Source organism: Topomyia yanbarensis, chromosome 2, assembly GCF_030247195.1.
Source record: "Topomyia yanbarensis strain Yona2022 chromosome 2, ASM3024719v1, whole genome shotgun sequence".
In the NCBI taxonomy this organism is placed as follows: domain Eukaryota; kingdom Metazoa; phylum Arthropoda; class Insecta; order Diptera; family Culicidae; genus Topomyia; species Topomyia yanbarensis.
This window is the reverse complement of record NC_080671.1, coordinates 95,384,710-95,455,793: the sequence shown is the minus strand read 5'-3', so window position 1 is coordinate 95,455,793 and position 71,084 is coordinate 95,384,710. Positions and strand designations below refer to the sequence as shown.

Below are 71,084 nucleotides of genomic sequence, written 5' to 3'. Positions count from 1 at the left end.
CGATGGCGAAGGCTGTCGGATTGCGAATGCAGAAGGAATAATCGCGGCGACTGGATGTCGTTATGGTGGTTTATATTACCTACGGATTGCTGAAGCTTCTAACAAAGCGACAACAGGTGAGCATCACGAGAACTGGCAGCATTAGTGGCATCGGCGTTTCGGTCACCGTGACTAGGCAGCTGCTGAACGACTCATCAAAGAAAACATTGCAACGGGTATAAAGGTAGATGATTGTGGCTTGAGCATTGTTTGTGAATGTTGTTTGGAGGGCAGATCTGCCAGACCTCGTTTTTCCCATGTGGTTGAGCGCAAATCAGAAATAATCCTTGACATCGTGCATACCGATTTGTGTAGTCCGATGAAAACCGCAACACCAAGCGCTAATCGTTACGTCATGCATTGAATTGACGATTATAGTCGCTTTACGGTCACATATTTATTGAAGCACAAATCGGAGGTAACGCAGATGATCAAAGATTATGTTCGATGGACGAAGAAGCTATTTCAACGTAAACCCAGTGTCATTCGTTCCGACGGTGGGGGCGAATTTTGTAACAACGAACTGAAGAGTTTCTACCGTGCAGAAGGAATCAAGCCACAATACACCACACTCTACACTCCCCAGCAGAATGGTGTGGCCGAGCGTAAAAATCGATCAATCACGGAAATGGCCACTTGCGTGCTGATCGACTCAGGCATGGAGAAGCGTTACTGGGGAGAAGCGGTTCTCACCGCAACGTATTTGCAAAATCGTTTACCCTCAAGAAGTATTACAAAGACTCCCCAGGAACTATGGTGGGGACGCAAGCCTGATTTGGGTCATCTTCGTGCGTTTGGTGCTGAGACATATGTGCACGTACCCGATCAGAGGAGAAGTAAGCTGGATAGTAAGTCGAAGAAGCTGCGATTTGTAGGTTACTCAATGGGCCATAAGGCCTACAGATTCGTTGATTGCGATAATGATTCCATTACTATCAGTCGCGATGCGCGCTTTATTGAATTAGGGGATAGTTCTTCCTTGATCGATATACCATTGAACAGTGAAGCAAGCGGAGAGCGTAGAGTGGTCGTTGAGGAGGAGAGAGATCCTCTTAAGATCGAAGGCGGGGACACGCCTGACTCGGACGCAGAGTTCTTCGAGGCCGAAGACGAGAGGCCCACTCAGGCGGAAGTTGTTCGTCTCTCGAAACGACAGACAATGGGTAAGACACCACAAAATTTGGAAGATTATATTAACGATTACGCGGAGGAAACCGCGGCGTGCGCCACAGATGAACCATTAAATGTTCGTGAGGCATTGGAGATTGCTGAATGGCGGGAAGCTATGGAGGACGAAATGCGATCCCACAAGCGAAATCAAACGTGGGAGTTCGTGCCGCTCCCAAAAGGTCGTAAAGTTGTAGGATCGAAGTGGGTCTACAAACTAAAGCGCGATGAAACTGGAACTGTAGCAAAATACAAAGCAAGAATAGTAGCCCAAGGATTTTCGCAGAGATTCGACGAAGACTACGAGGATGTGTTTGCTCCGGTGACGAGACACGCAACTTTCCGCACATTGTTGGCTGTGGCGTCTAAGCAAAAAATGACGGTTACTCATTTGGACATTAAGACAGCGTATCTTTACGGTTTGTTGGAAGAAAAGGTCTTCATGCGCCAGCCGCCGGGATACGAAGTGCCACGCAAAGAAAGCTATGTGTGCAGGCTGCTGAAGAGCATCTACGGCCTGCGTCAGTCAGCACGTTGCTGGCATAAGAAATTGCACGAGGTTTTAACAAAACTACAATTTAAGCAATCATCAGCTGATGCTTGTCTGTGTATAATAGGTTCCAGATCTACTCAAGTGTTTTTAGTTGTGTACGTCGACGACATGCTAATCGCTTCGACATGTGTCACCGAGCTGGAAGAAATTACGAATGGTCTGAGTCGTGAATTTGAGCTGACGCGTCTTGGGGATGTGCGCCACTTCCTTGGCATGGAAGCTCGCCGTGACAATGATACGTATACGATTCGTCTTCAGAACTATATCAACAAGCTGCTCGAGGATCAAAGTATGAGTGAAGCCAAACCGAACAAGTCGCCGATGGACCCGAACTACATTAAAGCTGAGGACAACAGTGAACTACTGAAAGATGTTTCTAAATACAGAAGTGTCGTTGGAAGCATATTATATCTATCTGTTGTGGCTCGTCCGGATATTGCAAATAGCGCAGCAAATCTCGGAAGAAAATTTGCTGCTCCAACGGAACAAGACTGGATGGCGGCTAACAGGGTGATGAGATATCTCAAAGGAACAGCAGCATACAGTTTGCGATTGGGTGGTAACAAAAATCAACAACTGTTGGGGTTTTCTGACGCCGATTGGGCTGGTGATCTAGACAGTCGACGATCAACATCGGGATTCGTCTTCATGTTTAGCGGAGCGACGATTTCGTGGGAAAGTCGTGGCCAATCAAGCGTGACCCTTTCGTCTATGGAGGCAGAGTATGTTGCCCTTAGTGAGGCGTGCCAGGAGGTGACTTGGTTGAGACATCTGTTGTCAGACTTCGGTGAGTGTCAGGAGAGGCCAACTATTATGCGAGAGGAAAACCAAGGCTGTATTTCCGCAGATCAAAGCACATCGACACGAGGGAAAAGTACATTCAAGAGTTGTGTTCAAATGAACAGATCATGTTGGAATACTGTCCGACTGATCAGATGGCAGCTGACACAATGACAAAACCGTTGGGACCGCTGATACATAAGCGATTCTGCGAGATGTTGGGACTGGAACAATGAAGTGGATTGAGTAAGGAGGTTTCTCATCGAGGAGGAGTGTTGAAATCGATAATTACCTCCTATACTTTGTGTTGTGCATCCACCCACCCCCGGTGGATAGTAATGCTTGGTGCATCACCCGACCCCTCAAAGTTTTTCTCAAAAAAAAATTTAAGTGACACTTTTTAACATTAACTCCGATTAAATAGCTGTAAAGTTAGCTCGCGTGATTTTCAATTCACCAACCTTAATCCGAAACCCACTACGCTGTGTCCGCTGTCCTGTTTTACCTGCTCGTTACGCCGACAGGGTTGTGCTTCGGGAAGAGACCCTACACAATAATTTTCAGTTTGTCAGCGCACATTTCAGCTGGCATCGTTGGACTCTAGATCTTGGCCAATACGACATGGTAAGCGTTGCTCCAAGGGTCTACTTTTCTGCACAATTCCTTATAGCGCGTAGACTTGCTTAGCACTATCTCACGTTAAAAAGAGCGATTGGCTGCCCGGAATGTCACTTTAGACTCTTCTCTGGCTGCCTCAGATCTTGCTCTCTGAATAGGTATTCTGCCTTCAGTATTGGAGCGATGCTGTCAGTACGAAGTACTTCCACAAAAAGGTACTTTTCGAATTCCGCTCGCCAGTTCTCACTCTCCGCTTTACAGTACAGTTCCGACAACTAATGGTGTAGTGGATCGCCTGGTGGTCGCTATGTGTGTACTGCTCATTATGTCGTGAATTCATGTTATCCACCAGCGACCAACTACAGAATGTTACGTTGATGATGGAGCTCCGACCATCTTTACGGAATGCGGTAAAGGAGCCTTCATCGCACAGCTTTACATTCAGCTTCGTCAGGGCTTCCAAAATCTTCTATAACAACCGGCGTTCGTTCGACTAACGAGTCGGTTAGCACGTCCAGCATTTGATTGTAATGCTCTGGTGTCTACCATGGGGGAGCATAACTATCAACCACCTCTTGGATAAGGAAACCGCCCATCACTTGAATAGACCTTTCTCGTCCGACCTAACCCCCTTTTTTTTATTTTTAATCGAAAGATTACACATTTTTAAGAATATTTCCGTTAAAATCAGACTTTTTAGAGCTATCGTGATTTTTTAACGATTTTTTAAAGTTTGAAAAATGCAAGAATGTTGAATATTTTTTTCACCTTTGCAAGAATGGTGAGACTCAAAAAGTGTGTTTGGGCAGCACTGGTATGTATATTATTTCTTGAGTTCTTGGCAACGCGGCAAATGAAGTGGTGAGTTGCGGTACAAAATTCATTGGCAATGTAAACAAAATAAAGTGAACCTCTCGCTGTAGAGCATTGCATGAAAATGTTTAACCTCACCTATTTGACAGTTCAGAGAGTTTGTTTACATGGTATTGAAATGTTTTGTTGATTCGATCATAGTATGAGAAACTTGGTTCGGTTCGATGCTAAATATTAACACCTTGTAAACTAGCTCGCTCAGTTGTAATTTGTCATCATCATACAATGTTCCGTTAAATTTGGCATTTCGACTTTTGTTGTACATGATTCGTTGAAGTGAGCCATTTCTAGCCAAACATTTGGAAAAGGCTTGCTCCAAAATGCAAGTTGATAGTTGATGCAAAAATGGAAATTAAAAGTATTTTTTCTAATTTGATGCGAATTTGTTATACATTCCTAACGTCGTCTGCCCCTAGTTCTGTGCTCCTGTGCTACCCGAACAGGGTATTTGATACAAAAACATATGCACATGTTTGCCTGTACAGCCTCACCATTTCTCATTCTCACTCTTATCAAAACTAGCGTGGATTCTTTTTGCCTTGTGCGAATGGTTCTCGTGTACGCACCCGGTGTACGTACACGGATGCTTGAACTAGAGTTTTTACACCGTTCGCTTGGGTTCGAGGCGAACCTGTACTTCGAGACGAAGCATGTTTAAGGTTGAACGCATGCACGAAATTTTGTACATAGTTACAAACCTGTCAATGTTCATGGGAGATCTTGTTCCAAGAGCAGATGTCCATGATAACTCTTGATAAATGATAAATGATTGATTGAAACAGAAAATTTAGTAAGATTTATAAAGCTTAGACTTGTAGTTCTTCGATGAACCAAAAAAGAAAATAGAAAAAAGTTTTAATTTCGGAAAATGGCATAAAAAAAACTGAAAAAGCTTATATTTTAATGTTAAATTCGCTTACTTTTCTTCAAAATAATGTGGAGAATTTTTTTAATTCAGTTTTCCGTGGCTCATCGACTGGCTACACATATGCACTCTCATTAAAATATGAAGTCAATCAGCTGATAAGTTTTTGAGTTATCGCGTCTGCCAATTTGAAAAATGCGGTTTCGTGAAAAATCCCTATTAAAGTCTGGTCATCAAATTAGATTTAACCTGAGACGAGACATGCAAATAGCAAAAAATCGAACGTCAAATGCAGCCAGTCTATTTAAACTATATGAAGCAGAAAGAGAGGCTATGTGAGACGAACTATAGAATGAACAGAAAAAAGAAAAAGAAAACATCTATACGCAAGTCACGTTTCAGGATTTAACTTATTTTTTCTACCTTTTGGTGTAATATCAGGCCTTAAAAGAATTTGCTTGCGTTTGGTGTCCAAGTAGAAACAATATGCGCAATCATACGAAATAAAACTATCAAATTTTTAAATATAATGAATTTGACCAAAACTTTTTCTCAATGTTTACGTTTGGCAGTTAGACCCTCTTCAAATTTTTGGGTAGAATTTAGTTTAATTGTTGCAATCAATTTCATTTGGTTTGCTTTTTTGCTAAATCACAACGTTAGTCACAACACATTTTGACCATCTTTGGTAATTGATGACCATTACAACCCATTCTAGGTCCGCTCCAGTTGCAGCTGTTTCATCCCGTCCGGAACCGAGTCAACCGATGGTCTAGCCTGCGACGCGCTCGGCTGTTGCTACGTCAATGGCGCAGCCACCAGCCAGGGACTTGGATTAAAGTCAAAAATATCAGGTACGCCAGGTGGTGTTGCTGCAATCGGTTTGCCGTCGGACATTCCCCTAACCAGAATATTCAGCGGTTCCGATTCGAAGGAGGCAGCCACAGAAGCACAGACTGCTTTGGTTCAGCAATACGCTCCGGCAGGACGATGCTCGTGGAAGATCACGCAGTTCCGGTCCTGTGCACAAGAACAGGCCGATTTGACCCTGTGCGAAGGTTTCAACGAGTCGCTCAGGCATTAGTAGCAGAGTCCTTGCACCTACATCTTGTTGAGTGAGCAATTCCGACGAAACCACACCGTTCGCACCAAGTTGGATCACAATAATAAGTGCGACGTCGAGAAGAAGACTTCCCGAGAGCTACAAGCAATGCTACAAGATTAAATAGCAGGATATTTTTAACGTGACCATGGTATAACGTAGCGGATCTAGACAGATTTATCCCGCAGAATAAGATAGCAAAATTACCCAAAAACTAACAGCTGCTCTCGTTAGATTAAATCCCAGGAAGTATAATTTTCATTGCATTATTTAGTCAACCGAAATTGAAGCTAGGAATTAACTTTCGAAAGCTAGCCGCTGTTTCACGTATCCTGGCACTAAGTAGAGTGTGCTAAGTTATTACAAATATCAGTTCTCAATGGTAGATTATTACAAAGTTCTGGTCGTGACCAGAACCACCACCGATGCGGAAATCATCGCATCTATGACCAGTACGACAAGGAGGGTCTGATGACTAACAGTTTCCGAGCGGCACCACCATAACACACGGCACCGGCGACATGTATATCCACAACATACTAATGACTTATCCTTCCGAAAAAGTGAATAAAAATCTACTCTAGCTAAGCAACAAACGTTTTGACTATGCAGTTTATCATTCGCTGCCTAATTATTCCCTGCCAATTTGAACAAGACAACAATTGCGGTGCCAAAATGATGTCAACTCGGGATGGAATATAACAAATAATTTCACCTTCCCAAAATTCTTCCGGAATGTACAATCCTCTCCATTCTTATCAATCCTTCAAACTCCTTATCGTCAGTACTGAGCACTGTTTTGCACCTGCCCGCTACATCAACGACAATGCGATAATCGGTGAAACTTTTGCTTTAATGTAACTTGAACACGAATAAAAAATTGTTGAACTTGTTACCTATAAAGTTCAGGTAAACTTCATCTAAAAAATGAGTTATCAATCGGGTCATATTGTTGGGACTTATCCCATGATCGAACAAACAACTGTGTACAAATCCTTATCCTTCATCCAGAAATCAATCGTTTTATAAACCAAAGCTTGATCTTGTGATTCAGCATATGCCAACGGAGTTTCCATCCAGCGTCGATTGGTCAGTGTATGAACCAGGTTCCCAATGTACCAATCCTTATCCTTCTTGAGTTGATTTTCTTCAAAGAGCATCGAAAGTGTGGAATCAAAAGTTTTGCAAGTCCATGTAAACAAACTCTCTGAACTGTCAGAATAGTTAGGTTATACACTTTCGTGCAGTGTTCTATGTTTTTGACAGGTATATGAATGAATTATTTTAGCATCAGTGATGCCAGGTCTATTTAAACAATAGCTTGCAGTAAAAATATAAAAGTTTGCAGATTTCCGCAAAAATCTTCAATAAATTTGACATAGAAATGTAGTGTCTTGATATTTTCAATGATCAGAAACGTTGAAGGCTGGGTAAAATTAGCTGACTTAGGCTTTGTTCTGCTAAATATTCGTAATCTGCAAAAATCTGCAGCGAAACTGCAAAATCCGCAGATTTAGTAATATATATGCAGATCTGGCATCGTTTTAGTATTCCCCACAGGAAATTCATCCAAATGGTGTAAAAATACGGGGAAACAAGGCAAGATAGGTATTCAGAATATGGGGTTAAATGAGCAGCTCGCACAATTTTTGATTTTTTCAATAGTTAGAGGTACCAAATCATCGCGGCAATATACAGTAACGCATCGGGGATAAAAAAGGAAGCATTCTAGCGTATAAAATTTTTTGACGAGAAAGGTCTATTGCCGTCATCCTTGCACTATCCATGACCTGTGTATAAAGTAACCGTTATCGGGAGGAACACGATACGGTTCTACAATCATTCTTCGTTTCTGTTGTCGACTACCCCAACAGTTGCTGTGCAATGTCGCAATGATTGAGATTGATCTGGGTTGTCTCAATTATTCTTGACTTGCCTTCGTCTTTTTATACGCAGGGTATTTGAAGATTATGCACCTTGGTTACTTCTTGCAGTCTCTAGCAACATGCCCCTTTCTTGCGCACCTGTCCGGGCCCTTGCAGTTCCTCGTCTGATGTCCGAGGTCTAAGCACCTGAAGCATTGCTCCATCTGCTTGGTAACTCGAGGAGCCAGGGATGCCAAGTGTTTTTTCAAGAAGTGTGTAATAATTTCGAAAAATGTCTGAAATTGTCTGGATTGCCTATTTGTTTTTTGAAAAAGCTTGAGGATTGAATTTGAGGTTGTGAGCCTTCAGCATCTTAGATAGCTGAAATTTTCAGCTGATGAAAACTCAACAAAATTTATTCGCTTTAAGCGAATTTTTTTTGCTAGTTTGTGTTTCCAACTATTCTAAAAATCGTACCTCGAAAAACTGGTTTAAAAATCAACAATGCATTCTTATATCTCATTTTGTTATTTTTCAAATTGTCTGGATAAATCTGGACAAATTTTCTGAAATCTGAATAAGACAAACATAAATCTGTATGTCTGGACGACGCTTAAAAATCTGGAAGAATCCAGATAAATCTGGAAGGTTGGCACCCCTGCGAGGAGCGACTCTCAGCAGGCACACCAAGCACTCGACTATTATCTTGCCGGTCTCCACCAGCTTCTTGGCAACATTCACCGGCAGTTGAATCGCTACCACATGATCATCGCCGGTGTACCTAGCTTGCACTACGGCTTCTATCATAGCTTATTCGGCCAATTCAGCTCTCATCAAGAGCGCCTTATGTTCGCGTTCAGCAGCTGTTATGGCCAATTTAATACTCGTCACTAGCTGCTCAACCTTGGTGTGCGCATTGTGTCTGTCCTTCACGAATTCATAGAGCTCATCGTTCTGTTTTCTCATCTCCGTCAAGTTCGACTTCCCAAGTTAATAATCGTTCTGGGAGGTGTGGCTACTTGATCTCGTGGTGAACATTCAATTCAGGAACCCCATCTCTCGTAAGTTTTCTTGTTGCTCAATCTGGTACTTGCTGCGGCTATCAGTGGTGTAATCAGTCATCTCTGCAGCTTACTACTCCTTGCAAACACAATCCCGTCCTTCGTTGGCCCGATTTTTCTTCTTTTGCATTTGATTTTTTGAATGTCTCCATACCGATGTGTTCCCCCTTCAAGCCGCTATCTCAGTGAAATTTGTGATCCGCTTCGGCGGATTTGCTTTCCAACACTGTCCAAATCCTACCATATCCTAGCAAGTCTCCCCAACTCGCAGTAGGTCTGGGGAAAGCACTACTACTCGGCTCCATTGTGCCATTCAGCAACACAACTTCTTTAAGCTCTTTAGCTCCCTTCCCATGGCATTTGACACCACTTCCTCCTTGAGCCATTCAGCTCCCGACTTGTTTGTTTTAGTCCCCAACGTAGGGCCTAGCCTACTCCGACGGAGAATTTGCCGGCGTGAGAAGTTCTCCAAAACCGAGTCAACCAGACAGGTGCCGAAGTCAGTTCGGCAATCCCGGGTCGAGCATTGCGGCCGGTTCTCTGGTGCCCCGACAACCCGCGATCGATGGTGTCCCGTCGCGGTGTACTTAGTTTAGTCCCTGGCGGTGAATCTAGCTTACGTCGACGAAGAGTTTCCCGTCAAAAGAAGTTCTCCCAATACTGATTCTTCTTTAGTTTTCGTTACATTTCTTTCGGGTCAACCGATAGGGCGCCGTGGTCGGTCCAGCGATTGCGGATGGAGCGTGGCGTTCGATTCGCTGGTGCCCTGACGACCCATACCCGGTTGCAGTTGCTCGCTGTTCATCACGTCGTTTCCGCTGTAAGACGGTCATGATTTGCGTTACCACTCTTTTGACCGTGTTCTTCGTGTTCACTTCACTTATCATTCTGTAGACGACATTATTCGTGTTGATGTCCGGCCTTCCCGTTTCAAGCATCTCTCTGCGTGTCGCTTCGAACTTCGAACTTCCGAAGACCACGTGCTCCAGCACGTTCTCACCATCCGGGCATAACGGTGACGTTGCGTGCCAGAACCGATGGAGGATGAGGATCATCCCGGCGATAACGCATACTTCCACCATCCCGGCTCTCGCGACTCGTACGGCCATCAGCCCAAACGTCCTGTTCAGCTTTTAGTGGTTTCGTTGGTTTTCAACGCAGCACCCCTGGCAGGAACCCCGTATCGCAGTATCGATGACGAAACACTAGCTAGTAGACGTCTCGTGCTACTTCTCGGACCAACGATGTTTGGCATGAGCCTCGCTATTCCGTTCGTTGCCTTCGCCGACCTTTCACAGACATAGTCGACGTGGTTTTTGAAGCTCAACCAGTCGTCGATTATCACTTTCAATTGCTTCAGTGCGTGCTTCGATGCAATCACGTGCCCTTCGACGTCGATCTATATCTGCTGATCCGTTTAACAGTTGCTGACCAATAACACTTGTGGTAAGCTATCTGTGACTTGACCCTGTGCATCCAATCCTCGATCACGTCTATTGTCTCCATCACCACTTCTTCATGTGTCTCACCCATCACCGTTAGCGAGCGTCGTCCGCGAAACCAACGATTTTCATTTTCCTGGGCAGCCGAGGTGTACAACGCCGTCGTACATCCCGTTACAAAGAGTTGGACCGATAATGGAGCCCTGGAGAACGCCCGCTGTGACTCGCATTGGCATCTGCCCTCCGCTCGTCTCGTACAACAGCACTCTGCTCTGGAAATAGTTCTTCAGGATCTTGCATAGATAGTCGAGAACCCCCATTGTGTGCTGCGGTGCTGCGTTGACTCTCCAGCTGGTACTGTTAAATGCATCCTTCATATCTATCGGGACCACAGCGGAGGTTCAATTTTCTCTTCGCTTCTGTTTGGATGCCATCTCAGCACTCTTGAGTACTGTCTAAATTGCAACCACTGTTGATGCTCTTTTGCGGAATCCGAACTGCATCTTGGACAGACCGCGTCCACCCTCCATGCATTTCGTTAGCCTGTTAAGGATGATTCTTTCCAGTAGTTTTCCGAGTGTATCCAGCAGACATATGCTGCCGCTAGAAGCATAACTGTCCCATGTGCTATGGGAATCCCTATACACATGGGACAGTTATGCTTCTAGCGGCAGTATGGGCCTAAACAAATCTGGATCGCTCGGTGGCTTCCCTGGCTTCGGCAGCAGCACCAGCTTCTTTACCTTCCATATTTCGGGGAAGTTACCTTCATTTAAACACTGCTGCAGCACCATCCAGAACACGCCTGGATATGCCAGGATCGCAGCTTTCAGCACCACGTTTGGTATTCCATTCGGACCGGGGGCTTTCTTTAATTTCAGCCACCTCGATACTTCTGCGAGCTCATCGTTTGTCACTTGCCGATCGTCCGCGTTTGCTCCTTCTTCTTCGCCGTACGGTGTTGGTGGCCTTGTAGTTGGATCATACTTCGGGAAGAGACCCTCAACGGTCATCTTCAGCTTACCCTGGAACATTTCTGCTAGCATCGACGGGCCTTTCATTTTCGTCATCACGACTCGGTACGCGTCGCCACAGAGAATGGCGTCTAATTCTCGGCACAGCTCCTTGTGGAAATCTGACGTGTCCACAATAAGAAATGGGTTTAAATTAGATTGATTCCCCTATTTAACTACCAACTCGATTATCATTAATCGATTATTTTGGTTTAGTTTTAAAACAAGTTTAACTGTGTTCGGTTCGTCTGCAGTTGGCTTCTACGCACTAATCATATGTTAGTAGAGATTTGCATCACAAAGAGTAGAATCAAAAAAGTTTTTTTTTAATTTCCGAATATAAATACTGTACATATTTATTTTGTTTTCCTGATATTTTTTATTTGATCAGTTAAGGGATAGATTCAACGCAGTCATGAATGAACTCGTACGTTACATTGTTTTTCTGAAAAATGAATATGTGTAACGTAGGTAACGATTTCTTGTTGGCTCCTCTTCGCCAACTGTCAAAAATGATCAAAACAAAAAAAAATCTTGTCAGGGAACGAAGGTCGCTCCTAGTTCAGTGAAAAAATTGCAAAAGTATTTCAGTAAAGTGCATTGGTTTTACGTGTTCTTTTTTCTCACCAGATTCATCTAAGCCTTGCCAGTCCTGTATAGATACACCGTAGGATACCGTCACTGCTGAACGTATGGAACCGCAAGTGTTTCATCCTTGTGATGAAGCGGTCATATCGACCAACGATGATGCCAGCAACTGCAAACGTTCCGCCGTCAAGATGGGCTACTGGAAGGACGAATACCTTGGATATTTCGTGCGCAGCCCCGATCGAAAGGCTCCCGAGATAAACCGGGGCTATTTTGCACGGGTCAAGGGTATCGAGATGTGCATCGAAAAGTTTTTCAAGGTAAACGCCGGTGTGGGAAATGCATCTGTCAATGTTGATTGAGCTGGCATAAGGTATAATAATGTAGCCAGCTGAGTATTGTGAGCGTATAAATTACAATTATAATCAATCTACAAAAAATTGATGCATATGCTGGATTATGTTAATGTTAACTGCAAATATAAAGTTCTTGTATTTTCGCAGAAAACCGGCGATAAGTGCCAAATCATTAACCTCGGCTGCGGTTTCGATACTTTATACTGGAGATTGCGTGAATCGGGCCACATGATAACCAACTTTGTGGAGCTAGATTTCCCGGCAGTAACATCACGCAAATGCTACCAGATCAAGCGTAACAAGATCCTGTTAGAAAAGATTCACGTCGAAGGTTTGTAACTTTGGCCGGTAGAAACAGCAAACAAACTAACCAACTTTCGTTGCAGACGGCGAAGTTCGACTGAGTCCGACCGATCTGCACTCCAGCAACTATCACATTGTCGGTGTCGACTTGCGAAATATTGACGAAGTGGCTATCAAAATGCAACAGTCTGAGGTGGATTTTAGCATCCCAACCATCTTCCTAGCCGAATGTGTGCTGGTGTACATTGAACCGCAAAATAGCAGCAACCTGCTGAAATGGTTTGCCTCCAACTTTCAGTCGGCCGTGTTTGTCAACTACGAGCAGGTTAATATGAACGACCGCTTCGGTGATGTTATGCTGAACAATTTAAGACAGCGAGGCTGCAGCTTGGCCGGGGTTGAATCCTGCCTTTCGCTAGATACGCAAATTTCCAGGTTTGTATGCAGTCGGTAAATTACTGTTATTTAAGGACGTCATGTGTTCAATCCTCTGGGTAGGTTCTTGAATTGCAACTGGCACGGTGCACGCGCATGGGATATGGTGCAAATTTACAACAGCATCCCGCCAGCCGAACGAGCTCGAATTGAACGAATCGAAATGCTGGATGAGGCCGAACTGCTGATGCAGTTGTTCCAGCATTACTGCATCTCAGTGGGTTGGATCGGAGACCTTTTCCAGGATATTGAAATCACGTGAGTGTACTGTTTTTTGGCTCCTAACATTTGAATACTAAACTGTCAATCATTTTTGCAGCGTTGAGAAACGGCTATCATCGTTGAATATTGACTAATCGAGCCGCGGGAAACTCGTTTTGACAGCGACAGGCAGAGATTATACTTATTTATTTCAAGCTAAAATTGTTTGATTAGCTCTATTTTGTTATTCTCTATTATTATTATGCACTTATAATGGAGTCAAAAGTCACTATTATTAATATCTATAAAAGTCTACCAAAACATTAAGCCGATTTCTCTTTCGGAATTGATCAATTACATAGTAATTGGATGTTTGGAATGGTTCACGCCTTAGTTTATTGCTTTAGAAATTATATCCTCGTTGAAAGTTGAGTTCAACTACGAGCCTAAAACTGCCGAAACCAAAACGTAGAGCGGCTACCGGTATGGCGTCGGTCAGAGAACCGCACACGAAATCGAATTTCAGACCTTTCAAATGTGCTGTTTCTACTATTTATCAATGTAGTGTGATGTTTTACAACAAACAAAATAAACGTATTTAATATAGCAACAACCATAGCCAAAAGCTCTCAACCTCGACCCTTTTCGAGACTGTCTTAACTGTAGCTAGAGTTAAACGAATTATTACATCTGCACATCTATGTATCTACGAAATAGAGTGGCATTTGCATCCTGTAGCTGATTGATAGATACATCACTTCTCGAACAAATATTGACACCACTGATTTCCAGAAACCTTGTTCATACATAGCAAAGCTTTTGTTTGAAGTTAATTAAAATCGTTTCGTTTATTTTGTAGTAATCTAAACAAATGCAGTACCGGCATATACTGCCGCTAGAAGCATAATTGTCCCATGTGTATAGGGATTCCCATAGCACATGGGACAGTTATGCTTCTAGCGGCAGTGTAGGTATCGTCTTCAGTTTGTTCCAGTAATGGAAACAATTTCAGATGAACTGTTTTACCGAACCCAGTCAAATCCTTATTGCTCGATTTATGAATAAAGAACAACATGTAGAAACTTTAGCTGGTGGTATTTATGCCTAAAATATCACATCACATGTAATAGTACATTGTACGCCGAATCAGAATGATATATATTTTGAAACAAAATGTTTTGAGCGACTTGGTGGAATGACATAGCTAAGATAAACGTCTTCCGTTTAATTTCACTGTTTTTTTAGAGTGGATTGGACCACTGAAGGTGTAGAGTTGGATTCTCGGAAAGGCTCCCTGCTACTCTCTACAATGGCAAACTACGGCTTATGGCGGGTATAGGCGTGCGTGGGTTATCGCGTAGGTTCGAGCGCTTGTATGTTAACATGATTGAAGGCGTGGGCGGTTGTATGTAGCGTGTTCCAATGTTATGTAACTTTGTGTACAGGGGCGTCCAGATTCAAGCGATTCATGATCGCGTGAGAATGCGCATTTGTTTAATCTCACTTGAAACCGTGATTATTATTTCGTAGGATAGGTGTATGTGTGTGTCTGTCTGTGTGTGTGATTATGTTGGCGAGATCGCAGGCGTTGGTTTCTGTGAATGATCGCAATTGCTTGTTTGCGTTTGAGACCAATGTTTTATTATAGCGTTGTGCTCGAGCGTTCGATCGCTTGAGGGCTTGATCGCGTGGTCCGCGCGGTTTTGAATAAACGGCTCAGATCTATAAGGGAGTTCTCCCATTTATTTATTTATTACTTTCTCTCATATCACTACTGTATCCGACCATGGTGCCCTCAGACTTCTAACGGGTGATCAACAAATATTTGATTTTTTTCAGTCATTTAGTTAAATAACAAAAAAAATTCAACGAATTCAGTATTTTTTATGAAAAACATAATGTTTATTCTCCAAAAAAACGTCAATGAATGTTGGAGAAGGGGTCCTGGTCAGCCGTGCGACGCAACTTAATCGCGATGCTCTCACAAGAGCGCTGGACGGAACTGACGTTCATCTTCCGGATACAATTCCGGATCCTGGCGGTCAACTGCCTCGTATCCTTGGCCCGCCAATTATTTTTGTACACTAGGGCACTGACGGAGCCCGAAAAAATCCTCTATTGGACGGCACTGGGGCAAGTTGGTCGGGTTCCTTTCTTTCGGCATGTATGGTATCTTTTACTGCTCAAGATACTCCAGCGACTTCTTGGCGTAATGGGAAGACGCTTTGTCCGGCCAGAATACGGCTTCCCATCTGCACGATGCTCCTTTAAGAGCGGCAGAAGAATTTTCTCATGACACCTCCTGGTACACTTGTTGATTGATTGCCAGATCGCTCGGCTTGAACCATGGCTCTGAAATCCCTCTGTCCGGTGTGGCGATGTACAGCATAACTTTCTTTTTTCTATTTTTTGCTCAAACTTATATTTTACTTCGGAGGTGTGGCTGACTTGTCGCTGGAATATTTTTTATTTATTAACAGATTAAGGCCGAAGTGACCTGTGCCGTATACAAAAGATTCCTCCATTCCACTCGGTCCATGGTCGCGCGTCGCCAGCCACGCAGTCTGCGAAGGGTCCGCAAATCGTCTTCCACCTGGTCGATCCATCGTGCTCGCTGCGCGCCACGTCTTCTTGTACCGGTCGGATTGCAATTGAGAACCGTTTTCACCGGGCTTTTGTCCGACATTCTGGCTACGTGCCCGGCCCACCGTAGTCGTCCGATTTTCGCGGTATGACAGATGGGCGGCTCCCCCAACAGCTGATGCAACTCATGGTTCATTCGCCGTCTCCATGTGCCGTCTTCCATCTGCACTCCACCGTAGATGGTACGCAGCACTTTTCGTTCGAAGACACCAAGTGCGCGTTGGTCCTCCACGAGCATGGTCCAGGTCTCGTGCCCTTAGAGAACTACCGGTCTAATCAGCGTCTTGTAGATGGTCAACTTCGTACGACGGCGAACTCTGTTCGACCGAAGTGTCTTGCGGAGGCCAAAGTAAGCACGATTTCCTGCCAAGATGCGTCTACGAATCTCTCTGCTGGTATCATTGTCGGCGGTCACCAGTGAGCCCAAGTACACGGACTCTTCAACCACCTCGATTTCGTCGCTACCGATGCAAACTCGAAGCGGGCGGTTCTCATTCTCTTCTCGTGAACCTCTTCCTATCATGTACTTTGTCTTCGACGTGTTGATGGCAAGTCCGACGCGCTTGGCTTCTCTTTTCAATCTGGCTTCCTCCATCTTCTCAAAGTTTCGTGCAATAATATCAACGTCATCGGCGAAGCCAAGTAGCTGAACGGACTTTGTGAAAATCGTACCACTCGTGTCGATTCCTGCTCTTCTTATTACACCTTCCAGCGCGATGTTGAATAACAGACACGAGAGACCATCACCTTGCCGTAACCCTCTGCGTGATTCGAAGGGACTCGTGAGCGTCCCTGAGACACGTACTACGCACATCACCCGATCCATAGTCGCCTTCACTAATCGCGTCAGTTTGTCCGGGAATCCGTACTCGTGCATAATCTGCCATAGCTGATCTCGATCGATAGTGTCGTATGCGGCTTTGAAGTCGATGAACAAATGATGTGTGGGCACATTGTACTCGCGGCATTTCTGCAGTACTTGACGAAGAGCGAACACCTGGTCCGTGGTAGATCGTTCGCTCATGAAACCCGCCTGGTACTGCCCCACGAACTCTCTTGCAATTGGTGATAGTCGATGGCATAGTATTTGGGAGAGTACCTTGTAGGCGGCGTTCAGCAGGGTGATTGCTCGGTAATTACAGCAATCCAGCTTGTCGCCCTTTTTGTAGATAGGACACACGACACCTTCCATCCACTCCTCCGGTAAAATCTCCTCCTCCCAAATCTTGGTAATCACCCAGTGCAGCGCTTTAGCCAGTGGCTGGCCACCGTGTTTTAGTAGCTCGCTTGGTATTTGGTCAACTCCAGCGGCTTTATTATTTTTGAGCCGTCTGATCTCCTCCTGGATTTGTCTTAATGTCTTCTGCGCGTGCTCCCAGGTGCGTTACCGTGCCATCCTCGTCGTCTGCTGCATCGCTGGAATAGTAGCTGTTATTTCCTGGCATGTGGGTCTTAGAGAGTGGAAAGTAACTTTCGTCGTCCAGCACGAACGACGTCCCGTGATATTTCTTCGTCCTCCACCGGCACTGCGATTTCACGATCGCCATCTGCTCGTCCGTGTACTCGGGGGACCGAGTCTTCTTCCGACATATGATGTTCTCCTTCTTGAGAGTTCGGTGAATCAAGGTATGGGAGCAGTGATATTTTCGGCTGGCGTCACGCAAACCTATTCCGTCCTTGTTGTTGAACAGCTTTTTCAGCGCTTCGTTCTTCTTATTCTTCGTCATTATCTTCACCGGACGGCCGATACCGGCCTTCCGCTCCACGCTCTGGTACGCCATGATCCGGTAAACTGTACTCACAGGCACATTTTTTTCTCGAAAGTGGTCTACCGTAAGCTTTTTTCCACGGTGACCATGCGTTTCGAAAAACCGAACAACACGCTCGCGGAGTGCTTGCTGTCTTGATGCCATCTTCGATTGAACTGACAGCACCCGAGCGAAAAGAAACATGCCACCCATTTCTAGGGAATCCAAAGAGCAATTCTCTTGGAGAGAAAAACATTTACACTCTTTATACTTTACTTACAGAAGGTATTGAAATCATTCTCATTTTTTATTGAACACCCATTAGTGTATACGTATGTAAAAACTCTCCAAAGAAGACATTAGTAGTATAAAAGATTCCAAGTAACATTTCAGGATTTTATAGACGTTTCAATAGCCAGTACTACTCAGCTCCAGCTGAACATAGGCTGTGTACGAGTAATTAGTAATCATTTATTCCACCCTTAAACATCTCGATTTGGAGAATTGATTCAGCCTACCTGAACCATGCCGAATAACAAATTTTAAGAAACACTTTTTAAGCTTTTGTTCATCCTTAAAAAACATAGTTCAGCTAAACCAATAAAGGTTTTCCTTACCTTTCTTCAGCTATGATAATTAACATTGGAAAATTAAAAGCAAAAGTTGAGAATTCATTCTTTTTTCACATTGAATCTATTTAATTTAACCTCATAGTTGTATATTCATATTGGCATTGTTTTGGTATTAGTATTAATATTGTCAGCAATGAAAATTGTAAATTCATATTACCTCGCACATTGATGTAATTTTCTCGTAGTTGGATTCGAACTCAAAACCTGTTGAATAATAATCACTTACCTTATCCCTTGCTCCAATCTTGTATATATCAAACGCAGCAAATTCTACCAATATATTGAAAAGACTGAACATTTGTACCTAAACAAACGTAAGACCGAATAAGCGTGTAAGCTTAGTTAATCTGTCAATGAAAAATAATATGGGTTTTATGCAGTTTCGATTTCGAGAAAAATGCAGGTAAAATAATATGAGAAACCTAGTAGAACTATTTAGAAACACATAGTTATCGTTGCAGGTGGGAATAATCACTTTACCATTGTCCAAACGAAAGAAGCAGGTAGAATGGTGCTGTCTATTGTGCCACATCAATGGGTGAGTGGCAAATACCTTTCATGGCCGGACAAAAAGCGAACAAATTGATTAAAGACCCGTCTTCCAAACCTGGAAAGACATGGAACAAAATGCTTTGCACGGTAAAACGTAGATGGATTCCAAGTTATTTGGACGCTGAAAAAGAAACGGCTGAAATGTCCGGTCATACTACTGATGCATCGAATCCCCATTAACAGTTCCGTCTAAAAAAGCCAGAACAAAGGATTTAGTTCCGAACGGAGTTAGGCAGAAGAATGGCAGTAGCAGGGACTTTAACAGCGATTTTTTTTGCCTTTTGTTCATAGTAAGGGTATGTAATCATTGAAAATCGACGTTGTCAACTTATACACACATATCTTAGATATTTTCAATGAAAAACCTGCTAGAAAAGATGAGGAGACGCTATTATTAGCTACCTAACGTCATACTACATCTAACTGTATTTATATTCTAGATCCTCTTGTGTTTCCTTTGAACTCATTTCAACCGATTGATTCGGATCCAACATCAACAACGGCAAGACCCGTTCAAACGTTGTCAACTCAGCCGCTATCACATATTGCAGAGCTGGCTTCAGACCAAGAGCTTTCATCAGAGCCAGAACAGCCACTTATAACACAAGTATTTACGTTGGCACCAGCTGATATTTTAAACGAAACCGAACATATTGGAGAATATTCACCAATTCCAGCGAACGAATCAGAGAGATGAAACGATGAAAGAAATTCTTGCCAGGATTGATAGCGTCAAAACGGAGATTACTGACACGGTCCTCAACGCAATTCAAACGCTGATGACGAAAACTATCGCTGCAGTCAAATGTGATTTTGATGCAAAATTTGCACTAATCCAGCAACTTAAAAACACTCCCCATGATATATCGGTTGACCAATTATTACTTTCTTTATAGACAATTTTTTTTCCTTTTTTATTAGCGACTTGTAGTGAGTAAATCTTTTTCCTTTTTTATATTGTAACGACATATAATTAGCAAGGGACTGGAAGGTGAAGTATTTTTCAAATATTAAGAGCCATAGTACTCAAGGAAGAGAAAGGATTTGAAATAAGAAAGTTTAGAAAAGCGTGGAGTAGGGTCAATGAACAAGCTTAGGGTTTCCCGGCTACTTAACTCTTTGTCTTCTGCAACGCAGGAGTCAGGATCTTTTGTCATTAAATGCGAATCACCTGAGTCTGCGGCATGTCCGGACAAGCGTAAAGTCAATTTGATGACTTATGCTGTCGGAACCGATTTTTGCAGCCTTTTTAATTGAATCTTTTTCATTGAAATTTCAACGTAAATAATTTTAAAGTGTTAAGAAGTAACTAAAATGTTATTACCGATCAGGGTTTTGCGTTTGCTTCATTGGATTTTATTTCTTCGAAAAATTGGTTGGAACAAGCGTGTTGTATAGGTTGGGACACCATACAATTACGCATGCGTACAAGTTTGCGTACAAGTTTTACATGTAAAAACTGGTAGTCAGATTAACTTTGTCAAATGGAAGTAAATAAGTCTTTCAGTTACTTATTCTTATTCAAGGGTGACCATACGTCCTGGTTTCCCAGGACATGTCCTGGTTTTGCATTATCTGTCCTAGTGTCCTGGGAAGTCGAGAAAAATGCTTGATTTGTCCTCGTTTTTCTCCTGTAAGCCTAATATATTTCTATCTATTCAGTCTTCGATTTTCACTATGTTCTAGATGGCAGTAACTACTGACCGCAACCATAACTGCAACGTACACTCATCCTCAATCGGAATGTGACAAACAAAACTTAATATAGTCGAATCTCCCAATTGTACCTTTCGATGGTTTTTTAAATCTCCCAAGAGTACCTCGTCAATATCGATGAAACAATGGTTATCAGCGCTTCTCCTTGGCTTAAATCGTCATTCAATCCGGGACTCGAAGAATTCCCTTTCGTACCTCTGAAAAGACATTTCGGCATTTTGGTGCTTCTGCTTCTACTTGAGTTCTCTTGCTAGTGGCTTTTTTCGTCTTACTGGAAATCCATTCCATAAAAAGAAAAATAGCACCTAATCAGTCGCTCTGCTTGTCAACAGCGCAGTGAATCAAACGAACGTTTCTACCTATAGTCTGCTGTCTATATGTACCGTGCCAGTACTATAAACAAGCAAAGCAATCGAATAATAAATTTCGTCCAAAGCCAGTGTGGACAATAAAGCACCGTTACTTTCATCGATACGATATCGATCATTCATTTCAAGATGTTTGAAACTCAACAGCAAAATTCAACAGCAAATTTGCAAATGCAATTTAGACTAACGGAAGTCGTCGTTATACAAGCTCACTACACTCATTACTGATAACATTTAAAACTTTGGCTATAACGGAAAGCTACGCAATGGAAGCCAACATGCAATACGTCGTTGAGCATGATAATGTTAGGACCAAGATATCCATTTATATTGACAATGATAAGATTGATATGCGTCTGCACGATCAACACCTGGGTACTATTGATAAATTTATTACAACCATCATGTCGGAATACGTAACGGTGGAATCCTTTAAGTTTGAAACCCGGAGAAAATTTAAGTATTTCCAACGGTTTTTGTTTCTTGAGAATGCGAGTGACCTATTCCTTCATATTTGAACTTTCAATTTAAAGCAAAACGCGTGAGCAAATCTTAAATCACGCTGTGCACGTATGAAGAACAGACTCCTACGTTGTTATACAAGAAGATACACTACGAGAAACCATGTACGCAAACCTCTAACGAAGCAATATCAACTGCAAGCATACCCATCACACAGCCCTTCATCAACATCAACTAAATCACAAACCACCAGCTCAGGCACCAACGAATACTGGAACAACAGAACGTACGCACAGTGTGATATGTGCACAGCACATATTCCCGAACCCACACCAACCATACATCCTGAAAGACCTCACTAGCTAAACCACGCTGTGAGAAAATAATTCATTCCCACAATATTGAACTGCTTACGCGTCAAATGCAAATGCACGCGCAAGCGGGGTAAAGACCCAAAGGTCTCAAGAATTCTGACATGACAAAAACGTGTCCTGCTCATATTCCAACTCTTAGTTCCCAAGCGCATTCCGTGCAAACTGCCTTCTCCGAATTCTCTCCCATTCTTTCAGGTTATTCTCTCTTACGTTGCATTGACCATTCTTTACATAATAGATATACATAACTGACTCCAAGCGCCTCCAGTAGGAAGAATTGTAGACAGGGTAATTGAATAAAACATTCACTGTCTAACTCACAACGGGTGTACGTCTTTCTTCGATGACATCCCGGTGACGTTCTAGTAAAATTATTTAGGAAGAGATAAAACGCCACAACAGCGTGAACGATCATTGTGATGTGCCTACTACTTCCCAAACAACTGCCAGTACCATCGATATTAAAGTAAATAACAAAGAACACGGATACGCGATCGTGACCCGTAGGCCCCACAAGCAACTCAAACCAGGTAATCGTGAAAGCCCATACAACATTAACAGCGAGGATAGCATGAACGAAAACGAGGGAAACAAACCAAACATTTCGTTCATCGCGACATGCATGAATTGAATTTTGTTTTCTTTCAAATTCACGCAGGGATGTCAATTTTTTCAAGCTCGGGCTCAAACTGATATTATTTACACCGCCAGTTTTCATATAGCAATCGATCAAACGGAGAAATTTTTGGTAACAACGGTAGGTTTTGCAGCTCTCAAGCTACTATACTACTATTTTTGGTAACAACGGTAGGTTTTTCGAGAGATAATGGTTGTCAATGGAGATTGCCAGGCATAGCGCAGGGAAGCTACTTGGGATCACTGATGTTTCTGATTTACGTCCATGTCGTGTTTTTAGTACTGAAAACTCCTCACCGGTACTGCACAGACCATCTCAGCATTAAACGTTAGCTTATGGTGGTGTAGCAAGAACTGCCACTGTGGAACTGCGATGAAAGACTTTCTGGCAGAGCTTTTCCTCCCAGACTACCATAACTTTTTTACTGCCAAAACATGAGAAAAAGGCAATGTCGATTGAGAGGTAACGGGGGGAATCCGTACCCTTTCGACTGTCCTGGTTTTTTACTCGTCTGATATGGTCACCCTACTTATTCAAAAATGCTAGTCGTTCCTATATATCTGCTAGCTGGTGCTGAGAACTTCTTGGCGGCAGTATTTCACCCTATACCGATGCCCATTTTCGCGATACATTTCGCTGCCACTCTAACGGAATAATCATCGGCGGTAAAATTTCTCTAGACAACGTTATCCCGATTTTCTCCAACTTCGTGTTTTTCCTCCATAACTGCCGTTGCTAGCCCGCTGACCGTTATCTGCTGTCTACTCACTACTGTTGCTAATATCGAAGCTTGTCGAAACGTTAACCGATCCTTCAGAGAAGCCGTCCAACTTGACATACATCCCTTTCCAGCCACCCTCGCAAAATTTCGTCATTGGTTTCTTCATTGACTTGTTTCTAAAGTGACCGAATTCAAATGACCATAAAATGTCCAAACGGTTTGTAGTATATTTTTTTCCTGGACAGGAAGATAATAAATTTTTAAAAGTAATTTAAAACGCTCATGGGTTGGCGGGGGGGGGGGGGGTTGAACCTCCAAACCCCCTCCCCCTGCGCACCGGCCTAGCTGTGTGTAATAGCTGTTGATGCGCTTACGGTGACTGAAGAATGGGGGCTCAAGATCGAGAAACTTGAAAATCTAAAATACATTCGGTTATATTTCGAAGCATTGTTTAATAACGGTGATGATAAAGATGAGATCCGTTAGATTAAAATTTATTGCCCTGAGTTCATAGGTGCTAGTATTAGTTAGCGAACCACGTGAGGACAGAACTTATCTACCAAAATCGAAAGACAAGTATCTTTTTGTGCTTTATTTCGCCTTCAGCTGAATTGGTGTACATTATAATTCTATTTCCAACGGTAGCTTGTGAACTACACCCCCGTTTTCACAAACCTTCCGCGCAATCTGCGACATTGCAGTAAAGCTTTCCAGGTAGACTCTCTTGTTGATCTGTTTCAAGTTGTTCTGTACACGACCGCTCGCCTACAATGGATTATAAAAATGAGAACAATTAAAAAATATCTATTTGGCCGGAATTCTGCACCCCCATACCTGAACACACCAAACCTTTGCCATAAGCACTTCATGCTCAGCGGATGGTAGATTGTTTCTCACGGCCCGTGAGGCTCGTGACAATACGTTCACCATCGCGTAGATGTCGATTGCACTATCTGCCAATCGGATCAGAAGAAACTGTTCCTCAACTACCCGTTTGCCGTACTTGAAAAGCAGTGTTTCCACAGCCAACGAAAACGAGTCAATAGATTCTTCACACAGATTTGCCGAATCCTTCAATGGTTCTACTACAAAGGGACCTAAGTCGGACCCACCGACGCCGAAGCTTCGAGCAACTCGACGGGAACCTTCTTTGAAGATAAGTCCTAGGTTCGCTGTTGGGTTCTTAAAGGCAAGTTGAAGTTCCTTTAGGTGTGATCCGGCGTACTGTATTCCGGATAAAGCAACGAACAACCTCAGAATATCGTTGGCGCCTTCGAATATCCGGTAAATCCTTATATCTCGCAGGACTTTTTCAAGTCCAGTGCCCTTCATAAAACCGTTTCCACCCAAAATTTGAATTGCGTCATCGCAAACGTGCCACGCTGCTTCCGAGGAAAATATCTTCGAAATGGCTGCTTCCAGATGAAAATCTTTCGAACCATGATCCATATTCCCGGCAACCATGAACCCCATGGACTGTGTCACATACTGCAGAATAGTCATACGTGCCAATTTTTCCTGCACATTCCCGAATTCTTTGATGTTCTTTCCGAATTGAATACGACTGTTGGCGTGTTCAGTTGCCTTAGCAATACAGGCAATCATTGTTCCTGCCAAAGTGGCAGCCATGCCAAATCTGCCATTGTTCAAAATGTTCATCGCTACCTTAAATCCATTGCCTTCTCCTCCGAGTACGTTTTCCACCGGAATCTTAACATCATCAAAATAAACTTCAGTAGTGTTTGTACAACGAATTCCCATTTTATCCTCCGGAGGTCCGCTGGTCACTCCTCCGAAGCTTCGCTCGACAACGAAAGCAGTAACCTTGTCTTTCTTCTGTCCGGTTTTCGAGTCCGTCACTTCAGTTCTAGCGAACACAGTTAACACATCCGCTATACCACCTCCAGTAATCCAAAGCTTCGAACCGTTGAGTGTATAGTATTTGCCACAAGCACTCTTTACCGCCCGGGACCGGATTGAACCAGCGTCCGAGCCGGATCCAGGTTCGGTCAGGGCGAATGCGGCAACTGTTCGCCCAGTAGTTACCATCGGTAGATACTTCCGTTTCTGCTCATCGCTTCCGTACAGCAGAATTCCCTTCCAACCGATACTCTGATGAGCTCCGAGCACCACCGCTAATCCGAGATCCACCGCTCCAACAACGGAGCCCATTGTCGCGTATCCAGTGTTTGACATGTTCAGCCCACCGTATTCCTCCGGTGCCATCAGTCCGTATCCTCCCGTTTCCCACAGCTCGTCCAAAACAGCCTGCGGGGGGTGACCGAGCCTTTCGCTTTCCGCCGGATCATATCGTTCCTAGGGAATGAATTGAGACTTTGAAAGTTTAAGTGGTGTTTTTTTTTGCTTGAGTAATGGGTACAAACGGTAAAAAATCGTTGGACTGGTTGTGCAATCGATTGGATGTATTCCTTTTGTTCCTGGTCTGCTGCCTCCGGATAGGGGAATACCTGGAGGGGGTGGATTTCTCCTCGGAAGATGTTAGCCATGAAGGAGGTGTTGACGGTTTGTTTGTTGGCGTTGGATCGCCGTGCTAGGCTCGTTTGAAGACATCTGCAATGTAAGAGAATGAGATTTGTTAAAGTAATCAGATTGAAATGCACAATAAATGAATAGCATGTTGGGAATGGGTCGCGTTATCGATGGTTAATTTATTGATATTAACAAATCGTTGGTAGAGATTTTTATGTAAACGATAAATCAGGTATAGTAGTGTAATATATAGTGGAGATAGTCGAAGTATTTACGAGTGCTGTTGACTAAAAGATATTACTATTAAAATTTGGACACACAAGAATGTGTCTAAAATGATTAATTTTTGTTTTCAAAAAATTAGTTATGTTTTTTTCTGATGTCCAACTAAACTATAGATACAAGCTTCCGGTTGATCGAATTCGAATTGTCGGGCCTTTCGATTAACTCCTGGATTCTGTACAGCCATGCGCCAAAACAAGTAAAAAAAATATCTATTGCAACCAACTATAACAAACAGCCTTCGAGATCTGATGATTCAAAAGAACTGGGCAAAACATAATCGCCGGACAAACAATATTTCACGGTATCCTTAAAATAAAAGCTAACATACCTAGGGAAGGTTTAAAACATTAAAGAAGACGGGTATACCAGAGTCACTTGAAAACACAAAAAGCACCACGCGACGACCTCTAGGGCGCAAACACGAGCGAAGGAGAAGGCAAATGGAACGGTCAAGCAGCAGCAGATGGCCAACCTGAAGCGCCAATCAACAAACAGCGGTCAATACAGCATGTATGCTGTAATGGGTGTTCAATAAAAATGAGAATGATTTCAATACCTTTCTGTAATTAAAGTAAAGAACGTTTTTTTTCTCTTCTTCCCTAGAAATGGGTGGCATGTTTCTTATCGCTCGGGTGCTGTCAGTTCAATCGAAGATGGCGTCGAAACAGCGAGCACTCCGCGAGCGTGTTGTATGGTTTTACGAAACGCATGGTGATCTTGGAAAAAAGTTTGTACAGTTTACCGGATCCTGGCATCTCTGAGCGTGGAGCGGAAGGCCGCTAGCGGCCGTCCGGCGAAAATAATGACGAAGAAAAAGAAGGAAGCGTAGAAAGCTGTCCGACAACAAGGACGGAGCGAGTTTGCGTGAAACCGGCCGAAAATGTCACTGCTTCCATACTTTGATTCACCGAACCCTCAAGACGGAGAATATCATCCGTCGGAAGTTATGCTGTACATCGCCATCGAGGGATTTCAAAGAGTGTTTTGTACAATTCTTCTACCGTTCTTAAAGGAGCATCGTGCGGATGGGAAGTACGTCTTATGGCCGGACAAGTCGTCTTCCCATTACGCCAAGAAGACGCTGGAGTATCTTGAGCAGAAAAAAATACCGTACGTGCCGAAAGAAAGGATCCCGAGCAACTTGCTCAAGTGCCGTCCTATTGAGGATTTTTTCGGCTCCCTCAATGCCTTAGTGTACAAAAATAATTGGCGGGCCAAAGATACGAAGCAGTTGATTACCAGGATCCGGAATTGTATCCGGAAGATGGACGTCAGTGGCGTCCAGCGCTCTTGTGAGAGCATCGCAACTAAGTTGCGTCGTGCGACTGACCAGAGCCCCTTCTCCAATATTCATTGACGTTTTTTTGAAGAATAAACATTTTACACATTAATAAAAAATACTGAATTCGTTTGAAAAATTTCTTTTTTCTTCAACTACATGACTGAAAAAAATCTTATTTTTTATTGAACACCCGTAACGATGGTGATGTAGCTTAATGGATGTGTCTTGAACGACGATGAACCTTTTGCGACAGCCAATTTTAACGAGACACCTGATCGCGGTAATTTCCCTAACAGATTCTAGTTTGTTTTTACAAAAAAAAAAATGGTGTGGCAAGGAATCTGTTCCTGTGGCAAGAAAGTCAGCTTTTTGTGGCGGATATAACTATTAATTTGGAAGTGTTAAGAATAGGATGCCAAGGCAAACAACCTTCACACTTAATTACGTCTCACAATGGTCTAGTTGCGTTTTGGCCAGATTTTGCCAGTCGCCATTGTAGCAAGGACGTGCGACAATGGTTCAACTACAACGAAGCACAGTTTATCCTAAAGGAGCTGAAGGCACCAAATTGTTTCGTCAATTAGACAAGCGATGGTTGATAATGAAGATTAAGGGGGGCGTCTGGTGTAGTGCGAAAAAATCAACTTTTTATCCGCCCAATTGTTAGTATTGAACATTTAGAATCAGAGCCGTAGCGTGGTCTCAGTTTTGCGCCTCTTTGGTGTTTACTTTGGCTTCCTTTTTCCAAAACTTGATGAGTCCGGTTTGATATTTCAGGAAAACTATAAATATTGGCACTCTACCGTATATCGAGTATACTGAGGAGACAATTTTAGGAACTGATTGGTGGATTGTTGATTACGATGCATTTCATTAGATTTGATTTACAGCATTTCGGTTATATTCCAGATTGCACCACAAGCAAATGAAACAAATATGCAGTTATGATCTATTGCTGATTAAGATTTTTACAAATTCTTCGTTCCAATTTCTAATAAAATAGGCTAAATCCAGTCATATATCGTATAGATGACCGCGTTATACCTTTATTATCAAATTCAGATTCTTCTTCAAATTCTTCAGTTTTGACTTTGCGTCTAAATAAACTCTTCTGAATTGATCCAAATGATCCTAAAATGGATGTCGGACAAGATTCGCCACCAAAAATTTCCATTTTAAATCAAACACATTGAACTGAATTCGACCACATCCGATCTTCTTTCGGATCAAAGATACCCAAGTAACCAATAAGCATTATAACGTAGCCCAATATCTGCTTTAGATCCACATATAAAGCTGTCTTAAAGAGCCGTGAAGCCCTAAATACTGATATAATGCTGATATTATGCCAGAAAGGCGAAATATAGTGCTATTACTGTGCAGAGATTGACAGCTCGTTTCTGCAGTACTAATGCTATTATATAGCATCAGCGCACAAATGTCAATTTTGAAAGCCTTATATTGGCAATACTAATGCTATTAAAAAGTTTTAGTTGGCTGTCATTGTCAGCCATGGTTTTGAAACCATTTCTTATGTTTTCTTTTAGTATGATGAGCAAAAAGGAAAAAGTTTAAAATAAGATGTTCTGTTTAAACCGTAATTCGACATAGATCTTTCATTAGGGCTTAAATCGCAAATGTAAACAAACTGCGTTTTCGCTATTATGACATTATGCGACAAAAATACTACAAGATTGAGATGAAAATTTGTTAAAATGGTTCTTAGTTCAATTTAAAATTAAAGAAAACAAAACGGCAAAACATGCATTTTCTTCGAGATTTCGACTTAGGCCCTTCTTCTCATATGGAATATAAAGGCTAAACTTACATTTTTTGACAGAACCGGGCGTACGGCTGTTATTCCAAAAATTATTCTTTAAACGGCGGTTCTATTATATAAATGATAATCAATATCTACTATGATCATGTCTACTCGATAGTTGTTGCACATAAACATTCGAATATTTCGATATTTTCATGTAATTCGAAGAAAAGATGCACGCGCCCTTTCATTTACATTGGGTTTCTATGCGCCCATAAAGTAATTTATACCTACAATAAAAACTACATTTAGAAAAGCGAGGCCGAATATTGAAACTGATTTTTCTCCATTTGAATACATTGCGACTTAGGCCCTAATGAAAAATCTGTGTTGAATTGTCTCTCTTCTAATGTATTGTAATGAATATCCTTAATGAGATTTCGTTCTCACATAATATGAATGTTTTACAAAAATTACCTTTAGTCAGTCTCAAACTGAGGTACCTTGCCTCGTCCTTCACGGTAAGTGCGCTGCGTTTGCTTCCTAGATTATATTGCACATCTTTGATTGAAATGAAATATGCCGAATGTAATCTTCAAGAAGAGTTGCATAACTAATAAACCCACAGCATTACAATAGCTTTATATCGGCTTTTCATTTACTCTATAATGGCACTAAATGCACTTGTAAAGCTTACATGCTTCAAAGATCCTTGAAGCATGTACGCGTTATATCAGCTTTATATACGCATATAGAGCAAGCGATAATGCTATATGTCGGCTGTGCAGTTATGCATTATTGATGCCAATATAGACCTTCATTGAATTAATAATGCTGTAATGGAATTTCAATGCAACATTAGTTCAAATATATAGCCAATGTAGTACAATGGCTTAAAGCTTATGGTCACTTGGGTAGTCCGCGAAGGATTCTAATATTCCGCAAAACACAGAAATGTTCAGCTGTGCCAGATATCTGGAAAGTTCGCCTAGATAAGCTCAGAATTGTGATATTTTGTCTAAAGCAAATAAATGACGTCACTGGCGACAATACTTTTATGGAAAAAATACAGCGTTTACATGCCCACACACAAAGTTGAGATCGATGGTGTAGTTATCGATTTGAACTTGGCATACGTGGATCTACTGAAGTATAGGATTGGCTATTTCAATAACCCCTTGCTCCAGTGAGCGAAGAGTTTGAGTGACAATCGCACCGTGCGAGACTGTTTTGCGTCTTCCTTGATAATGATCGTCTGTATTATCGGTTGTTTGTGCCGTGTCATGCATGCAGTACTGCACTAATTACAAGTAACGGGTCTTTGTAACAATATTTTGGGAATCGGCAACTTTGTGATATTGGGAGGTTGGGAATCGGCAACTTTGTGATATTGGTGAATTCCTCCCGTCATCGACTTCATTTCCATTTTCAACGGCTTAGGGTTATCTTCTCGATGATAATTGATCTAGCGTACCTTAAGATCTTTGCTATAGATTTAAAAAGGTGGCTTGCTTTACTGCCCATGACCACATTTCCGTTTGGCTGGATGTTACTGGCTCGAATCAAAACTTGTCGAAAGTAAACAAAGTTCATTTCATATCGTCAACCTGGCGCCCAGGTGGTGAAATCGTTAGAATTCAACGGGGTTCTGGAGCGTTGCCAGAAGATTTTTATTTCCAGATTAAATTTTACTAAACTTCCAAGTTTAACTCAGCCGGAATGCTGGCTGGTTCTAATTCGTATTCCGGCTCCGGTGACACAACCGATTCAAGTTAGAATGTTTAAGGGATACTATTTCGATGCGGCTTAGCAGCATAACCGAGGCCTAGGAACCGAAGCGGCGCAAAGCCGCTGAGGATCCGTCGGGCGAGGTGGCCACCGACCCGCCGTCGGAAGCAAGCGAACCTGTGATCCACTCGTTTGCCCGGCTTACTCAAACATAGGGGCTATCCCTAGTTTAAGTCCGACTGAGCGGTAGCGAAGTCGGACAGCACGCGCAAAAACGATGTGGCGTAGTCACATTGGGTGGTGAACACAAAATAAAATTGGCAACGCTAGCAAAATGTAAACACAAATGAACACTCCGGATGAACCTATCGTCAATTGACATTTCGACGAGTTTTGATTCGAGCCAATAATATGAGCCCTTTCCGTTCCCCTTCTTCCTATGAAAGTGAGAAAACGAGCGGAAAAAAGTTTGCAATAATTTCGCTATTTTTGTTGAAATCTGAAGTCTTTGTCTTGTTCGTTGTTTATTCTGGACTAACAGGACCGTAGCGTAGTCTTCTGGTGCCTTGGGTAGAGTCTCAGTTAGGAGCTTTTTTGCTTTGGCTTTCTTTTTGAGTTCGACTTTCAAACAGTAATTTTGTGTGTACTTGGCAATGATACTCCTATCCCGACGTATTTTATGACTTAACCTTACTTATTTTATAAAGCAGATCCAGATTTTAGTGCCCCCTAACGTTGGCGCGGACCAACTGCACGCTACGGCTCTGATTGTAATGCCAATTGGAAAGATAACAGGAAACACATTGTGTGACGTTTCTCTTGACAGCATTTGCATAAGGCACCAGTACACTGACAGAATTAACAAGTGTTAATCATAATTCATAGTTGCATGAAGTTGTTTGAGCACGAAAATTGCCTTGGCCAAGGAGGAATGATGCAGTAGGCAGGTTTACCGTCGACCGTTTGAACGTTGTCTAGACCAGAAAAAATCTTCGTATTCAATGATGTGTTTAAGAGGGGCTTCTACCCTCAATGCCAGAAATTGGGCTGCTATGGGAAATAAATTACAAAGTATCTAATTCTAAAGGCAAGGGCGTAGCCAACCACAGGGCCCGAAGGGACCGCTCCCCTCCCCACGAGACCAATTTTAAAAAAATTGAGGCCGGATAAAAATGGCAAAAAACTCGAAGTTTGGGCCCGTGGAAAGATATTTTAAAAATTGGAAGGTTTGTTATAAACCTTAAACCGTTGGTAATGTTTGGTTTACGGAAAATTCGATGGCCGATGGTAGTAGTTTGATTTAGGCAGAGTTTCTGCGAATCGTTGGTATTGATATATTAATTATTTCTCAGGCTTTAATCATTTAGCTCATTTCTCCTAGAAGGGCTATGAAAATCGACTTTTTAACCGATGCCCGGAAGGCCGCGTCTCTTATACCATTCGACTCAGTTCGTCGACAAATGTCTGTGTGTGCGTATGTGTGTGGTTTACCAACAAATGCAAATCGGTTGCTTGGAGACTATTGACTGGTATTAAATTCCATTGGCATCGGAGATCTGATTTCTGTGTTACGGGTTGAAGTACGCGGTCCCATGCGAAAGTCCATATAAATCGGTATAATTATTATATCTAAATGATGGAAAACTAATTGAGATGCGTTCCAAAATGCTTGTAGTTGTTAGTCTAACTCACTAATTGTAAACCAAAGTCTCTTTGGCCACGTGGAGAACCTTGCAGGATACAGGAAAATCCGAGGAAATGGCCATGGTCTGAAATTAGATTCACACCTGTTCCTCGTACATTGCAGACTCGAGGCCAGCGATGTGAAATTTTAAAATCAGTTACCTATTTCTGCTTGTATTTACCGAAACCAACATTCAGATTCACCGCCTTCCTCATTCATTAACTTTCCAACTGACTAAAATTTCATGCAGAATCGAATACTTGAATGCAGAGGAAATATAATTGCATTCACCAACCAAAGTCTTCATTTCGTCGCTGTTGTGCTATCTTATGACAAACGCCATTTTGGGGTGAACTGAGTTAGATATGCCATGTTACTAAATTTTAAAATCTCTATAAAGTTTGAAATTCTGCTGGGTTACTGAGATATAGCGAAACACGATTATGACAAGCGCCAGTTTCACGCGTGATCGAGTTGTGCTATCTTATGACAAAGAAATATCAGACAACATACCCAGTTTGTTGGCTTGCTATAAGCCAAAAAGCTTATAGCAAGCCAATAGATGTCTCTCATGACTTAAGAAATTTCTATGCAGATAAACCATAACCATTAGCTAGGTTTTTGTCTCGGGAGCAAAACTTTTCCTACCATAGTTTTTTTCTGGGAATGGTTGGCTTATATTTTCAACATTATTGAACAAATTTCCTATTGAGATTTCCACTAGTTTTGGAAAGTATACCGAAATGTAGTGATGGATTATGCAAGAAGACTAGTTGTTTCGTCTAGTCGCCTATCAACACAAACATTGTTTGATATATATTGTCTCTAAATTGTTAATGGAACCATCTTTTGTTTATTGTTTTTCCCGAATAAAGGAGGAAAACTGGGAAAACTTTGTGTTCCAATACTATCATTTTGTAACCTGATATTGCTGCTATCGCATGGAAAAGTATAATATCGCACATAGCTATCTATAGCGCATAATTTCACGAATCAGTTATGATTCATTTTTATATGAAATCTTCTGTGCATATTTGTGACACGTCATACATATTTTATCATCAATACACACTTATGACACGTATGCGAGCGACTTTGGTTTACATTTTAAGCAAAAACTGTAAGTGTAGTCAACGGATCATCACACAAATCGAGAGATTACTTCAGAAAAGATAGAAGCATCGAATGTCTTCTCCGAAAAGCTTGTAGCATTTATAAATTTTAACATATTCAATCTCAAACTTTAAAAATCGTTTTTCTCGAAAAGTGCTAAATGGCGCTTGTCATAAGATAGCACAACAGCGACGATTTGTTATTATGTGGACGGTTTGAAGGCAGAAATTGGCACCTTCTACATGTTCGAGCACAAGTGAGCTGCGTAATCTATATCTGATCAACTTTTGTCAAATAATTCCTCTCATTTCGTTTCCTTTCAAGTTCACTCAGGGATGTCAATTTTTTAAGCTGTGCTCGAGGCAATTCAGACCGTCAATTTTTTATTTTTTTTTTCAAATGTAATTATGTTTGCCTATAAAATAATTATTGGAGAAACTCAAGAAGCAAAAAAAAATAAATTGCGCCACAAAAACTTAATCTGGTTAGTCACAGCTGTCGATTGACGCATCATGTTTTTTGCTGTGGTGTGTTCAATCCTGTGCATAGCTGCAAGCCACTGAACGGTGGTTGATGGAATAGGGGGTCCGAATAACCCCGTACGCTCATTTGGCACAAAAATTGTGAGCGTCTTGAAAATAATTGTGCTTTTACCAAAAAAAAAAAAAACAATCCATAAAATAGGAGGCTCAAGCTTTCCAAAATGCTTCTCTGTTATTTTTTCATTTTTTCACACTCTCGAGGAACAGAAAATTACTCTGCTGTGCTAAAGAAACAGAAAATAATGATTGGCAATACATTTTTTTATTTTGATTATAGAGGTTTTAACCTTAAAGAAATCTCTTTTGTAAAAATATCTAACCCAATGTGCGGGGTTGGCAATCGAACCCAGGTGAGCTGCGTACAAGGCAATCGATTTATCAACTACGCTATGCCCATCCCTTCTGGCAGTATATGATTACACGGTGCTACAAAATAAAAAAATTGAATGAACTTTTAAAGTGGTCTGTTAAAGGTTGTAGATCTGGTCAAATACAAAACAAAACCACGTTTGACCAATTTATTATACCCTCAAAACCTTGATTTATGGCAAAAAAAACATTTTTCAGGACTTTCAGCACGAAAAAATTTTTTACCATGCCATTTTTCAACAGATTTTAAATTCTCTAAGTGTTTTAGAAAGAAGAAGAAAAGACCAACGGTATGCTATTATTTATACTTTTGTTAAAAGTACTATGTGGTTTCGGGACAACAATTTTAAAGTACCCATTATTTTGCGTTCTTTTCATTGAAAATATGAAAATTGCTCTACATTCTTATTGGAAAGCGTCTTCGTTTAAATAAAAATTTAGAGAGATTAATTCATTTCCGCATCCAACGACCTATTTATGATCGAAAATGGTTGAAAAATGGCAGAGGTATTAATTTTTTTCCAAATTAGGAACTTGCTCGCATGAACTTTTAAGGGGACAGTGTGAGACAATACCTTACTAACCCCTTAAGAGTTCATGCGAGCAAATTTCTAATTTGGAAAAAAAATAATAACTCTGCCCTTTTTCAATCGATTTTGATGATAAAAAGATGGGTGGGTAATGTATGCGACATAACCGGAGAGATGTAGAATACATAAGGAACACGTTCTTCAAATATGTTGACACTCATTGGAATTTTCGGACAAAAGGTGATTTGGGTGAGGAATATTTCAAATTATTCTTTACAAAAATTATGGTGGTCCTGAAAAGGACCGGTTTTGTTGGCGTTGTTGGCCTTGGTGAGGGAGATGGCTAACGATGAAATGAATTGTTAGCATGAGGAAGTCGCGTAGTACTGGTCAATGGAAGAACAGATCCTGAAAATCAATTTTTCTTTATTCATGTAAATTATACATACTTACAAATCTAATAGAAGAATCCTGATCATATTTCTGAATCATTAGTGCGAACATTGTGTAATTTGGTTAAGTACAATGAAAGTTACAAACTTTCCAAACTCGACCTTCTGTTCCTTCAGAAATATTGAAATGGGGTGTCTATATTAAACCGTTAGTCGTGGTCACAATAAAAAAAAGATGAGTGGGTAATGTCTGTCACATAACCGGAGCGTCGTGATTTCAATTCGAGACGTTAATTTAAATCTAATAATATTCAACAGAATCACGTTTGAATGGGAAATTTTCAAATAATTCTCTATGGTAATAATGGTGGTTCTGAAAAGAACCTTTGGTATCGGCGTTGGTGTTGATGGTGATGCGCTGGATCGTTGGATATTTTTGGCATGATAGTTACGTGCCTGGCGAACTGTTTTGTAGCCTCGAACAAAACGACAAGACTGGCTTCTTCGGGTATCATTACGGCTGAACTTTATAAGCTTAGCTCGACTTTGAAATCCTGCACAATCTCACGAATCAGACACTGGTAGGGCCATTTTGTTTGCTACTAGCACGGAGCTGCACAAAAAATCATTTAATGCAGTTAGTTCACGGAGACTGCCAAAAAGCTCGAATAGAAGCATGCGACTTTAACGTTTCTCTTAAACACATGCAATAACACATTCGTTTTGGTAATACTGATAATAACAGTAGAAAGGAATGGAAAAGCAGTGCACGAAACGAGCGAGAGGATAATTTAAATTTTTGTTCCGTGTGCAAGTTACTTCTTTCCACACAACGTATTATGTTGCTTGTTGAAAATTTGTTACACACCTTAAAATGAAAGTTTCAGTTTAACTCTCACTAGAACACAATTGATTGGTCCTGAAAAGAACCGTTGCTTTTATTGTAATTTACGCCCACTCCCTGCGGACACTGTGAGCCAGTTTGATTTCTTTTGCGAGAAAGTTACGTACTTGGCGCACTATTTTGTGTCCTCAAACAAACCGACCAAGTACTGGCTTCATTACGGCTGAGTTTTGTAAGCGTAGCTCGATTTTGAAGTAATACACAACCTTACGAACCAGACGCTGGAATGTTAGCCAGTGGATTAGTTGCTCCGTTGCCCTTTAGTTGGGGCGAAATACTGGCATGGCGACAGTTCCTGATCGGTAGTTGGTTGCGATGGGCCACCAGTAGCTGGGGCACTTTTGCGGACCGTCATCATTGCCAACTGCTTTCCTCCGGTGGACTGGCTGCTTGCTAGTGCTTGAACGAATACGAATGATGAGAAAAACCGACCGACCAATATTCATATATGAAAACACGAAAAAGCACTACTATCGCTCGTTTTCGTGCCATTCCTTTCCGTTCGGCTACCAATACTAGCATAACCAAAACGAATATTCTGTCTTTCAATCGCCTTCAATCTAGTGGCCAGTGCTAGCAAACTTGCATGTTCAGTTTTTCAATAACAACATTCCAACAATATTTTCAAAGAATGTTGCAGATTTGAAAAGAAGAAAGGAAAAGATTTTCACAAATTTAAATTATTTTGTCTTATTTGTTAGCGCTGATACTGGCCATGGGATGGTGGGGGAACACCCACATTCGTTTGTTATGATGGTATTAGCAGCAGAAAGGAATGGAAAAGCAGTGCACGAAAACGAGCGAGAGAGGATAATTTAAATTCTCTTTCTTTCTTTCCACACATCGTATTTCTTATATAGCTTTCTGAAATAAAATGTAAATTTCAGTTTAACTCTTATTAGAACACAATTAATTGGTCCTGTAAAGAACCGCTTATTATTTTATCGCGGGAGCATAATTCAGACGCACTCCCCGCGGACACGGTGAGCCAGTTTAACTCTTATTAGAACACAGATTAGTTGCTCTGTTGCCCTTTAGTTGGGGCGAAATTCTTGCAGGGCGACAGTTCCTGATCGGGTTGCGATGAGTCACCAGTAGCTGGGGCACTTTTTCCGACCGTCATCGCCAACTGCTTTCCTTCGGTGGACTGGCTGCTTGCTAGTGCTTGAACGAATACGAATGATGAGAAAAACCAACCGACAGATATTTTTATAATCGCGCTAATATGCACTACTATCGCTTTCTCGCTCGTTCTCGTGCCGTGCATGAGCCTTTCTTTTCCGTCCGGCTTCTAATGGCCTAACCAAAGGAATATGCCGTCTTTCCCCCACCAACTGCTCTCGTCAAGCAACCCAATGCGAATAATCATAGGAACAAACATGTAGTGGACCTATATATAAACTTTTCATTATTTTATTGTTCGGTTGGTCTATCATAATGACGGCTCTGTGCGGGATGGGCTGAAAATTTTCACTTTTCCGAGTCGTTTTCGAAAGATTTTTCAAAACACATTTTTTTGTTATTAGTGCATGTTATACATACTTCAAATTTTAATACAGCATAGAGGAACATATTCGCAACAAATTGGCCTAAAAATCAAATTATTCTGTTAAGTATGATAAAAGTTATTAACGTTCAAAATCTGACGCGGCGCCGCAGCCGATATTTTGAAACGGGACCCCTATATTGAGAGCTTAAATGTATTCTACATTAAAATAGGTAGTTGGATGAGAAATTGAATGCCCTCTCTAAAACTTTATTAAAACGAAGACGTTTCTTCTGAAGAATGTTAAGTAATTTTCATAATTTTCATGGAAAAATCGCAAAATTATGGATATTTTCATATTGTTGACCCAAAGCCGAAAAGTATCTTTGACAAAAGAACATAACATAGCATACCATTGGAAAGGCGATTTCTTCTTCTTTCTAGAACGCTCAAAGAATTTAAAATCGGATGAAATATGACCGCGTAGAAATTTTTTCAATGACATAAATCAAGATTTTCAGGGTATACAACATTTTTCAAACATGGTCTGGGGCCATCCATACACCACGTGGACAATTTAAGAGTGGGTAGGGGTTACGAGAAAGTTGAAATTGAAAACACATTTTTGTTGGTGAAATCACCCAAACATAAATTTGGAAATCTGGACATCCGGAATTATCCACGGAGGGGGAGGAGGGGATCATACATTAAGATTTTTTGTCCACATGGTATATGAACGGCCCCTAACTCGGAAGAAAATTGAATGCGGCTGACCAAAATTAGTATTTCTTATATAAAAAAGTCCAGAGAATCGATTGAAGATAATTGGAATAATCTCACGAAACGTATATACCCATTTTACCCAATTCTTCGCAAAACTAATGTTTGAAGTTAATTCTGGCTGTATATTTCGGTAGAAGGCTATATGCAGCTGATCAAAAGTGGTAATTCTTATACGCAAAAGTCTAGGTTATCGTTCAAATATAGTTAGACTGACCGCCCGAATCGTGTGTACCATTTTACGCCAATTCCTCCCATAACTCAAGTACACAGTTAAACCTGGCTCTGCATTTCAGAAAGAGGCTGAATGCGATTGATCAAAAGTAGTATTTCTGATGAACAAAAATCTGGGGAATCAGTTTAAATTAGTTTTAATGACCGCACGAAACGTGTGTTCCCGTTTTACCCCAACTCTTCCCATATCTCAGGAGGGAAGTTAAAATCTGGCTATGTTTCTCGAAAAGCGGCTGAAGGTGGTTGATAAAAAGTAGTAATTCTTATGTAGAAAATTCCGGGAAATCGGCCGAAGATAGTTAGAATGACCCTAGGAAACGTTTGTATCCGTTTTACCCCAAATATTCACACAAGTGTGGGGATATACCTTACTCAAAATTTCAAAAAGAGCTTGAAAGCGGCTGATCAAAAGTGATTTTTTATGTTAACACTCGGAATACCAAGGGGGTAAAAAAAATGGGAACGCTTACTTTGACCGGTCATATCTCAGCCGTTACATAATCGATTTTAAATCTGTCTTCACCAATAGAAAGGTATGTCTTTTGTGAACACGTCGAATTAAAAAAATAGAAGAATAGAGTTGTCTACAGTAAGTTACAGTAAAAAGAGAATAACAAAGTCAGTGAGAAAAAAAATGGGAACGCTTCTTTGACTTGCCATATCTTAGCTGTTTGCTCACCAATTTTAATTCTTTCTTCACCATTGGATAGGTAAATCTTTTATAAAAACAGTGAACAAAGAATGATGGAAAACAAATTTGTATATCTGAAGTAATTGTAAAAAAAGTAATTGAGAGTCAGTGCAGACGAAATGAGTTTTTCTGTTCAAACAATCGTATCACGACCATTTGTCAGCCAATTTCAATTTTCCTTACACCAATGCAATCCTTAGAGCTTCTAGACTTGTAATATATGCAATAAATAGTAGATTTTCAAAAATTACTATACTTTTTCGAGTTTTTAGGAAATAAGATTTTTACAATGTACGTGGCATACGGCATTGAAATTCTTTGCGACTTGTTAGTTTTACGGTTTGAAAATTACCTGTTTACTCAATAGTTCTACATAATAGACATGGGTATTATTATATCAAAATGTTTGCACAAACGTGGAGAAACACAATATTGTATGTAAGTTACTTAATAATAGAGTGTGTTAGGACGATTCAGTAAATACGAAGAAGTTAAGAATTTTAAAATATTGGTCATATAACTTCAAATTTGAAGCGATGACCTATACATTTTAATAGACCAATCGATTGTAATTGATGGCGGATACAATTTCTGAAAAAAGACATTTTTATATTTTCTCAAAAAATAGCCAAAAGTACGTAGAAGTACAGAAATTTCATTTAGTTGGCAAATAACGTCGAATTCAAAGCGATGGCTTATACCTTTTTATATACCAATCGATTTTAATTGATTTTGGTTACAATTTCTGGAAGAAAAATTTTTATATTTTCTCAAAAAATAGACAAAAGTACGTAGAACTACAGTAATTTCATTTAGTTGACAAATAACTTCAAGTATTCAAAGCTATCACCTATGCAATTTATACACCAATCGTTTGTAATTGATTTTGGCTACAATTTCTGAAAGAACATATTTTTATATTTTCTCAAAAAAATAGCCAAAAATACGTACAAGTACAGAAATTTCATTTAGTGGGTAAATAACGTCGAATTCTAAGGGATGATTTATACTTTTTTATACACCAATCGATTGTAATTGATGGCGGCTACAATTTTTGAAAGAACTCATTTTTATATTTTCTCAAAATACGTAGAAGTACAGAAATTTCGTCTGATTGGCACATAACTGCGAATTTCCGTACTTCTACGTATTTTTGGCTAATTTTTGAGAAAATATAAACAATTGTTCTTTCAGAAATTGTAGCCGCCATCAATTACAATAGATTGGTGTATAAATAGTGTAGGTCATCCCTTTTAATTTGCAGTTATTTGCCAATCAAACGAAATTTCTGTACTTCTACGTATTTTTGTCGTTTTTTTAAAGAAGATATAAAAAGTTTATCTTGCAACAATTGTATCCGGAATCAATTACAATCGATTGGTGTATAAAAAAGTATAAATCGTCCCTTAGACTTCGACGTTATTTACCCACTAAATGAAATTTCTGTGCTTATACGTATTTTTGGCTATTTTTTTTAGAAAATATAAAAATATGTTCTTTCAGAAATTGTAGCCAAAATCAATTACAATCGATTGGTGTATAAATTGCATAGGTAATAGCTTTGAATACTTAAAGTTATTTGTCAACTAAATGAAATTACTGTAGTTCTACGTACTTTTGTCTATTTTTGAGAAAATATAAAAATCGTTCTTCCAGAAATTGCAACCAAAATCAATTATAATCGATTGGTATATAAAAAGGTATAGGCCATCACTTTGAATTCGACGTTATTTGCCAACTAAATGAAATTTCTGTACTTCTACGTACTTTTGGCTATTTTTTGAGAAAATATAAAAATGTGTTTTTTCAGAAATTGTAGCCGCCATCAATTACAATCGACTGGTGTATTAAAATGTATAGATCATCGCTTCAAATTTGAAGTTATATGACCAATATTTTAAAATTCTGAACTTCTTCGTATTTACTGAATCGTCCTAACACACTCTATTATTTAGTAGCTTACATACAATATTGTGTTTCTCCACGTTTGTGCAAACATTTTGATATAATAATATTCATGTATATTATCTAGAACTATTGAGTAAACAGGTAATTTTCAAACCGTAAAACTAACAAGTCGCAAAGAATTTCAATGCCGTATGCCACGTACATTGTAAAAATCTTATCTCCTAAAAACTCGAAAAAGTATAGCAATTTTTAAAAATCTACTATTTATTGCATATATTACAAGTCTAGAAGCTCTAAGGATTGCATTGGTGTAAGGAAAATTGAAATTGGCTGACAAATGGTCGTGATACGATTGTTTGAACAGAAAAACTCATTTCGTCTGTACTGACTCTCAATTACTGTTTTTACAATTACTTCAGATATATAAATTTGTTTTCCATTATTCTTTGTTCACTGTTTTTATAAAAGATTTACCTATCCAATGGTGAAGAAAGAATTAAAATTGGTGAGCAAACAGCTAAGATATGGCAAGTCAAAGAAGCGTTCCCATTTTTTTTCTCACTGACTTTGTTATACTCTTTTTCCTGTAACTTACGGTAGACAACTCTATTCTTCTATTTTTTTTATTTGACGTATTCACAAAAGACATATCTTTCTATTGGTGAAGACAGATTTGAAATCGATTATGTAACGGCTGAGATATGACCGGTCAAAGTAAGCGTTCCCATTTTTTAGACCCCCTTGGTAGTCCGCGTAACTTTTTACCCCCTTGGTATTCCGAGTGTTAAATAGTCCAGGGAATCGATTGAAGATAGTTCGAATGACCGGACAAAACATGTGTATCCGTTTTACCCCAAATTCCTACTGTTACTCAAGTATGAAGTTAAACCTGGTTGTGCTACTCGGAAAGAGGCTGATGAAAAGTAATAATTCTTATGTAAAAACTTCCGGGAAATCGATTGGAGATAGAATGACCGCACGAAACAATTGTATCCGTTTTACCCCAATTCTTTCCATTACTCAAGCGTGAAGTTAAACCTGGCTGTGCTTCTCCGAAAAAGGCTGAATGCGGATCATGAAAAGTAGAAATTCTTATGTAAAAATCGATTAAAGATAGTTAGTATGACCGCACGAAACGTGTATACACGTTTTGCCCCAATTCTTCACATAATGTATGTGTGAAGTTATCAACCCAGGAACAACTTGACAGATAGTGCTTGTTTCATATATGTACCACCGATTTGATGGTGGCGCTAGTATGCCTTCTCTGTACGAGTACCACGAACAACGAAACGAAAAAGTTTCAAGAGAAAAGTACTCCAAAATGTGGCTAAAGAAAACTATTATTAGAGAATTAATTTATTCCTGGAAACTGTCAGCAAAGTTACATAAACCTTATTATAAATTTAGGTGGAACTTGTTGTTTTTAGCAACCGGCTCTCTTGCTTCCTAAAAATGTTTTGGTTTTCTTGTTGTGTGAAGTTTGTAGTCGGTAAATCATTGGTGCTTTTTTCTTTAAAAATTTAAATGAAAAACATTTTCGTCAATGAAAGTAAATCGCCAAGCTTAACGATTCGTGAACCTACGATATTTTGTTTCAAGTTCATTAAGAACGTCAAGAATTCTAGTATTTTGATCGGGAAAATAAACAATATATGTAGGATTTTCTACTTATTTAGCAATATTATCAGAATTCTGGCAGCAAACCGATAGTGCTCGGCTTCAGCAAGGGAGCTGCCAGGAATGTACAATTTTGTTCGACTCTTACCAGAGTTTTGTTTGACTTTTGTAATAATTCTGTCCGGAAGATATTGCGATGGTTTTGGTACGGATCCCTTCAGAATTATTCTGGCATTTTACTCTAGTCTGATAGAAACCTAACGGAACGGCATCTACCGAAGGATTTCATGCCTGGAGAGATGTTTATTCGATCCGGAAGATTTTTGGAAATTCCAATATAAGTGGAAGTGGCTTTATTTTGAAAGTCATCTTCTTGTATTTTCGAAAATCGATTTATTTTATTTTGGATTTTATAGATTTAAAATGGAATCTAGGTTTCTGTTTAGGTATGGTGAAACGGGGATAGTTTGTGATTTGAACAGCGAAATAAATTTGATGATAGAAATTCTTAAATTGTTTGTTTCTAACAGCTGGAAGATAATAAATGGTATGCGTCTTTTTCAAATTTTGCTCCATACGAGCCGCCATGACATCACCAAATCACCACAAAATTTGCTTATGAGTTCAATGTATGGAAGCTGTCGGGCTGGAAGTTATACCTTACTCATCATTTCAACTAGGTTTAACTTAACGCTTGAGTAATGGGAAGAGTTGGGGTAAAACGGATACATATGTTTCGTGTGGTCAATCTAACTATCTTTGATCGATTCCCCAGATTTTGCTACATAAAAATTACTACTTTTCATCAGCCACATTCAGCCTCTTTCCGAGAAGCACAGCCAGGTTCAACTTCAAACTACACATGTTTGTCCAGTCATTCGAACTATCTTAAATTGATTCCCTGGGCTATTTAGCATAAAAATTACTTTTGATCAGCCGCTTTTACCCTCTTTTTGAAATGTTGAGTAAGGTAAATTTCCACACTTGTATTATGTGAATAATTGGGGTAAAACTGATGCAAACGTTTCATGCAGTCATTCTAACTATCTTCAACAGATTCCCTGGATTTTTCTATACAAGAATTACCTCTTTTCATCAGGCACATTCAGTGTCTTTTTGAGAAGCACAGCCAGGTTTAACTTTGTACTTGAGTTACGGGAGGAATAGGGGTAAAACGAGTACACACGGTTCGGATGGTCAATCTAACTATATTTAAACGATAACCTAGACTTTTGTTAATAAGAATTACCACTTTTGATCAGCTAAATATAGCTTTAATCGAAATATACAACCAGGATTAACTTCAAACTTTAGTTTTGCGGAGAATTGGGGTAAAATATACGTTTCGTGCGATGATTCCAATTATCTTTAATCGATTCTCTGGACTTTTTAACATAAGAAATACTAATATTGGTCAGCCATATTCAACTTTCTTCCGAGTTATATATTCAGTTTTGAAAATAAACTCAAACAAAAAGGGGAATTGGGGCAAAACGGGTATGATAGCGTACCGTGCGGTCGTTGTAAATACTAGCAATCAATTTTTCAGCCCTTTTTATATAAGAAACATCTTTCGTGGTAAACTTCATCCAACCTTTTCAAAAAAAGTTGCATTTTGGGTCCATTTTTTTCCACTGTGCCATATGCCATGCCGGGTTTCATATGAAATTCCCATATAAGACGGAACTGAAAATTACCGTTCTTCTCCCACCAGCTGTTCAACACAACCAAACTAAGTCTCAAAGCGCTGTTTACTGGTTCTGATGATTCAAGTTTTCGATTTGGCCTTTTTTCTTTTACAAAATTGTAGAACTCAAATAATGATTTCTTTTCTGGAATATAATGATTGCAAGTCAGTCCCATAAAGATAGGAAATCCTATAGAAAATGGGACAAATATGCGATCATGGGTAATATAGTTGTCATGTCATGTATAATAAAATGTAATATACACACTGTTTAATGAATATAAACAACGACCAAATTCTCGTGTTCATGATTGAGAAAGGCACAAATGCACCGCATGTTGGATTAAAACAGGTTTTCTCCGTACAAACCTCATTGTTGTCCTACTTAGTTTTGAAAAAGTCTTGGTGAACCCTTCTAGTATACATTTTTTTACACCTATTCTCACCTAGTGCCCAGGGGCGTCCCGGGTAGTCTTAAGACGGACCTACCATATAACGAAAGATTAAACGTAGTTTCGACAAAATCCAATGCGCCGTTGAGTGAATTCCATAATCCAACCGTTTTCGGTGAGTCATAAAATTCAGTTCTGTGACCTTCACTGTATCAGCGAGTTTGCTGATCACAGCGTAGCTATCATTCTTTGTGCTGAGGACTTATACGTCGACGTTCAAAGTCCAGTTGCACTCTTATCTACGAAATAACGTAATCATACATGTGTCCTGCAAAATGTCGGGTTATTTCCATTATTTGAGTGTTCGGCGTGTGATAATTAAACTGGTTTCCGTTGGATCTTAAAGGTCTATTAATTATATGCACATATCTCGACAAACATATGATTACGGCCTAAAAGCCAACTGTCACAATCCACTTTGAATGGAAATTCCGGACAAACCGTTACACGCCAATCACAGATGTTGGTAGTAAACGAAAGAGAAAAGTTTTCTCTTTCATAAACTGTTGTGAATGTGTTCGACTAGTAACGGTTTGTCTGGAATTTCCATTCAAAGTGGATTTTGACAGTTGGTTTTTAGGCCGTAATCATATGTTTGTCGAGATATGTTTCCACGACTGAATAAAACACTAGGAAAGGAAAGTTACTGAGTATTCAAAATATATTCCAGTCATAGAATTTTCTTCCCCTAGTGAGTCATAAGTAAAATCCAAGCTCATAGTCGATAGACCTTCTCACAAACAGAGTTTGAAGGGACCGATCACATTTTCAGGAATGAGTGTTTAAAATAGATATTTGCTTTTAAATTAGATGCAAAAAAAATAAAAATTTATTCTAGGCTAAAATATTAAACTACCCAATACAGCGTTTTGGGTTACTCTGATAGCAAAAGACTGTGGATTACTGCAGACAGTATTTAGTATGAATGTATTTATTATGGATTATAACATACTGGTACAACTAGAAAATCCAATAAATATAATTGTATCAACAATAAGCTTACCGCGAAGTTTGCTTTAGAATCGTACTTCTGGATACCACAGTCGCTCCGGTTCGAATCATTTCTAATATCAATTTATCACTTTTCAACGAACGCGAACTTCTTATATCTATCCGATTCGCTCACAGCACTGATACTGAACCGCAGATACTAAGAACTACAAAAGTCGTGTACATAATTTTATTCGAGCTTATTTCTGTCTGTGTCCGATAGCGATAATCCACTGTAAAACGTGATGTCATCAATCTTTTATCAAGCTCGGCTTTGGTATTGTTCCGTTCGTTCGTCACAGCCTTTGAACTGCGAGGACATTGGCCCCCGCTGCATTTTGAATATGTTCGTGTGCTGTTGCGCTTGTTGAGATAAGTTACTTAGTCGGAATGGCTCACTGCAACGGTTCAAGTGGCAGTTGCTGTACAACTCCTCCAGTGTCACTCACGTTTCGGGCGATTCTGCTCAATGTGTCGCAATACTTCGAGAAGTGCCCTGAATTAATCTGCTGAAGGTTCGAGTGAACTCGATCACTAGCCTATTAAAACAAAAAAGAAACTTTGACTATTTTTTTTTATACAAATGTGGTATTTATAATTACCTCGACACTCCATGCAATAGCCAGCAATTGTTCATGTTCTGCCGAAGGTAGGCCTATTTCAATCGCTCTGGTTGCACGTGAAAGCACGCTAGTCATGCCGTAGATATCGATAGCGCTATCTGCCAATCGTTTCAAAATAAACTGCTGCTCTGCGATACCCTTTCCATGTTTTATCAAACATGATTGTACTGTTTTTCCAAACATTTTTACACTCTCGGTACATCGCTGAGCCGATACCTTGAGAGGACCAGCGACGTATTCGCTTATATCGTTCCCATTCTGGATTCCGATAGTACGAGCCACGCGACGAGATCCTTCCCTGAAAATCAAACCCAAATTGGCAGCTGGTTTTTCAACTGCCCGCTGCAGTTCCTTTAACTGCGAACCAGCATATTTCGCTCCAGTAAGAGCAATAAACATTCTCAGCACGTCATTGGCTCCCTCGAAGATTCGAAAAACTCTGACATCTCGAAGAAACTTTTCCAAGCCACTTCCCTTCATGTATCCATTCCCACCGAGAATTTGAATCGCTTCATCGCACACCAAGAATGCAGACTCCGATGAAAACACCTTCGAAATAGCCGCTTCCAGTTGATAGTCCTTGAAACTGCTGTCGATATTACCGACGATCATGTAGACCATCGATTGCGTCACATACTGGTACATAGCCATGCGAGCCAGCTTCTCTTGCACGTTACCAAAGTCTATCAATTTTCGTCCAAACTGAACCCTCTTGGTGGCATGTTCCGTTGCCTTCTGAATACACGTTCGCATCATCCCGGACATGCTTCCACCCATTCCGAATCGGCCAGTATTCAGTGTAGTTACAGCTACCTTAAACCCGTTCCCTTCACCACCAAGAACATTCTCCACCGGGACACGTACATCGTCGAAGAACACAGAACTTGTACCCGACACTACAATACCCATCTTTTCCTCCGGTGGACCACTGGAAACACCTTCAAAATCTCGTTCCACTATAAATGCAGTAATCTTATCTTTGATCCCGCCCGATTTATCATCCAACACCTCGGTCCGAGCAAAAACTGTAAAAATGCCGGCCTCATTTCCTCCGGAAATCCAAATTTTGGAACCGTTCAACGTATAATACTTTCCACAACCACTTCTAACAGCTCTCATTTTGACCGAATTTATATCTGACCCCGTACTCGGCTCGGTCAGGGCGAGTGCCGCCAGCGTTCTTCCCTTCGTCACCCGTGGCAAGTACTTCTTCTTTTGTTCTTCCGACCCATACAACTGTATAGCCTTCCAACCAATACTCTGATGTGCTCCAATGTACACTCCCAGTCCCAGATCTACCGCCCCGACGGCATCTGCTAGTGTTGCGTACATTGTAGTCGATGCTCCCAGTCCGCCGTACTCTGCGGGAGCTACCGTACCGAACAAACCCATCTTCCACATCGCATCCACGGTGTCCGGATCCGGGCAGCCGTTTCTCTCCGCTTCGATGGGGTTGTGTTCGTGGCGGAAGAATCTGTGAATCGGATCTATCATATCGTGTATCAGCTCCTTCTGGTCCTCCGTAGGTTCCGGGTATGGAAAGACCTGCACCGGTACGACATCCCCTCGGAAGACATTCGACATGAAAGATGTGTTTGGCAGATCTGGTTCGGCATTTTGTTTGGGTTGAGCAGCTGCTGTTAGAAATCTGTCACGCATTAAGATATGTTATATATATTTTAATTACATATTTTAAAAGGCGAAAGACCATTTGGTTAAAGCCCTTAATAAACAATTACAATTACATATTTAAAACGTTAGATTACCTAACCGTGGTAAGTAGATTATTCCGGTTCGAGTTCTGTCTGACTAATTGAGTGGCTAAGCGTAGCATAATGAACTGTTCAGAATTTTTAAGTTCCCTTATCCAAATTACCACAGCAAAGGTAGCCGACAGACTGAGAGCCGATCCTGACTGATACATCTATTTGAGGAGGGGTTATCCGCTTAAAATAGTCGATCGGACCATGCAGCGGACGAAGCTTAAGCTGCATACTCATTTGCGATATCGGAGTATATAATAAAAAAATACGCGTGCCTGCACTCGGAGTTGGATTTTTATCAAAGTGTCTCAGTGCATCGACTTCCTATTTGTCTGGAAATCTCCATTGAATTGATATAATTTTCCATTTACTTGAAATCAAACTTTTTGAAGATATCTGCACACAAAAGCTGTGGAAGAGATTCGGATAATAAAGTATGGTGTGCACGTCGGGAATTCGGTCACTGGATTTTGTGTTGTTTGCTTTGGACACAGGTAGTGCTTCCGTTTTGGGTTAAGCGTTTATTTGGCGCTAAGTCAGTGTCAGATACTGCCGAGACGAACTAGAAAAGCAGATTTCTTAACTTACTACTTTTTACCAATTTACTGAGGATGAAGATATAGGAGTTACACAACCGCAGAATTTAAAAAATATCGATTTTTTTGATTGGTCCAAAATGAGCTATAGACTTTTGGAAATGATTTGCCTAAAGCGCCTGTTATGTATACCCCGAGCATTTTCCTCGAAACCACAATTTTCATCGTTTTGGAAATTTCACAGAATATCCAAAATTAATATCTTCAGCGACGTACGAAAAGCTTTTTTAATGTTTAATATTTTTTACCTTTCTCCTATAGCTTATGCAATCACTCCGAAAACCGTTTTTACCGAGGCCCGGATTGTGATTAGAAAATGTCTGTGTGTATGAATGTATGTGTGTGTGTGTGTGTGTGTGTCATTTAAACTTATACAGAAATTCAGAGATGACTGAACCGATTTACACAAATGAAAGGTATAACGCTCCCATTTTTAGTTGATCGCATCACTAGATGGATTAAAGCAGGTTTTTAATAATGAATTCACGTACGTCGCAAACTATTGTTGTAAGGAATCCCAAAAGCTTCCATTTTGAGCTCTAGGTCAAAAATGACGGGACGATTCGTAACCGAGCGTTTTGTTCTCCCCAGTACGGTATATTTTTCTCGGCAGTGCGAAGGTGCTTGCTAAAACAAAGGTTATAGTGAAGCACTGAATGTGTTTATTACAGTTCAAAAGTCGAGTCAGCTTGCCTGAGCGATTTTAATGTGTAATTTGTTGTATTTCGGAAACAAAAACTATTCGGAACCCCCTTTGCATTGTTGTATTACCAATTTATAACAACCCAGTTTCATCAAGGCCACACAGCAAACGCATAATGGATGGTGAACAACAATATATCTACTTACTCGCCTAGGACTTGGCTAAGTATTTTTTTTCTCGAATGTTTTCATAATTCTTGTTGTTTGTTTTTCTTCTTTTGTTTTTGATTATATCTTGATATTATTCTAATTAATTGCGCTTTTGAGCGTGTTGCTCCCGAAACGAAATTATTTCATCGAATATGAGATAGAGGAACTTATTGAGCCAGAGGCAGAAAATGCTCCCCCCGACCCGACTCACACTTTTCCTAATGTGTCACTCCTAGCCCCCCATGTCGAGATATACCAGAATGATTCAACTGGCCAAAAAACCGTTGAACAGTATTTATAACAGTATTATCGCGCGGGCGTTGATAAAACGATACTCGGCCGTGACCGACATTGAAAAAGTTCAGTCAGATAAACTGCATGTAGTCGTTACTGACATGAAACAGGCCAATGATATCGCTAAAAATAACCCCTTCGCGATGGAGTTTCGCGTCTACACTCCTTTTCGCGATGTGGAGATTGACGGTGTTGTAAGTGACGGGTTTGACTTTCGATGTTCTGATGAAGGACGCGGTTGGTCGCTTTAAGAACCCCAACCTTCAATCAGTTAATATTTTGGAGTGCAAGAACTTGCTACATTGAAGTGTTAGGTGCTCTTCTACCTGTGCGTGTGTTTGTACCGCGGGTCGTGAATTGTTCCAATTACACTAGTTTACAAAATAAAAATAGAAATATGAACATTCATATATGGCCTCCATTTTCGATGCAAAATTGAGTTCTGAATCCGAAAACGAAGTCCAAAAAAATTATAGTAGAGAAATTTTTGAGTTATAGTAAAAAGAAGAATTTCTCCTTTAAAATAAAAAATAGTTCACTAAAATCCAAATATTTTCAGTTATAGTGCACTAAAATGAAATATTATTGTTTTTAATTAAATATAAATGAATAAACTTCTGGTCTTCTGTACATTTTGTTTTAGTGCGGCTAACAGTTCTGACGTTATTCACAAGTTTGCAGAACTTTTCCTTAATGTGTCCTCATTTTCTAAAAGAAAAATGAGCGTTTGGTCAAGATTTTCGACAAGATAAAGCAATTCAAAAAAATATGTTTTTAGGGAAACTTAAAGCGTACTACTAACCAATGAAATTGAGCACTTGTTTATTTGAGTCCGATAAAATTGTGAAAGTTATTAAATTTTTTTGTAAAATGAGAATTGTTTAGTTTCCCTAGATCAACTTATTAAACCGTCTTAACCACAACTTTTTCTAGGGCTTTTTTCATAAAAGATGATAGATTCTCTGTTAAACCTTGTAAACAAATAAAATGAAGAATTTGAATCGGGGGGAAATACTCGGTCTTATTTATCCAAATGATTCAAGACTTCTGATAACATTATTATAAGTCATAAAAAATTGGTACTAAATGACAAGCATTATATTTACATGTATTATACACATTCGTACATGTAAAAGAATCGTTGTAAACTGCACGTTCCACAACGACCTTGTATACTTATCGGAAATTTATGATGGCGCAAAATGTTAAATGCTCTTACTAGCTGCACAAATGGTGACTTATCTCCCCATTGTTACCGTCGAGGCAATACAATTAAAATAAAAGAAAGCATGAAAGCATATAATTATACACGTATTAAAAATAGGAACAAAATTTAAAAGACAGTTAGGAGATAGATAAAACAAAATTCGTTAAAACACATTTACAAGATTCAATCCTGTTGTTGATACCAACGTAATAAAAAGGTTAAGATTGTCGGAGTCGAAAAGGGAATACGCAAAGGGAGTTAAAAAAAGCGAAAAAGGAAGAGCTACTGGGTTCTGAGCGAACGGAAAGGTGCAACTATTCGCCGAAGTACATCACCGAGAGTTTGTTCTTCACGAAAGTTTAAAATAACTCAACGAAAGTTTAAATATTGAATATTCACCACTTATTCACAAACCAGCGATTCGGTAAAGCTAGCGACGAATCAGGTACGTTGTGTCAATTAAGACCAACCGAAATTCCCAACCACCGAAACCCAGTAGCAAACTAATCTTCCTTTCCGCGTGGCAGACTAAATACTCATAGGACCCGAAAATCTACCCTGAAAGCGATTGATACGAGTAGCAGAAGTGCGAACACGTCCGGAGATAAACACGTGGAAACTGATCGGTCCGGAGAGACGATCACGGGACACCCGAGGAGGAAATTCGTTCGACACGTGGGAAGTGAAGCACGAACTCCCAGCGAGCACACGACGACAACCATCCGGCAATCGTCGAGAGCCACGCGCATTCCAGCGTTTCCCACCCAGCGATCTACATAACGCCACAGCGTAGATCACTTCCCGCCTGCAACATCATCATCACGACCAGCATCAGCAATAGCCGGCCGGCCAACATACACGCCACACAAGACACACCGTAAGTGTTAGGGAATAAAAGTGTACAATTGAAAAAAGAGTTGCTTTACGTTTCTTCCCGGTCGCTTAATCAGCATTCAAAGCCTCACTAGATCCCCGTGGCTTGACCAGGAATCGAGGTCCTTGCAAGGAAAACCCTTCTGGACCATAGAATAGCACCATTTGGAATGTTAAAAGGCAGAGCTTGTCCCGACTCATGGAAAACACGCTGGATGCACTTCTCCGGTGTATTGGTCTCGTGGATAATGGTATCTGCGCTTGTGACGATGGCTATCACGATATCGAGCACATTGTCTGGGCGTGCACCGAGTACACTTCCGCTAGGTTTCGGCTAATGGGCACCCTTCGGGCCTGAGGAAAACCACCCAACGTTTCGAGATATTATGGCAAGCAGTGATCTCCTCTATATGTCCCTCGTAGACACTTTCCTAAACCATCAATATACAGATTTAACTGCCCCTTTTATTTTTCATATCATTCTCAGAAATGCCCTCTTCCGCCTGCACCATACACCCACGAAGGTTTTATGCGACTCCAAGGCGAAACTAAAAATCTCTGTCGAATGAGCCAACAAACACGGGACCTACAGCACAAACATCACACGCGCAACTTGTAGTCTTTTCAATCCGCATCTGAGCCGTACTATGAAATCGTCTGGTGGAACCCCTTGCCGACTCGAGGATGACCACTCGGCATCCCAGTACATTATTCTTCCTAATGAAGGCCACCCGAGTCTGTAACCTATGCCGTTGATCTCCCGACTGAAAGTTAATAACTTTCTCCCCCTGCCATTTTTGTCCACTCTCCCTCACCTGACTCTTATACCCAGAAGTAATACACCCAGATCATGAAATCAGCAGATGGCAATAGTTTTCTTGGATAATAAGGGGGTTTTTGATTTAGTTTCTATTAATATTCTCTCTGAGAAGCTGCACCAGCATGATTTTTCATCGATTTTCAACAATTTTTTGCCAAAATTGTCGGTGTCGGTGATGCAGTACTGGTGTTTCTGCTTCAGCTCCACTGCGAACATACACTACACAAAAAAAAAAAATTTGTAATTTTAAGTTTATTTTCATGCACATATTTGGAGCATGAATATAATTGTAAAATTAAGTTCCCCCACAAATACACACGATTTGACGTTCTTTCTTCAACGAATTTTATTATAATTTTATACGTGGATTGAAAATTACAGTTTGGGATCATCCATAAATGACGTAGCATTTTTGAGTAATTTTTAACACCCCCCTCCTCCATCGTAGCATTTCGTCACAAGCCTCTGAACACCCCCCTGGTAATTACGTAGCTTGACGGTAACTCTCCCCCTGTCCCGTATTTTTTTTTGAAAAATATAAAACGGTGTTAGTTATTCCCCTTTAAAAAAGCTACGTACACACCTAGAAAAAAAAAATAATGTAAATTTACGTCTCCTGACCCTGACATATACGAGCGTCTAAAATGACTTAGTTTTACGTTTGATTTTAATTTTACATGACGTTCAATTTCGTAAATCATGTAATTTTATTCCACATACAGCGTTTGTTCTGAATGGTAGGAAGTGTAATTTTATGTCATTGTTCATGTAAAGTATATGTTTCATGTAAAATTGAATGGAACACGGTAATGTTCCGTCATTTCGTAAATTACGGTTTGTTGAATTGTGTCATGTTTGCAATCACGTCAACGATAAAATTCAGATTTTTTTGGTGTGTAGCCTGACATGACTCCCTACCCACCCCCCCCCCCCCCGTCGTCACACATCATCACAAAATGCAAAACTCCCCCCTCCCCAATATAATGCTACGTCATTCATGGATAATCCCTTTCATTAAACGGATAACCAATGCATTTCAATGTATTTTTACTAGAATATTGCTGTAAAAGGAATGATATGTAATAATACACGAATGATAGTGTAAAATTATATGCATTTTTTTATTTCGTTTATTTGACACGGCTCATAGCGGCAGCTTAACGGAGCCGTGGATCTTTCATGTGTTTACAATATGTAAAAAATAAAAATAAAAACAAATATTATTGATTGTCCGTTGGATCTCCTGGGCGCAACTTTTTATTGCGAGCGGAGACCTTCTTTCGCGGCTCGCCTACTACGTCATGGGGACCATTCAGTTCTCTCCTGTCCTCCACATCAAGGTCATCATCGTTAAAAGTGCCTTGGTGCTCGCGACCAGATGTTCTTTCCTGCTTCTTGCACTTACGGGTGACCAATGTAAATCCGTCGTCATTGTTATCATCTTCTTCACCGATGTTGCTTACAGTAATTTTTCGGGTGCTGGATGCTGCTTTGGCAGTTGTCAATATGGACTGAACAGCTGCCACAAATTTTGCAACCGTTTGTGGTTCAGGAATTGGCATTGAAAACTCTTTTTTGAGTTGGTTTTTCCGTGGATTCGTTGACAATTGGTAGAGATTTATTCTCCTCTGTATCTTCCGCGTAAGGTTGTCCGTGGTGCTCTGTCTGATTACAATACTTAAACGTAGGAGTTTGCCCCTCATGGGTGCATAACGTAGTTTGATTAATAGTAGCTTCGTGGGTTTTGAGTTTTTATAGTCAAATGGGAGGGGATAGGTCTTTCGATTCGCATCATCACCACAAGAACACCGTTAGGTGAACCCGGGAAGAAAATTCTCCACGTATCATGTGTAACGGATTCTACTTCTCCGTATCGCGACATGTATTTTTCAACTAGATCAGGAGGGGTGCGTGGTGATAGATCATGTAGCTTTACATCTACATAGTCTTTTTTTCATCAACTTTACTCAGGATGGCAAGAATAAATGAAATATTTCCTTTGTTCTCGAGACAATGCATACTAGATCGAGAGGTTGCTAGTTGTTGTTCACTTGGTTTGATTGTACAGCTGACTTGGGCAGAAGCTGGGACGGGGTGATGGGTGGTATATTCGTGGAGCGAAGAACGAATGAAGAGTTTTTGTTCTATTTCAGCTCATTCCGTTTCCACGCTCTGGCTACCCGAGCAGAAGAAAATAACTGCGGAATACTAAATTTAGGTATCAATACCAACGACTGTTTACCACAATATGGTATAAATGAGCTCTACACAAGAGGTAAAATACCAAAAAAGAATAACACAGACATGTTCTACAAATAACTATTTGATGATGAAACGAGTTATTATAATACCTGAATAATAATAAAACATTTTTCAACGTTCCAATAATAAAATTCACTCTATGGAGGTATTCAATAAGGTATTGGTATGGTATTTGTAAAAATAACTGGAATACATAAATAATACTAAAATAAAGTATCATACCTCATTGAGGTATTAAGCAGGTATTGAAAAATGTTTCTTCAATACCTGCTTAATACCTCAATGAGGTATAATATTCATATAATACTAAGTTTTGGTATGAATACCTAAAAATAGTCTGCACGGGTTATTGCCCAGTTATTTTCTCTTATTTTGGTCGGGTATAGGCACTTTGTGTGCAAGCTTGGATAGAATGATGGTTCTCGAGTGCGAACTTGTGTTCGATGGCCAATTGAAACTTAGTTTTATTAGAATATGTACACAATTTTTCGGGAGAATTTATTCTAGCTTTTTGGTTTTGCATACCATGTTTATGTGAATTTTTTGGCATAACATATACTGTAACATACTAAAAATATTTCTTGTCGACTTTCTCCTCAATTACAAATGCAATGGTAATATCCGTATCTAGCTTTCTTATACAAATTAGTTTTTTATCCAAGTCATATCGTCTGACTTGCATTCACAAGATCGTATCTAATCTATCTCCAATGGATTAGTATGTGCTGGTCCCTGGTGTGTGGTGATATTTTTGGCTATCTGCGTCATCCTGCTGTAGTTATCTTGGAACGTCCTCGAGTGTATGCGTTCGATGTTCTGCTGTACCCGATAGTTGGCCTAAGAAAAAATTGAAATCCCTCTAGTAATTTTTTTTTCTCAACCAGACAACGTATCTCGACTAACTTTAGATAAGGGAATTGAAGCCAAAATTTTCCAAATGACAGCTGATTTTATCTCCCTTAAGCTGTTTGCACACGAGGCGACAGGACATACGCCCCAAAAAATATTCAAAATTGATTTTGTTCTACCTATTCCAAGGCGGCAAAAACAACTGCGTTGGAATAGGTAGAACAAAATACATTGTGAACATTTTTTGTGGCGTGTGTTCTGTCGCCTCGTGTGCGTACAGCTTTAGCCTAAGTTAGTCGAGATACATGTACTACAGCTGATGCACTGTTTACCTCAACACACCACGCTTGAGCCATAAGAGTTTCATGTTCCGACGACGGTAGTCCCTTTCGAATGGCTCGAGTTGCGCGAGACAGCACACAGGCCATGGTGTAGATGTCGATGGCGCAGTCTGCAATGCGGGCTAGGATGAACTGTCGCTCCACGATGCCTTTGCCGTTTTTGACTAGCACAGACTCGATGGTATGACTGAAGAGGTCGATGCTCTGCAAAAAGAGACGAATGTGTTTTAACGTGTATTTATTTTGATCTGTAGTATCAGTTGATACGAGGTAGTTCAGAAACGTAAACATGAAATTGAGTAAATGAGTGGTCTCCTCTGCAGTAGTTTCGGAGCATCGTCTCTTCGATTTACCAACCGGTTTTCCTACATTTTTATGAAATGCGTTACGGAAAGGACCTACCTGACTACACAGTTTCGCCGCTTCCTTCAGCGGTTCGGCAACAAACCCTCCTAGATCGGTCTTGTTGGTGCCAACGGTACGTGCCACCCGTTTAGTACCCTCCTGCAAAACCGTTCCCAAATTCATCAATGGATTTTTCAGCGCCTGCTGGAGTCCCTTCAGTTGTTTGCCTGCACTTTGAATGCCGGTCAATGCGATGAACATCCTCAGTACGTCATTAGCGCCTTCGAATATCCGGAACACCCGCATGTCTCGCATGAACTGCTCCAATCCAGGGGCTTGCATATAACCATTCCCACCAAGCAGCTGGATGGCTTCATCGCAAACGTACCAGCCGGCTTCCGTACCAAACACTTTAGTAATAGCAGCTTCCAAGTGGTAATCCTGCGATCCCCGGTCCATATTTCCAGCAACCATGTAGGTAAGAGTCTGAGCCACATAGTGATGCATTGCCATTTTAGCAAGTTTTTCCTGCACGTTTTCGAATTCTTCAAGCTTCCGTTTAAACTGAACCCGTGTGGTAACATGTTCCGCTGCTTTCTCGATACAAGATCGCATGGTTCCCGTCAACATCGCACACAGTCCATATCTACCAGCATTCAGAATATTCACCGCGACCTTGAATCCGTTTCCTACCTCACCAAGTACGTTCTCTACGGGAACCTTAACATCATCGAAGTAAACATCTGTTGTGATAGAACACTTCAGTCCCATCTTCTTCTCCGGTGGTCCCGTGGACACTCCATGGAATCCACGCTCAACTATGAACGCGGTCATTTTCTCTTTCTTTTCACCAGTCTTAGGATCAATCACCTCAGTTTGAGCAAACGTCGTGAATATACCGGCAACTCCACCTCCGGTGCACCACAGTTTGGATCCATTCAGAATGTAATATTTCCCGCAAGGACTCAGAACCGCTTTGGTTTTCACCGACGCGGCATCCGAACCAACCGACGGTTCAGTTAAAGCAAACGCTCCGATCACACCACCACTGCTAAGTTGTGGGAGATATTTTGCCTTCTGCTGTTCGGTTCCAAACAACAGTATTCCCTTGGTTCCAATCGACTGATGAGCTCCTATCGCTATGGTTAGGGCCAGATCATTCCCTCCGCTGATGTCACCCAGGCGAGATGCAACAACATTGGTAAGACCTAAACCACCATACTCTACCGGTATTGCATTCCCCATTATGCCCAAATCCCAAATGGCGTCCATGGTTTTCTTGTCCAGGTTGGACGTCTCATCATTTCGGATGTGGTCGTTGACTTCCTGGAATAATGTTAGTGTTAATTTTTAACGATCACTAAAGCAACTGTAACATACTTGGAAAAATCGATTAACTGGTCCGATGACAGCCTGCGCATATTCCTTGTGTTCCTCGTTCAGCACATCTGGGTACGGAAAGAGTTGCGAGGTCTGTATCTGACCGCTGAATAAGTTCATCATGAACGATTGGCATTGCTTAGGTTGAGGCGATTTTTCGGTGGGTACAGGAGCAGCTTTCGTTGCAGTGGAGAGACATCTACCGGGAAACGGAAAGATATCTTAAGGCTGTTTGTCACGGATATGCAATTTGGTATCACTAAACTTACCTAACCGAAACGAAACGCATCAACTGTTGGCCATTCCGATTGGTGATTTTTGTAACCGATAGAAGCATGTTGGAAATTCTACAAACTGTTGATTAAACTTTGCTCAGAGCTACCACGTGACACTTGAACGCTGCGACTTTGATATTCGTGTATTTCAAGCTGAGTTGCTCCACGGAATGAGACCAGGTTTCGATAAAAACTGAAACACAATATTGGGTGCCGGGTGTTTTATCGGACTTTGATATCTCTTTCCGATAAACCTTTATTGAACCCAGAAGCTCCGCTTGTGGCATTTTAAACTACGACAATCGCTAAAAACTTATACGGATCGAGCTACGCATCGCGATTGCATCGATAAGGATTGTGATTGCAGGAAGATTAACCGGTTTGAAACCGGGAATTCCGTGTCGATGAACGTTAGCTGCATGGCGTTATCTTCGAATCTACAAAATAAAAAATATGCGGAAGATTCGTGGAAAATGCCATCGTATTTGTGGTGACTTGCCCATTAGGCGATCTTTGGAATCGGCACGAGGTAAAACTTTTTGCGTCTCTGTACTAGATAAAAGCGATAACTGGAGCAATGGAAAGAAGGTACTTTACTGTCTGTTGCGGCCACATTTCCATCAAATGTTTGACGGCTCTCGGTGCCACGATTAACGGAATGTATTTTACATTGTAGCTTTGTTTCAGCACCCGAAAAAGTTTGTAATCCTGGAACAACGCTTGATTCAGGCGTTAGTGCCATTCTTCACTGCTCGGAACTCTCGTTCTGCATTAGTGCTACCACAGAGAACAGGCGTATAAACTAGAACATTTTTTCCGGAAAACCTGTGTAAACATTCGAATAAAAATACGTTACAAATGAAAAAATGAACATGTTCAACAAAAATATGCCTAATATTTTAAATGGAAGTTTCATTTGCAAAAGTTATCTTATGAGAATATTTCCTTGTAGTAAAAATTGGCGGAAGACCTCGACACTTACCGGTCGGCTCGTTGTGGAGGCTAGGTCTATCGCGGAGGACTACAACGAGTAGATCGCGGCGAAGCGGGGAGCTGAATGGCTCCTGGTATCATGACAAAACTGGAAACTTATTGGTTCACGAAACGGACATCGGTACCGTGAGAAATTCCGCCATATTCTGTAGTCCTTGACAGATGGCGAACATGGACTGGAGAGTGTGCGAGAAAACAGTTAGCGATCAACTTCCAAGAGGAGTAGACACGTTTTTGCTTTCGCTTTGAAGTCGTGCACGGGCTATTTTAAATTCCAAGCTTTTTTCCCTCGAATGGAATTTTGGGCATCGCCGGCCCTATATTCGTTCAACATCTGGGTCGTTTCGTTTAGTATCATGATGAGACGACGCGAAAACGCGTTCCGCATCGACTATGCGCATCTTCCGCGGAAGCCATCTTACGAAGAGCTCCACAGCTTTGTTAATACGATTCTCGGATTGCAGAAGGAGCAAGTTGTTCGTATTCAGCACAACAGTTTGGGTAATTAAGTAACATAGAATTTGTAAACCGATTTCGCAGTGCATTAACAAACAGAAAAAACTACCTAGCCGGAAGCGTTCATGCTCGACTGTATTGGTGAGAGCAAGTGACGGCGTACGATATGCAATAAACGTTTCTATAGAAACGGTAGAGAGATGATAGGAAATAATTCTCGAGTACTTTTTCAAATGGACGTAAGTAACATTGAGAGCCTCTCTTTGTTTACTTTCTCTTTCGTTTATTACGACGTCATTACAACACTTTGTACTAATTTTCCAGTACATATCGAAAGCCGACGGTTTTTACTACAATATTATGCAAAGAGTAGAGTAGTAAATGTTTAAATGGCCGAGTAATGAACAGAAGAGAAAGACCTCAAAAATAATCTCTCATTGTTACTTACGTCCATTTGAAAAAGTACTCGAGAATTGTAGTGAGCCTGATAGAAACTGCCCGAAGTGGTGATGGATGTTAGTTCACCTTACACGAACGCCTACGAGAGTCAGGAAAGCTGCTGTATATCGTGCAAATGAGTGACTGCAGCGACCGAGGTTACGTCAGTGTGTGTGTGCTCGTGTGTGTGTGTATTTGGGACGCGCGGCGGTTGAGAGAGATAGCGAGAATGAACGTTCGATCGGTTCCAGTGTACGAGAGATGAAGAAAGTTGCTTTCGCAGCGACACACGTCGGTTGTTGAGCTTCGGGGTATAGATCATACGAATCGATGAGAGCGTAACTGAGCTAGAGCGGAGGGTTGCAGCCGCTGAGATGGATCTCGAGCGTTATTCTATTGGCGAATGTTAGCACGACTGGACGTGTTTGTGAGTTGGTGGTCAATCGTTTAATATGGCTACAAAGCGTCATGACAGCACAGACCATCGTTCAAGAACACGACAACAAACACGAAACAGAGATCGACGGCAAGACGTACAAGCTAAGGAGCACAATGGAGGATCGAGCAGTGGAAGTGAAACTGTTTGATCTTTCCGAGGACGTCACCGTCGAAAAAATACTCGAGTTTTTGCAAGCTTACGGTGATATACTATCACTTCACAAAATGATGTGGGATGAAACATACGCGTTCGGCAGTATCCCGACTGGCCTTCGGATAGCGAAAATGTTGGTAAAAAAGAATATTCCATCGTTTGTCACCATCGACGGAGAGAGTACAGCTCTGTTATATTACGGCCAACAGCAAACATGTCCCCACAGTAGCTGTTCGGATAAGTGGTTTTCCAAAAAACTGTTTTGTAGCAACGCCTTTTATGTTGACTGTAGCTCAAACTAGAATATTAAATTTATTTAGTTGTTTCCAAATTTTTAAAGAAAATTTACTTACAGCAATAGTTTCCTTCCCACCTGTTAACCTCTCCTCAATTAATGCCAACAACAGTTTCCTCGACCTATCAATCCTTTCCTTTTTTCCTACTCCTATACAAACAGCATATCAGAACTGTTAATTTAAATATATTTTTAATCACCTCACCTTAGTCTCCAAATTATGGTGTAGTTATAATGTCCGCACTGTATAATGGCCTGCCACACTCTAGCTTAATCATTTGCCTTATATATTATATTACACAGTTTCCTGTCTCCTGTCACTATTTGACCAAACAACAATACCAACGTTAACTTCAATCCCTTTTGGTTGGTTGCTCGTACCCAATCCACGTTTCGCACTTTCCTACAGGTCATCGTGTAGGTTCAGTCGGTCGTGCCCTGCGGCGCTAACATTTCCCCCGCCCGTAACACTGGTTCAGAATTCTCGGTTCTACCAGATTTACTCTGCAGCTCCAGTGCCGCAAGTTTGGCTACAGGACGACGAAAAACACCTGAGGCCGTCCGAACCATCGCCTGCCGAATCCGTCCATCTTTGCCTCGCATCACCTTATCTACGATTCCTCGAGTCCATGCTCTTCTCTTGCCACCATCAACGATGTACACCAGCTCACCTACTTCGATTGGTTGTCGTTCTTCGTGCCATTTGGGACGCCGGTTGACCCCAGGGATGTACTCCTTCAGCCATCTCTGCCACAGAACATCGGCCAATAGCTGGGACCGCTTGTAGTCGTCTCGCAAAGCTGAAGCAGGATCAGTCGATCGAATGCCCATCGGGTGCTCTCCTGGAGGATAACCTCGCAAAAAATGATTGGGTGTAAGTGCTTCTGAGTCGGCTGATTTCTGAGGAACGTATGTCAACGGTCTTGAGTTGATGATGTCTTCGGCCTCTGCCAACACTGTCAGCAGAATTTCATCAGTAAGCTTCCTGCCGTCGTCTACTACTTTTAACGCTTCCTTTGCTGACCTCACTAGCCGCTCCCAGCATCCACCCATGTGAGGGGCTGATGGTGGATTGAAGCTCCACTGTGTTCTTGCATCTGTGAAGGTTTCTGCACATTGCCTGTGAATTTTCTGAAACTCTCCGGCTATCTCCTTACTGGCAGCTTGGAAGTTGGTACCGTTGTCAGAAAATATTTCCAGCGGTAGTCCTCTGCGACAGATAAACCTCCTGATGGCCATGATGCAAGCTGGGCTGCTAAGGCTGTGTGCAACTTCCATGTGAATCGCTCTCGTCGTCATGCACGTAAATAACGCAACCCATCTTTTTTCTGACCGCCTGCCAACAGAAACACTGATTGGGCCGAAATAATCCACTCCAACATATATAAACGGTCGTAGGTTTGGTGTAAGGCGCTGAATGGGTAGCGGAGCCATTCTTGGGACTGATGGACGACATTTATGAACTTTGCACCACGTACAATCCTTAATCACCTGCCACACCACTGCTCTAAGCTGAGAAACGTAAAATCGTTGACGAAATTCGTTTACCACTGTCTCTCGGTTACAGTGCCCAAACTTTTGGTGATAATAGTTCAGTAGCTTCTTGGTGACATCGTGGCCTTTTGGGAGTACTATGGGAAACCGCAAATCAAAGGGCATGAAATCTGCGTAAGCCGATCTTCCTTCCATCCGTATGACTTGATCCTCGTCCAGCAACGGCGACAACTGATATAATTCACTGTTTTGATCAATCGATAGCAATTTTCCTGGCAGCAGCTCCTTGTTCTTAAGCAAAACTTTAAGTTCATCTTCGTACGCCTCTTGTTGCGCTATTTTAAAAACCTGGATTTCCGCTTTTCTGTACTCCTCGCGAGTTAATGACGCTACGATGGCTGGAATGGTTCGCTTGATCAACCTTGCTTGATTCGCTGATGCTAAAAACGTTTGAATCGGCGATTTGCTTCCCTTTTTCCGGCAGTTAGTAATAAACCGATATACACACGCCACACTTCGAACCAGAATTGGCCACTTGGAAATCCTTTTCGTGTCAACCAACGGTTCTAGAAACTCGATTTCATGGTACAGATGACATGCTCTAAGCTCTTCCCGGACGTTTAGTGCTGGTAATTCGAAATTCGGCCATTGCTCTTCAAATTGTAGAAGAATGTTTGGACCAACTACCCATTGCCCCTGATTGGTTAGAGGAGGGCCACTGCCCCACTTCGTCAAGGTGTCTGCTATATTTAATTTGGTGGGAATCCGACGCCATTCATCAACGCTCGCCAGACTCATCACTTCTCCGATTCTGTGTGCCACGTACTGCCTGTATATTTTATGGTCGGAGCGAATCCATGACAGTACAGTTGTAGAATCCGTCCATAGAATTCGCTTATCAATTTTCAGGGAATGGTTATCCTTAACCATATTGGATAGCCTAGCACCCAAAACTACAGCTTGCAGCTCTAGTCGCGGAATTGACATATACTGCAAAGGAGCTACTTTGGACTTGGCCGCTACGAGAGCACATTTCGGTTGACCGTTGATGACTGCTCGAAAATATGCAACGCACCCATAACCGTTTTCACTTGCATCGGTGAAGATGTGTAGCTGGAGTGATTCGTAGTTCTCCGTCGACGTAACGGGAAAGTAGCAACGCGGAATTTTCAGAGCTTCGATTTGCGGCATCAGTGACGTCCAACGATTCCATTTAACAGCAGTTTCGTCATCTATTTCGTCGTCCCAGCAACACCCACTCCGCCAAAGATCCTGTATAATCATTTTGCCGAATATAGTGAACGGCGCCAATAAGCCTAGGGGGTCGAACAGGCTCATCACGCAACTTAATACCTTCCGTTTGGTGGGTCTGCGCTTACCCGAGACAAATGGCTCTAGATCATCGCGTAACTTTGTGGAGAATACAAATACGTCATCAGTGGGGTTCCAGGACATACCCAAAACTCTTTCTGTGCTGTTAGTTTTGTCGGTATTGAAATGAATTACTTGTGCCTCTCTCGGCTCACCCATGTGGTTCAAAAACTCTTCCGAGTTGGATACCCAATTGCGTATCTGGAAACCTGCTTTAGAGTGTATGTGTTTCACCTCGGTCGCTCGCTTTACCGCTTCTGCAATCGTGTCTGTGCTGTCGAAATAGTCGTCGACGTAGTGGCCATTAACAATAGCTTCAACAGCATCTGGAAACTGCTCTGAATAATCCTGTGCGTTTCGATTTTTGACGTATTGGGCAGAACACGGTGAGCTGGTTGACCCAAACGTCGCCACGTCCATGACATAGGTGTCTGGTTGGCTGGCGGGATCTTGGCGAAATAAAAACCTCTGCGCCTGCTTATCGCTTTCCTGTATCATCAATTGGTGGTACATCTCCTTAATGTCACCACCAAAGGCAACACGTCGCTCTCGGAAACGGCTTATCACAGCGGGTAAACTCGCTAGCATATCCGGTCCCTTCAGCAGTATTGAATTGAGTGACGTACCTTGGACGGTCGCAGAAGCATCCCACACCAATCGTATTTTGTTTGGTTTTTTCGGATTTAACACGACATTTAGAGGAAGGTACCATACTTTGCCGTTGTTCTTGCTTGCCAGATCATTTGATGTAGCTTTATGGCAGTACCCTTTTCGCAAGTAATCGTCAATTTGCTTTTCAACGATCTGCTTCAGTTCTGGATTCTTCGAGAGCTTGTTTTCCAGGTTCTTCATCCTTCTCAATGCCATCGGGAAACTGTCAGGCAACTGGGGGTCATCGATTCTCCATAACAGTCCGGTTTTGAATCGATCGCCAACACGAACGGTAGTGTTATCAAGAATATTTCTGGCTCGCCGATCGTCTGCAGACTCGGGTAGAACTGTTACACTGATGCCAGATTCTTCCAGGGTATAGTGACTTCTTATCAGATCGTGCAGATCTTGGTCTGACGTAGGACCTACTGCGTGATGAGCCGTAAATCCGTCCGTCGCATCATCCTCGCTTTGCGGACCGTAAACCGTCCAGCCGAGTCTCGTTCGAACTGCTATCGGCTCACCTGGATTTCCGATGCGTGATTCTAGAGGTGCGTACACATGAAGGTGTTTTAAACCGATTAGTATTCTTGGCGCACCATGGCGATAGTCAGTCACGGGCAGTCCTCTCAAATGTTGATACCGTGCCGCTATATCAGCAAACTGCAATTTCTGTTCAGGCAACTGCAACTGTTCGACAGTATGGACATTCCGAAGCATAAACCGTTCAGCAGAATTCGTATTGGATATGGAAAGATGTAAACATTTGGATTCCCGTTCAAGCCGAGTCATTCCCGCCGTCCATTTTACCAGAATTGGCTGTGACACTCCGTCTAACTTGAGTTCATTTGCCACCCGCCTTTCAATTAGCGAGTATGACGACCCTTCATCCAAGAAAGCGATTACATTCAACGAGTGATTTCCGTTGTGCAGACTAATTGGAACCATTCGGAAGATAACTGGCTGCTGTGACTGAGCATTGTGAGCATTGCACTCCGCCGTTCGCAATGGGATGGCGCGGTTTGGCGGATGGAGTAAAGGATGATGCTTATCTCTACAATTACCCACATTGCATTGAATTTTAAATCGGCAGCGTGATTGGCCATGCTCATTAAGGCACAGTTGACAAAGCTTCCACTTCTCGACCGCTTTCATTCTCTCCTGAAACGTTAATTTTCCGAAATCTTCACAGTATCGAACACGATGATCGATTCGATTACAAATCCGACAAGGTTTCCGGTTCGATTCGCGTGATTCAAACTTCTGAATCGTATCTGTATCTGAGCTGCGTTGATTCAAAAGCGGCTCTGAAATTCCAATGTGCGTGTGTACATAGGCTTCCTTTTCCTTCCGTTTTCGATCATTTCCAACTTTTCCGGATCTGTTACCTAGTTCCGAAAACGATTCAGTAAAGAGCGTAACTTCACTAGCCTCGGAAACGATTTGCGATAGAAAATCCGAGAATGTTTTGAGGGTTACTTCTGGCTGTTGCCGCTTATAACGTACCCATTCCAGCTTAGTGCTCGACGGCAGCTTTTCGACTAGCTCTTGGATGAGCATTGGATTTATCAAATGGCTCCGAAGCCCTGCAGCCACCAAGTGGTCACAAAGCTGTTGCACAATCATACCAAATGATATAAACGATGACAATCGTTCGATACGCGGCGGATCCGCTCTTCTTGCTTTCGACAGTAGTGTATGAAGAAGTTGTTCAGGTCTCCCATATAATAGACGGAGCGTCTCGATCACCTGAGGAACCGATTCCGGAAGTAGAAGCCTACTGCGTACCGCATCTAATGCAGGGCCTTTAATGCTCTCTTGTAGGCGACCAAGGTTCTCCAAGTCTGACCAGTTGCAAGCTTGATTTCCATTTTGGAAGCTGCTTATAAAAAGCGGCCACTCTTCTGGCTTACCAGTGAAGATGGGAAGCTTCTGAAACGGCCCTTTCCGAGCCGCCAACTGTGTCTTGGTGAGATCACCATCCCACTGTGGAATTCTTTCACAATCGCTTCCACAATCGTCGGATTCATAAATTAAGCTTCGGCGTGAATTACTGGCGATTCTGTGGGAAATCTTTGAAGCGGAGCTTTCTTTCGAGGGCGAATCATCACGATTTCGAGGTTTCGTATGCAGATCAGGTTTTCTAAGCAGTTGATTATTTCCGGTAGATTCCCCGCGCTGTTTGCTCGAGTTCGGCGTGGAGATTTTTGGATATGCTCCTCGAAAATCACTAGGGACATTTTCCTCTAGCTTTTGTTTTGTTGGATCTTGTTGCTTATCCTTCCACGCTACTTCTTTTACAACGTTGCATTGGGTCCACCCGGCAACTGTGCTTACAAATTCTCCGTGTTCGTTCGCAATGGGTTCTTGACGATATTCCAACCACATCGAACTTCTTTTTTTCTGGAATTCCTCCTCAGCGGCCCTCTTCATCTCCAACATTTCACGCTCAAGTTCCAACTGCACCATCCGTTTCTCATTTTCTCGTTGTAGCTGTCGCTGGAAATTCCGCCGCTGGATTTCGCGCATCTGTTCCAATTCCCGCTTATGCTTTAATTCGGCTTTTGCTTGATCCCTTTCATGCGCTTTCCAGGCATCGTCCGGACTATCCAGTCCCAGGTCGATGACAGACTCTGACGGTATATCCTCGATCCCTTGCACAAGAATTTTCTGATCCGTGCACTTTTTGCAGTGCCATGTAGTATTGTGAACCTCTTCTTTCACGCCAACGCAACTAAAATGAAACCAGGTAGAGCAATTGTCACACGAAACCATCATTCCGTCGGCATGGTCTGGTCGATTACAAGCACCGCAGTTGTAACCAGTGGTTTCGAGGTTATGGTCCGAATTTTTCCCAGCACTCATATTGCTTTTGAGTTTGTTCGGATAAGTGGTTTTCCAAAAAACTGTTTTGTAGCAACGCCTTTTATGTTGACTGTAGCTCAAACTAGAATATTAAATTTATTTAGTTGTTTCCAAATTTTTAAAGAAAATTTACTTACAGCAATAGTTTCCTTCCCACCTGTTAACCTCTCCTCAATTAATGCCAACAACAGTTTCCTCGACCTATCAATCCTTTCCTTTTTTCCTACTCCTATACAAACAGCATATCAGAACTGTTAATTTAAATATATTTTTAATCACCTCACCTTAGTCTCCAAATTATGGTGTAGTTATAATGTCCGCACTGTATAATGGCCTGCCACACTCTAGCTTAATCATTTGCCTTATATATTATATTACACAGTTTCCTGTCTCCTGTCACTATTTGACCAAACAACAATACCAACGTTAACTTCAATCCCTTTTGGTTGGTTGCTCGTACCCAATCCACGTTTCGCACTTTCCTACAGGTCATCGTGTAGGTTCAGTCGGTCGTGCCCTGCGGCGCTAACAGTAGCGAATTCGTACACAGTGGCATCTCATGCATCCAGAACAAAAAACTTCTGGTTCAGAAACTAGCTGTCGATCAGCAAAACGTCTCGTACGCGAAATCCGCGAAGCAACCGACCAGACCGAAGCCGATCCAGCCACAGCCGATGATAAAAAAGGAGTTAATCAACGCGCCGTCGACGTCTGATCAGCCTCCAAGTCGTACAACGATTCTGGCAGGAGATTCCAACTGCGTACTTAGGCAGTGTGACGCGACGGGAAATAACACGAGTCCCGCATTCAAGACGACCATCCAGCAGATGAATCTACACGACGTGTGGGTAAAACTGAGTCCGCAAACAATCGGCCACACATATATTACTCACAGCTCCATGTCGAGACTAGATCGCATCTACGTCAGCTCAGGCCTCTGCGATCAGCTGAGAAATATACACACTCATGTCTGCTCTTTTACGAATCATAAGGCCGTTACTGCGCGAATCTGCCTTCCCCACCTCGGCAGAGAACCGGGTCGAGGTTTCTGGTTGCTTCGTCCACACCTTTTGACTGCTGAAAATGTTGACGAGTTTCGGACTCGATGGCAGTACTGGACTCGACAACGTCGGAATTGCAATACGTGGATGGATTGGTGGTTGACATACGCCAAACCGAACACAAAATCGTTTTTTCGATGGATGTCAAGATTAGCAAACGACGAGTTTCATCGTTAACAGCAGCAGCTGTATGCTCAGCTGCGTACCGCGTACGATGGTTACTATCAAGATCCCACCATGTTAACAACCGTCAACCGTCTAAAGGCTGAAATGCTATCACAACAGCGAGAATTCACGCACATGTTTCTACGCATCACTGAAACGTTTATCGCCGGAGAACCGTTGTCCACGTTCCAGCTAGGGGAGACAAGAAGGAAGCGAACTACAATCAGCCAAATTCGAAACGAGAGCGATGAAATTCTCGATTGCTCCGAAGACATCGAACAACACATGCTGGATTATTACAAGGAGTTGTACGCAAGGGAGGGATCGAACGATGCGAGGGACGACGAGTTTATATGCAGCAGAATAGTACCTGAACGAGAACAGTATGAGCGAACTTACGACTGCCGAAATATTCTCGGCAATTATAACTAGCGCTCCGAAAAAATCTCCAGGCTCGGACGGCCTCCCAAGAGAGTTTTATTTGCGAACCTTTGACGTCATCCATCGAGAGCTCAATCTCATTTTAAATCAAGCCCTGTCGTCCAACTTCCTCGCCGCCTTCGTTGAGAGCATTATTGTATTGGTAAAAAAGAAAAACACTGCCACTGGTGACACCGCTCGCTCATACAGGCCGATTTCACTTATTAACTACGACTATAATCGTCTATCTCGCATCCTCAAAGCAAGACTGGAGAAAATCGTGAGTGCCCAACGAATTTTGGATGATACATAGAAATGCTCAAATTCCGATAACAACATCTTCCAAGCCACGCTCTCCCTCAAGGACAGGATTGCCCAGCTGATCGAGCGTAAGCAGAGACCGAAACTCATCTCGTTCGACCTGGACCACGCGTTCGATCGTGTGAACCGAAGTTTTCTATTCGACAACTTGTGCTCGCTCGGCGTCAATCGCAGGTTAGTAACGCTACTCTCGTTTTGCCGAAATGACGTCGTGCCGTCTACTCGTCAACGGCCAACCTTTCCCAATCCAACGATCGGTGCCGCAATGGAATCCGTTGTTATCCATCTGCTTCTCGCTATATTTAGTTCCGCTTCTGAAACAACTCAGCAATGTGTGCGGAAACGATCTGATTGTTGCTCACGCCGATGATATCTCCGTTATCGCTTCGACTGTTGAAAAAATAAACAGGATGCACGATCTTTTCTCTCGCTTCTCTCGTGTCTCGGAAGCCAAACTGAATTTAGCGAAAGCAACGTCTATCGATGTAGGGTTCATTGATCGAAGCAGTATGGATGTGCCTTGGCTACAGACGGCAAACACAGTGAAAATCCTTGGGGTGGTATTCCCCAACTCAATTCTCGTCGTGGTTAAGCTGAATTTGAATGCTCTAATGGTGAAATTTGGTCAACTACTATGGCTAAAAAATAGGTATCCCAAAGCGACCACAAGTAAAGTGGAAGACGAAACCTCTTTGTTGAGTCACTTCGGCGAACAGCGGAATCAAGTACGGTGATGAGGCTGAGTCCCGCAGGGCTCGATCCTAGGCCCGGTGCTATGGAACCCAATGTATTACGGGGTTCTGAGACTGATGAGGATCCCTCCTGGGGTCAAGATCGACGTAACCTTGTAGCTCTATGGAAAGTCAATCCTTGAGGTAGAACTAACCGCAGAACACGCGATCAACACGGTGGAGGAATGGATGAGCGCGAGAGGTCTGGAGCTCGCTCAGCACAAGACGGAGGTAGTTATCGTCAACAACCGCAAGTCGGCACAACATGCAATTATCCATGTGGGAGACGTCGTGATCACTTCACAGCGGAATCTGAAGTCTCTCAGAGTCATTATAGACGACAAGCTGACGTTCGGCAGCCATATCGACTATACATGCAAGAGAGCGTCGACTGCTGTTGCGGCATTATCGAGGATGATGTCCAACAGCTCAAAGGTGTGCGCCAGTAGACGTAGGCTACTGGCAGGCGTTGCCGTATCTATCCTCAGGTACGGCGGCCCGTCATGGTCAAGAGCACTGAGGGTAACCAGTTACCTACAGAAACTGGAGAGCACCTACCGCGTGATGTGCCTCAGAGTGATATCTGCTTACCGCACGGTATCACAAGATGCATCCTGCGTGATAGCGAGCATGATGCCAGTCGGGCTGGTCATCCGGGAAGATGAGAAGTGCTTCGAGCTACGTGGAAATAGAGGAGCCCGCGAGCGC

At 41.6% G+C, this 71,084-nt stretch overlaps 6 protein-coding genes across 6 annotated transcripts; 2 read left to right on the top strand and 4 right to left on the bottom strand.

Moving 5' to 3' along the window:
• The first annotated feature begins 5,238 nt into the window (after positions 1-5,238).
• LOC131684264 (coiled-coil-helix-coiled-coil-helix domain-containing protein 2-like) lies at positions 5,239-6,593 on the top strand. The gene is made up of 2 exons (XM_058966974.1): positions 5,239-5,553; positions 5,614-6,593. Exons 1-2 carry the CDS (start codon positions 5,425-5,427, stop codon positions 5,977-5,979), a joined length of 495 nt encoding a protein of 164 aa, XP_058822957.1. The 5' UTR covers positions 5,239-5,424; the 3' UTR covers positions 5,980-6,593.
• Positions 6,594-11,883: 5,290 nt separating this feature from the next.
• Positions 11,884-14,348, top strand: LOC131678875 (leucine carboxyl methyltransferase 1-like). The gene is made up of 6 exons (XM_058959291.1): positions 11,884-11,938; positions 12,009-12,286; positions 12,470-12,653; positions 12,709-13,060; positions 13,124-13,318; positions 13,380-14,348. Exons 2-6 carry the CDS (start codon positions 12,071-12,073, stop codon positions 13,414-13,416), a joined length of 984 nt encoding a protein of 327 aa, XP_058815274.1. The 5' UTR covers positions 11,884-11,938; positions 12,009-12,070; the 3' UTR covers positions 13,417-14,348.
• Positions 14,349-23,601: 9,253 nt separating this feature from the next.
• LOC131678874 (very long-chain specific acyl-CoA dehydrogenase, mitochondrial-like) lies at positions 23,602-46,189 on the bottom strand. Its single transcript, XM_058959290.1, has 4 exons — positions 46,057-46,189; positions 25,499-25,685; positions 23,949-25,430; positions 23,602-23,879 (listed from the first exon to the last, which is right to left on the bottom strand). The coding sequence occupies exons 1-4, from the start codon at positions 46,113-46,115 to the stop codon at positions 23,736-23,738; spliced, it is 1,872 nt and encodes a 623-aa protein (XP_058815273.1). The 5' UTR covers positions 46,116-46,189; the 3' UTR covers positions 23,602-23,735.
• Positions 46,190-46,435: 246 nt separating this feature from the next.
• On the bottom strand, positions 46,436-48,572 carry LOC131678873 (very long-chain specific acyl-CoA dehydrogenase, mitochondrial-like). The gene is made up of 3 exons (XM_058959289.1): positions 48,433-48,572; positions 46,646-48,314; positions 46,436-46,582 (listed from the first exon to the last, which is right to left on the bottom strand). Exons 1-3 carry the CDS (start codon positions 48,498-48,500, stop codon positions 46,439-46,441), a joined length of 1,881 nt encoding a protein of 626 aa, XP_058815272.1. The 5' UTR covers positions 48,501-48,572; the 3' UTR covers positions 46,436-46,438.
• Positions 48,573-55,934: 7,362 nt separating this feature from the next.
• LOC131684252 (very long-chain specific acyl-CoA dehydrogenase, mitochondrial-like) lies at positions 55,935-58,675 on the bottom strand. Its single transcript, XM_058966944.1, has 5 exons — positions 58,518-58,675; positions 58,249-58,447; positions 56,926-58,194; positions 56,515-56,727; positions 55,935-56,170 (listed from the first exon to the last, which is right to left on the bottom strand). Exons 1-5 carry the CDS (start codon positions 58,583-58,585, stop codon positions 56,030-56,032), a joined length of 1,890 nt encoding a protein of 629 aa, XP_058822927.1. The 5' UTR covers positions 58,586-58,675; the 3' UTR covers positions 55,935-56,029.
• Positions 58,676-61,720: 3,045 nt separating this feature from the next.
• On the bottom strand, positions 61,721-67,678 carry LOC131679597 (uncharacterized). Its single transcript, XM_058960337.1, has one exon. The coding sequence runs from the start codon at positions 67,676-67,678 to the stop codon at positions 61,721-61,723; it is 5,958 nt and encodes a 1,985-aa protein (XP_058816320.1).
• Positions 67,679-71,084: the final 3,406 nt, after the last annotated feature.

Coding starts and splice junctions, on each gene's coding strand:
- LOC131679597 (XM_058960337.1), bottom strand. CDS start 67,678: ATGAGTGCTGGGAAAAATTCGGACCATAACCTCGAAACCACTGGTTAC.
- LOC131678873 (XM_058959289.1), bottom strand. CDS start 48,500: ATGCTACGCTTAGCCACTCAATTAGTCAGACAGAACTCGAACCGGAAT. Junction 48,315..48,432: donor AATCTACTTACCACGGTTAG/GTAATCTAACGT, acceptor AATGCGTGACAG/ATTTCTAACAGCAGCTGCTC. Junction 46,583..46,645: donor CTATTGCATGGAGTGTCGAG/GTAATTATAAAT, acceptor TTGTTTTAATAG/GCTAGTGATCGAGTTCACTC.
- LOC131678875 (XM_058959291.1), top strand. CDS start 12,071: ATGGAACCGCAAGTGTTTCATCCTTGTGATGAAGCGGTCATATCGACC. Junction 12,287..12,469: donor GCATCGAAAAGTTTTTCAAG/GTAAACGCCGGT, acceptor GTATTTTCGCAG/AAAACCGGCGATAAGTGCCA. Junction 13,319..13,379: donor TTCCAGGATATTGAAATCAC/GTGAGTGTACTG, acceptor TCATTTTTGCAG/CGTTGAGAAACGGCTATCAT.
- LOC131678874 (XM_058959290.1), bottom strand. CDS start 46,115: ATGATTCGAACCGGAGCGACTGTGGTATCCAGAAGTACGATTCTAAAG. Junction 25,686..46,056: donor ATTCTAAAGCAAACTTCGCG/GTAAGCTTATTG, acceptor CTTACATTGCAG/ATGTCTTCAAACGAGCCTAG. Junction 25,431..25,498: donor CAGTCCAACGATTTTTTACC/GTTTGTACCCAT, acceptor TTCATTCCCTAG/GAACGATATGATCCGGCGGA.
- LOC131684264 (XM_058966974.1), top strand. CDS start 5,425: ATGAATTTGACCAAAACTTTTTCTCAATGTTTACGTTTGGCAGTTAGA. Junction 5,554..5,613: donor CTTTTTTGCTAAATCACAAC/GTTAGTCACAAC, acceptor AACCCATTCTAG/GTCCGCTCCAGTTGCAGCTG.
- LOC131684252 (XM_058966944.1), bottom strand. CDS start 58,585: ATGCTTCTATCGGTTACAAAAATCACCAATCGGAATGGCCAACAGTTG. Junction 56,728..56,925: donor CGGCGAAACTGTGTAGTCAG/GTAGGTCCTTTC, acceptor CTCTTTTTGCAG/AGCATCGACCTCTTCAGTCA. Junction 56,171..56,514: donor CTCAAGCGTGGTGTGTTGAG/GTAAACAGTGCA, acceptor ATTTTTTCTTAG/GCCAACTATCGGGTACAGCA.